This window comes from Microtus oregoni, unplaced genomic scaffold, assembly GCF_018167655.1.
Source record: "Microtus oregoni isolate MIOR12 unplaced genomic scaffold, Mior012 000058F_ref0000040, whole genome shotgun sequence".
NCBI lineage: Eukaryota > Metazoa > Chordata > Mammalia > Rodentia > Cricetidae > Microtus > Microtus oregoni.
This window is the reverse complement of record NW_024543834.1, coordinates 9084954-9147268: the sequence shown is the minus strand read 5'-3', so window position 1 is coordinate 9147268 and position 62315 is coordinate 9084954. Positions and strand designations below refer to the sequence as shown.

General features: G+C 48.6%; 1 protein-coding gene across 1 annotated transcript; it reads right to left on the bottom strand.

Moving 5' to 3' along the window:
• Positions 1-41871: 41871 nt before the first annotated feature.
• On the bottom strand, positions 41872-42824 carry LOC121438920 (60S ribosomal protein L5-like). The gene has a single exon (XM_041639423.1). It carries the CDS (start codon positions 42797-42799, stop codon positions 41906-41908), a length of 894 nt encoding a protein of 297 aa, XP_041495357.1. The 5' UTR covers positions 42800-42824; the 3' UTR covers positions 41872-41905.
• Positions 42825-62315: the final 19491 nt, after the last annotated feature.

Sequence of the window (62315 nt, the reverse complement as noted above, 5' to 3'; positions counted from 1 at the left end):
AGGGGACTCTCTCTTGGGCTTCTAATTAGGAAGGAAGCCCTGAAGTAAAGAGGAAGGTGACCCACCATTGTGGGAGCCTCAGGCAGATTCCCCCTGTCTCTCCTCACATAGGGTACCCCCATACTCAAAAGCGAGGGCCCCTCTGTCCTCCCCGGGGCCTGGACTTTACGGCGGGAAGGGAGGAGCTGTGGGAGGGAAGCAGTTTCTGAGGAGTTTCTCCACGAACCATGGTCCCCTTCCACCTGCTATATGGGAATGACCAATGGGGAATGACCAATGACATGCAGGGAGGGGAGGCGGCAGAAGCCAAGAAGACTTTCATCCTCTAGGGAGCCTTTGTCCCCCTCCCTTTCCACTTCCTTAGCTGCAGAGCTCAAAACACTGGTCCCCAACTAGGAAAGAGTATGTGGTGCTCAGAAAGGCAAGTGTGGCAGGCTGGTGGCCTCCTCGTGGACTGTTTCTATGGGTATGGACACACAGATACACGATGGAGGCCGGAGGGCAGCCTGGAGTGTCTGCCGTTCCTCACAATGCCATCCACCTTGTTTTCTGAGACAGGAGTGGCCCCTCTTGGTCTGGAACTCACTGATTCTGCCAGGCTGCCCGGTCAGGAGTCACCCAGGGTTCATGTCTCTTCTTCTCCAGGGAGAGCATCACAAGCACAGGCTACCATATCCAGCCCTTTTAGGAACCTAGGGATTGAACTCGGGTCCTTGTACTTGTATGCCAAGCCCTTTGCCAAATGAACCGTCCAAGCACCAGCCGGTGTTTCGGTTGTGTTTTCTTTCTCCCACATGGTCCACGTCCTTGTTCCTGGTAATGCTGAGGAACAGACGGGGCATCAGCTCTAGAAGAAATGTTTGAACACTGGTTGGTTAAGAGGTGTTGGGCTTAGCCATGGGAGTGGATCTGTCTTTTCTGTGGGGTCCAAAGGCAGGAGCCTCATTCTTTGGTACCTTGACAGCAAGGACAATTGAGAACAGCCATGATGCCAGAGTGAAGAGTCGCTCAGGGGCTAGTGGCCATCAAAAGAGACGGCGGAGTGGAAGACCTGGTTCCCCTGCAACCGGTATGGACAGGTTGCTCCTTGTGGAGAGCCCTTGGAGATGGGTAGGAAGCAGAGAGGGAGCCATGGGCAACCTCCTTCCACTGCTAGCCATCACCCTGAAATGAAGGACCACCCTCACCTGCTCCAAAGTGTGGCATGCTCCTGAAGGACCCCCAGTAGGGTGGCAGTGAGCCTGACAGCCACACTGGACCGAGCTGCTCAAGCCTTCCACCTGTGCCTTGATGTGTCTACACCGCACTACCGAGGAGGATCAGCTGTCTGCCCTTGAGGGGTTCCAGTAAGGAGGACACACAGGCGCCCGATTCTTAGGGCACACGTGCATGAGTAAGCACTAGACCGTGTCTGTGTCACCCTGCTCTGATGTGAGTAACGGGCTGAGCCAGGCTATGGAACAGACAGGAGACACCACGGATCTTGTTCTCCTTGACTTGGTGTGAATCATAGCCACCATTTTCCAGGCACGAACACTGGTGGCTGCTAAGGCCTGTTTTTTTTCCCCTCTGGAGACTGATTGTCTCCTGATGTGATAGGTCGCATTTTGTTTAAAAGCCACTCTCCCCAGTGATAGTGCAGGCAGGACCAACCCCAGGATGCCAGGGAAGGCAAGGCCCAGAGAGATGGGTTATTGCTTGATTGCTTCTTGGTTTGAAGAGCTTGTCCCCTCTCTCACATGAGCCAGCACATGGAAGGAGTCAGTCACACTTTCCAGCGACCGATACTCTGTGTGTGTGTGTGTCTGTATGATGTATGTAGTTTGTGTGTATGATGTATGCGGTTTGTGTGTATGTTTTGTGAGTGTGACATGAATGTAGGGATATGCGTGTGATGTGAGACTGTAAAGGCCCCTGAGTAGGACCAAGAATATGTCAACTGTAACCCAGCTAGCCACCTATGCATAATTCAGGCCTCTCTGTGGACAGAGCCATTCTTGGGTCTGGCTTATGATAGTCAGGAGAGGGAAGAGGAGAGGGAGTGACAGATATAGCCCTAAATTTAGAAACGTCTTGCACGTTTTCTGGCCCAGGTCCTTGGTAAGTAAGCCTTCCCTGTTAGAGAGCTAATTCCCATGTTTTACTTGTCTGTCTGTCTATCTGTGATACTCCCCCCCACACACACCTGTTGGCTGCTATGGTCCCTCCCTTTCACAGCCAGGAGGGAGGCAGGGAAGTAGGAAACTGGAGAGGCCTGGTGGCTGTGCCCAGGCTGTGTGAAAAGTGGGACTGAACCCGGTGCCAGGGTTGGGGCTGCTCCCAGGCAAAAGTCCACAGCCTTTTGGGAGCCCCTGCCTGTCTTATGTCTGTCCAGCTCCCAGGCAGAGGGCCAGCAGCCCCGTGACACATCAGGGTCTCCACGCTCTGTCCTAGTCTCTCGCGTAGCAGAGAAAACACACAAGTAGGAAAGTCTGCAGAAAGTACAGGCCATCTGATCCAAAGCGAGTTTCAGGTAAGCACAGAATAGTTTTTTAAACAGTTATGTCCCAGTTAACATGGCATGGGAAATACGCATGCTAAAAAAAAATCTATTTCTTATCTGACCTTTGTACGGAGCTGAGAGTGTCGCCATCACCTGAGTACCTTCACTTGAAGGGAAAGTCAGCGATTGCCATGAGTCAGAGAGCTAGCTCTCCCTGGGTTCTGGGTACTGGGCTGCATCTTCTTGTGTGTTCCTCTCTCTCAAACCTCACACTCCACCACGTTGCATCCCAAACACAGACCGTTTGGTCACTGCCTTTAGTTCTGCCCCTTTTTTATGTGTCTTCAATGTAGCTTTCCCTTACCTCTTTTCTTCAAGCCAGTTTCTTAAAAACAAAAACAACCTAACTCTTAAATTTGCTTAAAAGTTTTTTTTTTCTAACGTGTGTGTGTGTGTGTGTGTGTGTGTGTGTGGTGTGGGGAGAGAGCAAAATTGTAGGAGTTGACTCTTTCAATCTGCTATGTGTGGCCTGAGGATTGAACCCAGGTCCTCAAACCTGGCAACAAGCACTTTTATCTACTTAGCCCTCCTGCTGGCCCAATAAATATTTTTTTTTAATTTTTAAAATTTGTTCTTCTCTCAAATACTGCATCCTGACTGTGGTTTCCCCTCCCTCTTCTCTTCCCATTCTGCCCCCCACCATCCACTTCTCCCCGCTTTTTCCCTTCAGAAAAGAGCAGACCTCCCTCCCAGGGATATCAAACAAACATGGCATTTCAAGTTGCAGTAAATCTAGGCACCCTCCCTTGTATTAAGGCTGGACAAGGCACTCCAGGGGGAGTAAAGGGTCCAAAAGCAGGCAAAAGAGTCAGAGACAGTCCCTGTTCCTACTGTTAGCAGTCCCACAAGAGTCAGAGACAGTCCCTGTTCCTACTGTTAGCAGTCCCCCATAAGAGTCAGAGACAGTCCCTCTTCCTACTGTTAGCAGTCCCACAAGAGTCAGAGACAGTCCCTGTTCCTACTGTTAGCAGTCCCACAAGAGTCAGAGACAGTCCCTGTTCCTACTGTTAGCAGTCCCCCATAAGAGTCAGAGACAGTCCCTGTTCCTACTGTTAGCAGTCCCACAAGAAGACCTAGCCACAACCATAAAGTATGGGCAAAGGGCCTAGGTCAGACCCATAATGGCTTCATGATGGTCAGTTCAGTCTCTGTGAACCCCTAAGGGCCCAGGTTAGTTGTAAATATTTTCTTAAGGCAAGTTCTCATCCTGCACCTCAGGTTGAACTGGAGCTTACTATGTAGTCCAGGTTGGCTTCAAAGTCCCAACATCTTTGCCTCAAAACTTCCTGGGTATGGATATTACAGGTGTGCACTACCAGACCTGGCTCTAATTATTACTATTTTATTATTATTCATAATTGGTGCTGGGGATAAAGCTCTGGACCTTGTGTGTGCCAAGTATCTGGTCTTTTTCAGTACACTGTTTCCTGTGTGTACATATCTATACATTCGCTCCTCACCTTGTATTCTGAGACAGGGTCTCCCCCTGAATATGGAGCTCACTGATTGGCTAGACGGGTCAGGCAGTGAGCTGTAGGGATCCACTTCTGTCTGTCTCTCTAGTACTGAGATTACAGGCCTGTGTGCCATCACTCCCGGCTGCTTCACATAGGCTCTGGGGATAACCTCAGGTCTTTATGCCACATGAACACTTACTGGGCTGAGTCATCTCTTTAGACTCTACCCCAGTGTGTCTTAGAGGAAACTACTCTTTGAGACAGGGTCTGTTGGGAGTGACTGTCCTCTGGGCCAAGCAGTTGTCATTTCGGGGCGTTCATCTGTGACTTTGTACAAAAGAATAATGCCAGCTGGGTTTGTCGAATATTTACATACCCTCACAGTGGGGGAGGGTGCCCCAAGATCCTCACCTGAGTATCCAGCCACTCCCTATCACTTGTATACAACTCTGCCTTGTATGGGACCTCTGGGAAGGACTCCAGTATATAGGCCTGGGGAGATGGAGGAGGGAGGACTCCATCTACTAGGTATGAGAAAACCCTTCTCTTTGCTAGGCAAAAGCTTTCCAGGTCCACCCTATTCGGTGAAGGAGCACCCCCACCCCATAAGTAACCCCTGACCTATGTTCTATAATGAAGTGTAATAAACTCCTTGGTTCTCCAGAGTCAATTTTGGTGGAATCATGGTTTGTCGTTGGGAAGTTAGGTTAGACGTTCATGCCTCCTTCTGGGAAGATATTTTAACAATAGGCCTCGATTGTGCCCAAGCTAGGCATGACCTCCTAGAAGAATCATTATACTTGATATCATATCACACAAGCAGCTGCAACACTAAATGCAACGCTGTGCTGGCCGATTTACACCTGTAATCTCAACTCTCAGGAAGCTGAGGCCAGATGTGAGTCTTGGCAGGGCTCTTTTGAGATCCTCACTCACTCAAAACAAAACAAAACAAAACAAAACAAAACGTGTTTATTCAAATGGATGCTGTTTGGAGGTTGGGCTACTCTGAAGCATTTTAGCCACAAGTTCAAGAAACAGTGGTCCACGCAAGACCCACCTTACACCTATTGCCAACAGAAGAACCCCTTTTATTTCCAGAGGCTAAAATGCAGCAGTAAAATGCAGCAGCTCCTTTCCCAGCCTGCCTTTGGCCAGCACGTGGGTGTTTGAGTCAACTCTGCCTATGAAGGTCTAAGTGAAGTCCCCAGAAAGCTTTTGAGAAGGTTTCACTTCCATGTTTAAAAGCTAAATAAACCCTCGAAACAGCTAACAAGTTCACCAAAGAACTAGCAGGTTAAAAACAAACAAAAAATGTGGTAGACACATACAAAAGAATATCATTCGACTCTGCAAAATAGAATCCTGTCCTATTACACAGCGTGGAGGAAGCTTGAGGACAGTCGGCTAAGTGAAGTCACGACGCGCCAGGGAGCAGGCGACTTCATTCTCTAGGAGGTGTTTTCCAGAAGCCAGGTTCATAGAAAGAGCACACAGACTGTGGCTGTCTGGTGAAATGGGGGAAGGAGCTGCTCGGTGGGAGTTTCAGTTTTGCAAGAATGGTCCTGTGCATGGTTACACAATAGCGCGCCTGATTTCTGCTTCTCACCACAGCGGCAGCACAGCATAGCTAAAGTGATGCGCCCTTTATCACCGCTCAGGAGCGTTGCAGACGGATGATGGCGAGGGTTGTGCAACACTGGAGTCTCTGAATCACTCCCTTTATGAGGGTTCGCCGCTCCAGACCAAGCGTTTTTAAACAAACCTCTATGTAAGTTACGCTTTACATAAGGTCATCGGTGTGTTAGAATCCCACTGCTCGGGGATCCCTTTTGTAGTCATGAGGGAATGTGTCTAAAATCTGAGTTCGAGCAGATCTGGAGATAACTCAGGAATCTTTAAAACTTCCCTGGAATTGAATTGCTTATATGAACTCAGACATTTTATTCATTAAAAACACGTCCATTTGAATTTATTGTGTGTTCATGTGTGGGGGTAAGAGGACAGCTGGCAGGATCACTTCTCTCTTTCTACCATGTGGGTCCTGGGGTTCGAACTCAGCCCCTCAACCTTGTCAGCAGTTGCTCTCATCCACTGAGCCATCTCATGGTTTCTTATTCAGTTTTAATTAGGCGGGCTTGTGACCTGCACCGGGGGCACAAGAGCCAGGGACTTCCTTATGTAATCAGAGCTGGAGACAAAATTAGAGAAACACAACTTTCAGCAGGATGCCGACCACTGCGACACCCTAGATCTGCAGAAATAAGCATCCTGCAACCCGAGAAACTCTAACTGTCCCTGTCTACGGACTGTCACAAAGCTAAGATGCTGGACAGACCCTGGTCCCAACCTCTGAAATCACACAGAACTGAGTGCTGCGAGCGGGAGGAGGGGTGGACTTCTCACGGTTCCCACCTTGGGACCCTCGCTCCCTTGTTGCCAGTGACAGTTCTCAAGGATGCTGGTGCCAGGATATGAACCATGCATCTTATGGCCTCCTGACACAGCAGGATAGAGTGAAATACCCTGAAGGTACCATGATGACTCCTGGATGGGATAACCGAGGAAACTAGCTGGGAAGTCAGGGATCAGGCACATGGTGGCACTCACCCAGCTCATTTCAAGTCCCTGCCTTCTCCCTCATACCCACCACTAGCCAGACCACCCATCTCCTGCCTCCTGGCCTGCCTACACGGGTACCTTAGGGCTGGCCTCCTTTCTTCCTGAACCTGTTTGCTGCCTACCTGGCTCCAGCCCTACCCTCCAGATCCTCACCTTCACCTCTCACCTTGCCCTTCATGTCCTGGTCTCTTTAGCAACCCTGTTGCAAATGGTCCTTTAGCCTTTGAATGACCTCATTTCAGCATTTACCAGGCTGGACCCAGGTTTGGTCCCATGCCGAGCAGGCTGTGATCTCAGAGGCAGGTCAGGGACCCTGGGGACACTGCAGACCAGCCCGTGAGACACAGCTGATACCGTGGGAACAGAGACTACTGTACAGCTCTTCTGGAACCTTCCAGCCAGATCCTCGCTCAGGAGTTCACAGGAAGGCTCCTGCAGCTTTGCCATCTGCCATCCATACACATTCCTGAAGTTTGCTTGGCTTGGAGGGGATGCTTGATGTGATGGGCATTTGGATCCAGAGGACCTGTGTTTGGACCCAGGTTTCCTTCTCTTTTAGCTCCAGTGTCACTTACTACAGAGTGGTCCCAGGAGGTAGGGACATTGTATGAAAGGTTTTGCTCCTATGCATCAGTGACCAATTTAGGAATATATGTAAAAAAAAAAAGTCTTTTCAATGATTAAAATTCACAAAATACTTAGGGTTGATCTTTAAAGATGTCTGAGAGACATTGAGAAAATCATAAAAGGTAAACCCTCAGGGGGTGACTTAGGCAATCTTGAGAAACTGCAATATTATGCAGATCTCCTTCCGGACACTACAACACAACACTCACACTCCCTAGCTCACCAGAGTCTTAATGCCCATTGACAGATGATTAACTGAGAGCCACACTAAGAAAGCAAGCAAAAGACTGTTCTGAAGAGGAACTTATCCCACCAGACCTCAAAGCTGTCAGAAGGGTAAACCAAGGCATGCCAAAACTTTCAAGAGTCTGATTTGTAAATTAGACAGCTCCAAGCCAGAAGTTTGTAGTTCCACTGCAGGAGCAAGAGAGACTCTCAAAGCATGAGCAAGGACAAAAAGCAAAGAGGAGGGCAGACTCTACAGCTGCCTGGCTTGTCCCATTGGTAAGTCTCCGCTCTGTAAATTTCCAAGAGGCTGGGCTTCAACTTCTGTTTTTCTTTAACGTAGAAGCAAAGAAATATATTGCTTGTGTTAGTTCTCTTAAGTCTGCAGTTCAAGCAGGACTGAGATCATTATAGAACTAACTGGTTTTGTCTGCTCAGGACTGGTCTCCATTTTAACATACTTTAGCAAAACTTACTATGAAGTGTAAGTGGGACATCTCTGTGTTCTCCAACTGCTCCCAAATAACCACAAAGAGGCTTAATATTAATTATAAATGCTCGGCTGACAGCTCAGGCTTATTACTAACTAGCTCTTACAACTTATTAATCTATTTCTATTAATCTACATTCTGCCACATGGCATTACCTCTCTTTCATCTTGTACCTCCTGTTTCGTCTCTGTGTCTTGTTGGCTTCTCTGACTCCGCTCTTCTTCTTCCCAATGTCCTTAGTCTGATTCTCCCTCCCAACCTTATCCTGTCCAGCTATTGGCCAGTCTACTTCTCTATTAAACCAATCAAAGTGTAATTTACACAGTGTAAAGGAATATTCCACAACGAAGTTATAAGATTGCCAAACAACATAGAGGCAAGCCAGGATACAGAGCTAGACTCTGTCTCAACAAACATGAGAAAGAAAAAGATAGGAGTGTGTGTGTGTGTGTGTGTGTGTGTGTGTGTGTGTGTGAGAGAGAGAGAGAGAGAGAGAGAGAGAGAGAGAGAGAGAGAACATGGGTGATAGATGGAAATTTAGTATATGATGAATTTGGTGTTTCCAATGAGTCACCAAACACTCTCTTAACAATGTTGGAAGAATGGTGGGCGTGGTGGTGCACCCCTTTAATCCCAGCACTTGGGAGGCAGAGGCAGGTGGAGCTCTGTGAGTTTGAGGCCAGGTTGGTCTGTAGAGAAAATTCCAGGATAGCTGGAACTACACAGTAAAACTCTGTCTCAGAAAACAAACAAACAAGAAATAAGCAAGAAATAACTGCAAATCATGAGGTCAGATTGGTCCTACCTCACTCTCATCATGAACTCCAATCACACACACAGCTAAATGCATCTTTTAAGTCTTCAAAGGAATCAGAAGAAACGCAGAAGAGTGTTTACATGTTTCTGGAACACAGAAAGATTATGAAATAAATGAGGTTTTTACAAGCTATAGAATAGTTATTCTAAAACTGAATAAAAACGTGAAAGCACAAGAAGGGATCATTCGTTTCTGAAAAGGATGATTACTTTGTCTTTTTGAAAAAGGGTCTTTTTATCGTATTTCTGTGTATGTGTGTACACGCACACACACACATATGTGGCACACATTGTGGAGGTCATAGGACACCTTGTGGGCGTCATTTCTCTCCTTAAACACATAGGTCTCCAGGAACAAACACAGGTCCTCAGTCTTCGTGGCAGATGTCTTTAGCCCCCCCCTCCGCCATTTTCTGGAATTTTGATAATTTTCATAGGCTGCTCTCAAACTTCTGGGGTGAAGTGATCCTCCTATATCAGCCTCCCTGTAGCTGGGATTAATTACAAGTGCACAGCTCCAGATTTGACAATCAACGGGAATTAACCAATGTAATTTCAAGATAATGAGGTCTGTGAGTCTTTGGAAGAGGGATGGAAGCTTGAGCCAATGGGACAGAACAGAGAACTTAGAAGTAAACCTACACAGAGAAGTCTAGAAAAGAGCTGGAGTCCCTGGGCATTTATGGGGAAGAAGGAGGAAGGGATCGGGTTTGGTGGGAGGAGAGAAACAGAGGAGAGATCTTGGGTTGAGTTAATTTTTTGAATTTTATTTATTTTGTGTACATGTGTATGCATGTGGATGTTAGAGAACAACTCATAAGAATCAGTTCTTTCCTTCCACCAGGGCCTCAACTCAGGCTAACAGGCTTAGTGCTAAGTGTCTTCACTGCTAGCCATTTTGCCAGCCCTGACTTGAGTTAGTTTGGAGAGAGGTTCTACCGTGTAGCCTTGCCTGGCTTACAGCTCACTGTGTAGACCAGGCTGGCCTCTAATTCATCAAGCTCTGCCCGCCTCTGCCTCATGAGTGCTGGGAAATGAACAACTCTTGAGTTAATTTCTAAAAAAATAAAACTGTAGTTTTTTTTAGTGGAAAAAAAAAGGAAAGTTCTTAACTTCGCCCTTTGCCCTGGAAGTGGCATCCAGAAGCATTGGCAAATTGACTTCATCAAATTTTAAAACTTCTTTATTTGAGAAAGGGAAAGAAAAAGATAAGTCACAGACATGGAGAAGATGTTCTTAAAATACATTTCTTATAAAGAACTACTACGCAGAGCACGGGAAAACCTCCAGACTGAGCAGGAACAACAACAACAAAACCAGTCAAGTTAAAAAATATGCAGAAGTCTCTCCGGGCAGTGGTGGTGCACACCTTTAATCCCAGCACTCGGAAGGCAGAGGCAGGTGGAACTCTGTGAGTTCAAGGCCAGCCTGATCTACAGAGCTAGTTCCAGGACAGCCATGGCTGTTACACAGAGAAACTCTGTCTTGAAAAACCAAAAAAAAAAAAAAAAAAAAAAAAAAAAAAAAAAAAAAAAAAAAAAAAGAGCAGAAGACACAAACAGACATTTCATCAGAATGTACTTAGGATTGTTAGCGCACAAAGATGCTCAGCATCTTCAGTCGTTAGGAAAAGGACAATTAAAATCCCATGAGCTGTAACTCTATACACCTATCAAGATGGCCAACAAACAAACGAAAAGCCTGGTGGCAGCATCAGACACTGGGCAGGATGTAAAGCAGCAGGGTCATTTGTACTTTGCAGGTCGCACCAGAAGAAGCTCTGGTCATTTGGAAGCAACCTGTCAATGTTTTAAAGAGCTAAGCAAGACATCACCACAGGACCCAATGTTGTACTTCTGAATGTTTATCTTGGAGAAGTGAAATTTAGGCTCATTTGAAAACCCTTGTATACCAGTGCTCACAGTAAATTCATTAGTAATATCCCTAAGTTGGGATATTACAACTCAGGCATCCTTCAGTGAGCAAACAGTTAAACAAAGTATGGTGCCTCCACATCCTAGCAACTGAGAGAAGCAAACCACTGATCTAAGGAACAACTTGACCCTGGAGGTCACATGCTATTGGCTCTGTGCATAGAATATTCTTGAGATGACAAAATGATGGGAATGGAAAACAGAGCCATGCTGCTGGAGTTAGGATCGAGTGGTGCCCTCGGTTCATTTCTGTTGCTTAATAAAACATCCTGATCAAAAGCAGTGTGGGGAGGAAGGGGTTGATTTGGCTTGCAAATCACACTTGGTCACTGAGGGGCTGTCCAGGCAGGAACTCACAGCACAGCCACAGTCAAGAGCAAAGGGAAAATGAACACCCTTGCTCACTGTCTGCTTGTTTTTGTGTAGTTTTCTCCTTTTTTTTCATTTTTTATTGATATTTATTGAGCTCTACATTTTTCTCTGCTCCCCTCCCTGCCTCTCCCTTCCCCCTTCTACCCTCCCCGCAAGGTTCCCATGCTCCCAATTTACTCAGGAGATCTTGTCTTTTTCTGCTTTCTACTTCCCATAGGTAGATTATACCTATGTAAGTCTCTCTTAGTGTCTGCCTTGTTGTCTAAGTTCTCGGGGATTGTGGTTTGTAGGATGGCTTTCTTTGCTTTATGTTTAAAAACCACCTATGGGTGAGTACATGTGATAATTGTCTTTCTGGGTCTGGGTTGCCTCACTCAAAATAATGTTTTCTAGCTCCATTCATTTTCCTGCAAAATTCAAGCTGTCATTATTTTTTTCTGCTGTGTAGTACTCCATTGTGTAAATGTACCACATTTTCCTTATCCATTCTTTGGTTGAGGGGCATTAAGGTTATTTCCACATTCTGGCTATGACAAACAAAGCTGCTATGAACATAGTTGAACACATGTCCTTGTGGCACAATTGAGCATCCTTTGGATATATACCCCAAAGTCGTATTATTGGGTCTTGAGGAAGCTTGTTTCCTAATTTTCTGAGAAATAGCTATACTAACATCCAAAGGGTTGTACCAGCTTGCATTCCCACCAGAAATGTTTTCTCCTGTCTTACATAGTTCATGACCCCCACCTAGGGAATGGTCCTGCCCACAGTGGGCTATAATTGGCAAACAAGACAACCCTCCTCGTCCCTGCAGACCTGCCTACAGACCACTGATTCCTCAGCTGGTGCTCTCTTCCTGGGTGAGTGTGGTCTGTGGCAAGTTGATATTTAAAATTGACCATCACATAAGGCATTGAGGTAGGAAAGAAAGGAGGAAAGGTGGGTGAGACTGGAGAGGGGCAACATGGAGCTGGTTGTTTGTGGAAGTGAGCGTTCCAAATTCAATGTTCTGGGTGTACTGTTACATTTAAAATTTAAACTAAAAACTCCAAGGCATTAGAAGAAATACTTCTTATAGTTACTAACTGTGAAATCTTGTGAAATATGACACCTACTACAACATCTTCTAATGGAGAGATCAACAAATTCACCAAAAGGCATAAAAGTGGGTGCAGCGGAGAGGCAGGGGCAGGAGGATTTGAGTTTGAGGCTACCTTGGGCTTTCATAGCAAGACATACTGACTTTGAAAAGCATAAAACAACAAAACCCAAAACCTAAACAACACACAAGAAACTAGGCAAAGGTTATTAAAAAAAAAAACTCAGTTCGACACCTAAGTACTCACAAACCTTTGAAAGGATATAATGTCCCCCAAATTAAAGGGACTGTGAGTCAAAGCTATGAGAAGCCATACTTAAATCTATCAGAAATGCAAACTAGGAAATTTTTCCCAGGTCAGGGCTGCTGAAGATGCAGGCAGTACCCTCATATTCTGTTGGGAAGTACGAGTCGGTAAAGCCACTTTGAAGATAGAGCTCCAGGCAGTAGGCTGACTGGGTCAAAGTTAAGAGTGTTTTTATTTTAATTAATTCTATCTTTAAAGAGACCTTACCAAATCTCACCGCCTCTGTGTGGTAGGGTCTGCATGCACACCCAGAAAAAAAGCAAAGCAAATTTACACACACACACACACACACACACACACACACACACCCCATGCTTGCACACATGTGCACACACTTTTTCTGGTGGTAATTTTCATGTTAAGTTTGTGATCACAAACCTCAAACGATCACGTGATACAACCTGGTAATCCTAAAATCCTCCCTAGTATGATTTCCTTTTTTCCCACGGTGATTATTTTATACTGCCTCTCTATACCCCTCACATCTCCCATGCCCCTCCTCCCCCAGCTAACCCATCATAGCCAGTTCTTAACCTTGTTAACACTTAAACGAAACAAAAATAGTTCACAGACAACTAGCTATCTGTGAATAGTTCACGATACCAACTCTCCATCCCTTACAGTATCTGAGCCAGCCTTAATTTCTCCCCATCTTGCCTCTCTGGTCCTTACAAAGAGCATTTGCTCTATCTATCTCCTGTATCCTTGCTGAGGACCACGACCCAATCCTGCAATTGTCTCCTCTCTTCTCCATCATTTGATTTGCCCCCCTTCCTTCTCAATCATTTTTACTGGCGCTCAAGTGTGCTCCATTATTACCATCGTGAGAATGTAATCTCTTTTGCCACATTCTTTCCTGGGTCTACTGCCATGTCTGCCCACAATGACAGAAGTGTAGGTGTCATTAAAACAAACAAACAAACAAACAAACAACTTTGACCCTTGACCCTCTTGCGTAGCCCTGTACTCCTGCTGGTAGTGAATGCAATTCCGGATAGGTTAAAGACCTTGTCTATATTGCAGCCACTGTGCCCCCAAGACTCAGGATAATACGGTTCCAACAATACTATTTGGTGAGAGTTTTGCAAATAGGTGTGAGAAAAGAGCTGAATGGACACGGAACTGCTGCTGCTCTGCCTCTTGAGAGCAGGTAGGGGTTTTGGGATGACATCTAAAGTTTAACTACATTTCCTGGAAAACAAAAACATGTTAAAACCAGAAACCTGGAGCTGGAGAGAGAACTCAGTGGCTAAAAGCATTTGCTGCTTGCAGAGGATCTGGGTTCAATTTCTAGCTTCATTATAGGTCACTACTGTCTGTGACTCTAGTTCCAGGGGATCTGATGCCTCTTCTGACCTCTGAGAGCAATAAACACCTACATGGCACATGTAACCCCACATGGCAAAACACTCATACAGATAAAATAAAAGAAGAAATCTTAACAAAGCAAAAAGCAGGAGTCTGCCTTTCACATGCTGCTCGAGAAACTAACTCCAAAGCAAACACTTGCGTGTGTGAGCTGGGGAGGCGTATATACAGGGCAGGAAGACTGTATGAAGGCCACTGTCCAAGAGTGGGAGGATGACCCCCAGGGTGAATGAAGATGCTTGCAAATCTCATGAGATAGGGATTAATATATGGAATACATACAGGTCTCATACAGCTTATTTACAAAAACAAATACCACTGTTCAAAAGAGGTCAAAGGCCTTGAGTAGACATTTTTCCAAAGAAGATGCAGAGGGGACCACAGGAAAGTGAAAGGATGCTCAACCTTAGAAGTCATCAGGGAAAAACAAGTCAGACTCACAGTGGGCTTGCACCTCACTTCATTGGAGTGGCTGCTGTTTTTTTTTTTTTTTTTGTAGCATACAATTTTTTTTGTAACTTTCTTAAAATCTTACCAATGGATTGTTTATTAAAAGATCATTACACTCTAGTTGTATATTTACAACTAAAAATTATCTTTTAAAATTGTTTTTATTGAGCTATATATTTTTCTCTACTCTCCTCCTTCCCTCCCCGCTCCCCTTCTATTCTTTCCGATGATCTCCACGCTCCCAATTTACTCAGAGATCTTGTCTTTTTCTACTGCCTGTGTAGATTAGATCCATGTACGACTCTCTTAGGGTCCTCTTTGTTGTTTAGGTTCTCTAGAATTTTGAGTTGTAGGCTTGTTTTCCTTTGCTTTGTGTCTAAAAGCCACTTATGAGTGAGTACATACTATATTTGTTTTTCTGGGTCTGGGTGACCTCACTCAATATGATGTTTTCTAGCTTCATCCATTTGCCTGCAAATTTCAAGATGCCATTATTTTTTTCCCCACTGTGTTTTACTCCATTGTGCAAATGTACCACATCTTCTTTAACCATTCTTCGGTCGAGGGGCATTTGTAGGGGTGGGTGTTGCTCCTTTTTAATAAAAAGAATTGGTGAGTTTGTGGCCAGTGGAATACTGGGAGTTGGTGGGAAATGTGAAATGGTATAGTTGCTATAGAAACGAGTTTGGCTGTTCCTCAACAAGCTAACCATAGGCGTACCACCATCTAGAGAGATGATTCAATGGTTAAGAGCACCGATTGCTTTTCCAGAGGACCAGGTTCAATTATAGCTAACAACTCAAGTACCAAGGGTATCAAACATCTTCTTCAAACTGGGTAGTGGTGGCACACGCCTTTAATCCCAGCACTTGGGAGGCAGAGGCAGGTGTATCTTTGTGAGTTTGAAGCCAACCTGGTCTACAGAGTGAGTTCCAGGACAGCCAGGGCTACACAAAGAAACCCTGTTTAAAAAATATTCTTTTGGTGTCTTTAGATACCGCTGCATGTGGTACACAGACATAACTGTAGATAAAACACCCATACACATAAAATAAAATTAAATAAGAAATCAAATGAAAATGTTCTTTTTAAAGGAGAAATGCCATGTGACCCAGCATGGCAATTTCAAGAAGCAACTGGAGCTTCAAGAGGGCCGAGTACAGGGTAATTACGCTAACCCGGTGCTGTCTTTGGAAGAGATTAATGTAGTTCTCACAGGACATTCAGTTGTCAGGAGAGAGGGTTGTGGGCTGGGGATATACCTCAGTGGGCATATTGCTTGGATAGAATGTATGAAGCCCTGAGTTTACTCCCAGCCCTGCATGAACTGTGGGGTTCATGCCTGTAACTCTAACACTCATAAGGTAGAGACAGGAAGGTCAAATGTTCAAGGCTGTCTCATTCATCTACTATATAGCAGGTTCAAGGCTACCTTGGGTTATGTGAACCCTGTTTCAAAAACAACAATATACACAAAAGTGAGATAGATGATAAATAGATAGATAGATGCATAGATAGATAGATAGATAGATAGATACATACATACATACATGGATAAATAGATGGATAGATAGATAGATACATACATGGATAGATAGATAGATAGATAGATGGATGGATAGATAATAGATGGATAGATGAGAGATGGATAGATGATAGATAATAGATGATAGATGGATAGATGATAGATAAATGCATAGATAGATAGATGATAGATAGATAGATAGATAGATACCACAGATACCAAACTTTGTCCTTTCCACTATCTGTCTTCTTGTCTCCTCTATGGTCATTTCATCATGTACACAGTCCTCCATGACGCGTTCATAACATGGGGCTCCAGACAAGAGGAACTTGCCCATCAGGATCTGAAACAGAACTGTCCAGTCGGGAACTTTTGGTCTACATAATCAAAAACTTACTAAAATTATCTTCTTATCAATAAGGCTTCCAACCTCAAATATTTTCTTATGGTAACTAAACACTGGCCAAATACACCACTCCACACAGAGTGCGAGGACTGGTTATCAGTCTTTCTCCCAGTTGTTCAGCACACGCCACTCAGACTATGGAAGCAAGTGCTTTTATCTTTATAAATCAACCTTATTTTCAGATAAGTTACCTAAAACAGGAAGAAAAGAAACGTTGGGATCTAAAACATAGCCAGCAGTCCCTGCAGTCTGGATTTTGTGTGCTCGGTGCTCCAGCAAGCTTTGCACGTTTCTTGAAACTCTGTGGGGTTTGGAACTCCTGGCAACTCAGGGCAGCCTATGCCCAGTGGTGTGTCCATGATCAAGACAAGCCCGTTCGCCCAGATGGCAGAACTTGCCAGCAAGAAGGAAGTGACAGGGTGGTCTGTGGGGTATTCATTTGCCAATTAGCGACTTCTCTCAGCCCAGTCTCTGGCCTCCACATGTCCAGAGTTTAACTCTGCCCCCGTGCAGCTGAGGTTTACATCCGGATCTGCCAGGCAACCCTCGAAAAGTCAGCTATGAGTACCAAATGAACCTCGGCTCCCGAGTTTTCCACATCACACACCCCTCTAGACACTCACAGCCTGAGTCTTCTCCATATGCTTCAGGAAACACACCAGGAATAAATCAAATTAACTCCACCAGTGTCCCCTCACTTAAGGGACCATATGTCTCCCATCAAAAATGGCTACAAGGCAATGAGAGGCCTTTCAAGTAAGCCTCGTACCCTATTGATTTTCAGTCTCAAATAGGGAATTTTTTTTTTTCTAGAGGCAAAGAAAAACAACAACCACACGAATAGGCCATCTAGACACACTTTTGAAAATCTTACTTGAGGTCTAGAAGACCTATGCATATCATGTGTGGAAAATGTAAACATCGGAAGAAACACTGAGAAATACATGTTAATAACGCCACCCCGTGAGCGAAGACACGTCCTTGGATGCCGTAGTCAAGCCAGTCTCACGGACTTGAGGAAGGGAAGGTGCAAAGCCACAGCTCCTCTTTATGCCAGGTTGAGCCCCAGCAGCCCTGAAGCATCAGGCCTGTGGCCAGCGTACTGAATAGCTGTGAGCTTGTCCCCGGTCCCCAGTGTGCGGGGTCTGACAAAAGGTAACTACGTCTGGGGACTCCAGCCTCGGGGGCTCCGCCAGTGCTGTCTTCTGGGAGGAGGAGAGGTGTCAGGACTGGATTAGTTCCTGGGAGAGTGAGTCGCTGTAAATCAAGCTGGGGTGCCTCTGCTTGCTTTCTGGTACCTGTACCCCGCGAAGCTCCCCATCTGCTTCTGCCTGGTGCTGTGACGAGGCCAGGGAGACGACTCACAGGAGGCCAATGCCATGAGGTTTCGGACCCTCCCTCCTTTCCTTCCTTTCTTCCTAGAAAGGTTAGCCTGTGAGTCCCTGGTATCCACTTGTCTCCTTGCCAGTATTGGGATCACAGCCTCATGGTGTACTATGCTCATTTGTTTATTACATTTATTCATTTGTTTATTTATTGGGGGAGCACCTGCCACAGGTCAGAAGACAACTCATGGGAGTCAGTTCTTGCCTTCCACCATGTTGGCCCTGGGGATTGAACTCAGGTTGTTGGACTCTTTTCTGGCAAGCCCCTCGCCAGCCCCTCTCCCAGCTTTTCCGTGGAGGCTGGGCTTTCGAATTCAGGTCCTCATGCTTGCACAATGAGCATTTCACCCACAGAGCCGTAGCTCTAGCCCCTCTGCAGCAGGTGTGCTCATTGCTTTCCCAGAGCTTTGTCTGGCAAGACTTTTGTAAACAGATAGACAATATCACCCTGTCTCTCCCACGTTATGCATGTATGCATACCTTAGAGATATTGCAAGGTTTGTTCCAGACAACCAATGGGAAGCAAATATGGAGGTAAAATGAGTCACATCCGGTTATGTTTATGTGAGACTGTAGTCTGTGAAGTGAGCGATAGCATTGGGTCCTAAAGAAACAACCTCTAGAACTTAATTGAAAGTTCTTTGGTGCTGAGCTGGGAGAGGGCTCAGTTGGTAAAATGCTTGCATTACCAGGATGAGGACTTAAGTTTGGATTCCTGGAGCTCGTGTAAAGGCTAGGGGAGGTGTCATGTGTCTGCAACTCCTGTGGGGAGTAAGAGACAGGTTGATCCCTGAAACTCAGTGGCTGGCCAGCCTAGCCTAGGCCAATAAATGAGTTGTAAGTTCCCCGAGAGACCCTGTGTAAAAAATACAAGGTAGAGAGTAATTGAGAAAGACACTTGATATTTACCCTCAGCCTCCATGCCCATGTCCATACATACACCCATAAACACACACACATACACAAATACATACACACAATTCATACACACATACATACATATATACATACATATGTACACACATTCATAAACATACACACATACAACATACATACACACACATACACACATACATACACACACATACACAAACACATACAAACACACACACACATACACACACACACACACACACACACACACGAGAAACCACTTTTTATGCTCACGCATACAAAGCAACTCCCTATTAGAGTTTTATTACAAACCACGGTAACCCAGCCACAGCCTTAGATGCCACTCCTAACTCTAGCTGTCACCCTTTCGTCCTCCACAGCTGTGCCACTTCCTCCACTGAAGCCACCCCATCAAAGCCATCTGGAAGGGGCGGAGTCAGCGTCTTCCCAGCCCTTCCTAGTGCTGCCTGATTCACGAGCGGGACCCCTGTTTATGGTGGCTGCAGCCTTTTTAAATGTGTTTTCTTACATCACAAGATTTGGGAGTCGCCTTTACTCTTTATCCCGGGGATGCAGATGTGCAAGCACGCACAAGGACATCCGTATGGTAGTAGAGCTCGGCCAGCGCTCTGGGGTGACCAGGTCAATTATAAGACTTTAAGAATACCCCCACCAAGCCATAGGTTTCGACAGTGGCATGAAAATATTCCGTAGGCCATGTTGTCGGCAGATGTGCTGTCTTCTGAGCTTTGTTGCTCCACGTTGAGAGCATAGGGAGACTACACTTCATGTCATTCTTCTTTTAACATTTGTTTATTTGTGTATTGAATTTTTTATTGAGGATGTGGGCACGTTCATATACACACGTGTGCATGTCACATCTCATGTGGGGAGGTCAGATGACAACGTCTCTCTTTTCTCCTTCCACCATGTATGTTTCAGGGATTGAACTCGGGTCATCAGGCCTGGTGGCAGGCCTTTATCTACTGAACCATCTTGGTTGTGTGTGATTGCACGTGCAAATTACAGGATGCAGATGGGAGCATGGGATCCTGAAGAGCTAGAGTTACAGTTATCGCCTACTCTGAGACCCTCCCATCAGGTGAGTACTGGCAACTAAAATCGGGTCCTCTGTAAGAGCACCAAGCACTTTTAAACTACCAAACCATCTCTCCAGCGCCCCCTCCATGGGAATTCTCCCCCCCCCCCACCAGACAGGGTTTCTTTGTAGCTGTGGAGCCAGTCCTGGAACTCACTCTGTAGACCAGGCTGGCCTCCAAATCAGAGATCTGCCTGCCTCTGCCTCCCAAGGGCTAGGATTAAAGGCGTGCATGACCACCGCCCAGCTCATTTTTACGAACTGTGAAAATGGCACATTGGAGGGGGTGTTTGCTCTGCCCATGACCTTGGTCTATCCACGTGACCCCTTTAAAGGAAAGGGGACAGTTATATCCTCTCTCTCTTTCTCTTTCTCTCACCCTCTCTCTCTGGAGGTCAGAGGTCAGACTACTGGTTCCCTGATGGGGAATTGAACCCAAGCAGTGGCGGTGAGCACCGAATCCTAACCACATTGGGTGCCACATGTAAGCAAGTCAAGGATTTATTAGGAAAACACTCATGGATATACAGCAAGGTAAAAAAGCTGCTGTGGTCTTCCGGTCTGCCGTGTGTGTGTGTGTGTGTGTGTGTGTGTGTAGGATGGTGGTGGGTTGGGAATGAAACCAACAGTCCGATCTCTGACCACCACATAAGAGAGAGCACGCAACTTCCCCCCTCTTTCCTTTAAAGGGGTCACATTGACAGACTAGAAGCACTGTCTCTATCGGATCAGACAGGCCAAGGTCATGAGAGAATACTCACTGCAGTAGTGAGCACTTTTTTTCAGTGTTGGACTGATAGTTGTATTGGATCCTAACAAGAGAGTCAGACTCTGGCTTCTCACTCACTAGCGATGCCAGTCCTACCTGGCACCCTCTCCCACAGATAATGCTGCTTTATCTACACAAAACTCTGGTTAGCTAGGTATCTGCTGGACAACTTGCTTCTGTATCTCTGCTCCCCTCTGCACTTAGATGCTTGGGAGGTGGTTTCTTTCCTAACACCTCCTGAGATAGTCATGCCCCATTCAGAGAAACCTTACAGAACTGCAATCCAGTCTTGCTAGGGATTAGGCAAGATTAGAGAAACATGTGGTTCCTCTGACTTTCTATGCAGACCATTTAAACTCTTTTCCAACACGGCGGTGGTGGTGCCCATCTTAATCTCAGCACTTGGGAGGCAGAGGTACATCAGATCAAGGCCAGCCTGGTCTACATAGTGAGTTCCAGGATAGCCATGGGCACACGGAGAAACCCTGTCTGGAAAGACCAACCAACCAACCAAACAAAACAAAACACTCTTCTCCATATCAGTAAACATGTCTTTCTGGTCACGTGTGTGCTTGCAGGCAGAGCACTTTTAACGTCTTTGGGAACTTTCTGTTGGCACTCGTGATGTGGCTGTTGAGGGGAGAAACCGGCCTTCAGCCTGTCTCAGCTTTCGACACACCTTCCTCATGAAGCTGAATTACATCTAGCTTTTGGTTTAAAGGAAAGGATGTTGTGAGTCTTTCATCTGAAGAAATACTTAGAGGCCATTGTGGGGTTATCAAGTGACCTAATCTCAATACTATTATGTCTCTAGAAATGGGAGGCCTGAGCAGAAAGGGAGAAAGTGGGGCACAGTCTGTTGGCGGAATGATCAGGACACAGAAGACGTTTGTCATCTTTGTTTGCCGTGGAGCTGTGGTTCCTGGTGCTTTGAAAACAGTCAAGGAACACTGAGCACAAATCACCACGATTGACATCACTGCGATGAGACAGTTTGAAGTTTTGTCAGCATTACCTCAGGGTGACAGAGATGTGAGGCTGAGCACAGGTTTCTGGGAAAACGGTACTGATAGACTTGCTTACTGAGCGTCACCACAGACCTTCAGAATGTGGATCTTACACTGTTGAGGTGGCAGGCAGAGGAACAAGGCTGGCAGTGTCTGTCTGTCCCCTGGACATCATAAAGAGGTAAGTGAGAGGGTGAGAGGAATATCTAATGAGGAGACATGGCTTCCAGAAGGATGAAGAGAAGCAAACCATGATGTTCATTCATTCATTCATCCCCTTGGCAGATGCCGACAGTGTTTCTGTGGTCCAGGTTCTGAACTGGGCTATCGGGATGCTTCAGTGAGCCAGCCATGTCTCTTTTCCTGTGGGGCTTTCTTCTCATAGTTAATGACTGAGGCTGGAAGGGGGGTTCTGGAAAGGACGGGCAGAGGGGGGATCGGAAGTGAGGAACTGAAGCAGGGAGGAGCCAGGTTCCCAGATAGTGACAGAGAGACACTATCTGGCTAGAGCCCAGGGAGGCAGGAAAAAGTGAATCTTGTCTGGTAGCCGGGAGTCTTGATCACAATCTCTGACTCCGGCTGCCACGCTTGCCATCACTATGCTGTGCCATTGTTGGCATTCCCGTTCCCAGATTAACACTTGGGTTTTAACACTCGTGTCGGGGGCTTGCTGGACTTGGCATCATCTCCTGGACGGAGCTGCCCATGCACATGTATCACAGATGGCAGTGGCCTTCGCCAACAAGCCACGACATCACAGACTTGTAGTGGACCTAGAGCCCAGAACTTCTATTTCTCTCTCATGTCCCTTTCCTAAACATTGCAAAATTTATTTATTTTATTTGAAAATGCTTAAATTGCATTTACTTATTTATTGTGTGCTTTCATGCACAACCACTGCACACATGCGGAGATCAGAGGGAAAACATCAAGAGCTGGTTCTCGCCTACCACCATGTGGGTCCTGGGGAATCAAACTTGGGTCTTTAGAGTTGTCAGCAAGCTCCTTTACCTGCTGAGCCATCTCGCAGGCCCCAACACATTATATTTACTTTTTACAGATGGGAATGCCGAGACTCACAGAGATACGTAACTTAGTGCCTGGTCTTGCTATGTGCCCTCTTTAACCTGCCAAGTGATCCGTTCATCCCCTGACCCCTGCACACCTATATCCTCTTCCTCCTACATTGGAAGGGTTGACACAGTGACGGGAATGTGAGTGCCAATGGAACCAATCCCTATTCTGGGACAATGGTTCTTAGCCCTCCACTCGTGCCGGTTACTGCTCTAAGGCACACTAATGATGTTATTTAACCCTCCCAGCTAGACTGCGAATCTGTGCATTCTGGTGGCCGGCAGGCTGTTTGGGGACAGAGAATTAGGTGGGGGATGAGGTGCTTCCCAGCTCACTGCTGAGCCTCAGGAGAGTTAAGATCTATTAGGTGTCTTTGGAGTTGGATGCTGCGCCTTGACAGAGTTGCTTTCTCACCTTGTGACCACTGGGAACCTCGGACTCCCTGCTGTAGCGTAGGCCCCATGACGCCTCCATGTGGGGGTTCTTGTGTTGTCTTCTCCTCCACGAACTTGCCCAGAGTGGTACTCAGAACTCAGTAGACAGGCTTCGCCAATGGTATTTCCTTTCATTTACCTCTTATTCAATTTAGACTTTTGCTCAGTGAATTTCTGTTAAGCAAGGGATATCTGTTCTCAGATTTCACTAACTGCTACTTTGGGGGCAAGGGGCTATTAGTGAGACTTCCTCTTGTATTGGGGTGAGGAAGGGCCAGGGAAATGGAGGAGAGGGTCACTCCAGCTGAAAGAGTCAGACACCACCCTGGAAACAAAGAAACAACAATGAGGAAACCCAGGTCTTTGTCTTGTCTCTTTGTCGGGGACCAAAGTCATGCGTGTGTATGTATGGGAGAGCCCCTCACGTGACCATGCCAGTACTTTAAAGCTGGTGCCTCTGAGCTCTGGTCTCAAAACAAAATAATTGCATGCAGACATCGCTTTTGATCAGATTCTAACGCCGATTTACAGCTTGGCTTCCTGGTAACGCCAAAGAAAGCCCTAATCAGGGAGTGTGCGGCAAAGGTTAGAATTCTGAGTCCGTGGGAGTGGGTGTCTGCAAGCCTACATTTGCACAAGGGGGCAGTGAGCTTGATTTACCCATTTTAGTTCCCCTTCCCCAAATGTTCTCTTGCGGCTGCCGAGGTATGTTGCTCTGAATGGCTCTGTTGAGCACTGGAGGAGACAATTTCTCTGTGGTTTGCTGCAGGCGAGGCAGTTTTTCCATTCTGTCCTTTTACTGTGATCATGCTCACTTCATTACCTACCCCTGACGGGCTTTCTGTAGGTTCCCGTCTGTTTTTAATAAGAAGCAGACGAAAAACAAAGTTTCGGTTGTGTTTGAAAGTTTCGGCATTTCCCCCCCTGAAATAATAGGTTAAAGAATTTTATTTGTCTTTTGAGGTTCTGAGGTTTGCTCAGAAAATTCTCTCACCCGAGCCTTGGGGCTACAGGGAAGCCTTACTTAGAAGAGAGTAACGAAAGGCAGATTCCTGGGCTACGCCCGCCACTGGTTCTGAAGCAGCTAAAGGGAGGTTCAGGAACCCACACTTCCAGCAAGTATCCCAGGTGGTTCTTTGGTATAAGGGGAAAAAAAAAAGTTCAAAGATTGAGAAGAGAGTGCAGAAGGCGGGGGCAGGGGGAATTCGTCAACCAATATTTCTTTTTAATTATGACATAATTCAAATACCACCAAACTCACCATTTGAAAGCATACAATTACATGATTTTAGTATAGTTACAGGTTGTATAACCACCACTATCCAGGTCCGAATTTTTCATCCTCCCCTCAAAGAGCCCCATACCAAACGGTAGAGCCTCCACCTCCCCCTCTCCACGGCTGTAGGTAAACACTAATCTGCTTTCCCTCCCTATGGATTTGCTGGCTCTGCACATCTCACATAAATACGGAACTTATGACCTTTTGTGTCTAGCTTCTTTCCCTTGGTGTAACGTTTTCAAGGTCTATCCACAATTGTAGCACTTTGTTTACACATAGCTGGGCTTCTTGGGGCTAGAGGTGGGGGGGTGGGTCAATCAAGGACACTTCTCCAGTAGTTCAGGGATCTGGAGAGAAGGGAGAACACAGCATCTGGGCCAGCGTTGAGTGAGTGAAGGCACAGAGGCCGCCAGCGTGGGCGTGGCGACAGCATGTCCTAATGCCCAGTGTGAGGTGAGGGGCACTGTCCAAGCCAGGGTCAGCAGGGACAGTCACTCACCCAGTACACTTCAGGTCTGGGTCTCAGGGGAGAGAGGACACCGTCAAGGCCAGGAGAGGTAGCAATGCTATATGGTGGGGAGGGAGATCCCTACCATATGGCAAGAGGGGTACTGTTGGAGCTGGATATAGCAACTGATAGGTGATGGGAACAAGTTACCTAAACCCAGATACAGAAATGTAAGACATGGGCCCTGGGATAAAGGAAGGTCCAGGAAACCTGTTGTACTTGGACCAGTTCTTATCTGCATTGACTGTATGTCAAAGTCACCAAAGTCCGACTGGAGAGATGGCTCAGTAGTTAGAGCAATTCTATCTTCCAAGGTCCAAGGGACTTAAGTTTGGTTCCCAGAACCCATGTTGGGGGGCTCACAACAGCCTGTAACTCTGGTTCAAACACCCACTTCAGGCTTCTGCAGGAACCATCCCCCCTCAAAAAATATAAATCTAAAAAAAAAAAAAAAAGGCTGCCCCCTGTCTTGAGAGGCCTTGGCTTTGTTTTAATTCATTTCTTTAGTGGTGAGCCAAGGCAGCAAGGTTCAGTCCATTCATAACTCCCTAGTTATTCCCACAGTGAGCCAGTATTCAAACCCACTGACTCCAAGGATCAATGAAAGAAACACAGACATTAGCCTGCAGCATCAGGCTGGAAAGGGACTAGACATGATTGGCCACATCAGTTATTGACGAACCGGTCCTTTACTCCTAACTAGCAAAATGTGTGAGCACAGAGGCTCTAACCCATCTTCTCTCCAATTGCTATTTGCAATCAGAATTTCTGCTAGGACCCAGTATACTCTGATTTCCTTGGGAGGGACATCTAAATTACAATTCTCATCCCTGTGATAAAATACTTGAAAGAGGCAAGCCGAGGAAAAAGTTGTCTTGGCTTACGGTTTGAAAGGCTGCAGTCCCTGATGGTATGGGAGGCAAGGTCGTGGGACCAGCTCCTGTCTATGGTGATGGCAGGAGCTTGAGGCTGCTTGCTCACATCTTGGTGGATCAGGAAACAAAGATACCAGCTGGAAGCTGCTGGTCCAGGCTAGAACTCCAAGTCTCCCCACCCATCACCCCCACAGTGATCCACTTCTTCCAGTTAGATCCCAGCTTCTAAAACCTCTACAACCTCCCCAAACAATAATACCAGGGGTGCATACCTGAGCCCAAGAGAGACATTTCATGATTAAACCACAGTAGGAAGGTAAGGACTAAGGAGTACAGATGAACAAGACTGCCTGCTAATATGGGCATTTGGGAGTCTAAGCAGTCATTAAATCAAGAAAATTGAATACCCTGAAGTGTACATCTGTGTGTATTGGGACTTGAGGAGGAGGAGGAAAAAGAGGAAAAGGAGAAGGAAGAAAAACCCTGAAAGGTTATACAATAGAAAGTCATTAGTCATTGCCCCGGCTAGTAGGAGCTCAGGTGACTCTGCTCTTTCCTTTCATTGATCTGTTTTCTATTTTTTCCCTACAATGATTGTGTAATTACTTGGGTTATTAAAAACACTTTACTGTGGTTCCAAAAAAAAAAATAATTGGTATCTAGAGGCCACAAGAAAAGGCCGTGTCTGTTCCTACTTATCCTAGGAGGGGAAGGGGAATATATCATGTTTGAGAAGGATTTTGCCTAATCCCAAATGGTTAGAATAGAAAAGCTAGGTACCTTTTGGGGGTATGTTTGGTTGTCTGGAAAAAATCAATTGCACACCTGAATTTGAGCCACTTGCTGGAGAGACAGAGGCACCCACGGAGTAGGTAAGGGAACCAGAACGATGGGAACAGAAGGAGATGTAGACATGATCTTGGAGTCTCTGAAGTGCTGCCCCAGGGCAGTGGAACCCAAGGCTGCTCATGGGCATGGGTTACAAGGGACTGAGCCTCAGGTGGGCCATATAAGGGACGTCTGTCCAGCAGCCTGGCAGATGTGTCCCTGAACGGATGTCTTAGGAAATGCTGTAATAAAATGACCTCAAACTTCCATCAACCAAGCTATTTGTTCACTGGTATGATGTCATCTTAAATGTCACAGGAGAGTCCATGGGGAGGGATATGGAGAGAAAAATGGAGTATTCGATCCAGCAAAGAGGCTGAGAAGTGTATGCCCAGGCTGTGTGAGTAGATGGGAGAGACTGGGGAGGCCCAGCCAGTGTAGACTGGGGCAAGCAGGAGAAGGTCCAGATTAAAGACAAAGGAACTGAAGGAAGAGGGCCATGATATTCAAGCTTGAGCCCATATAATGCATATATGCAAATTAGGAAATGGTGCCCACTGAGTGAATGCCCCTTGGCACTCTGGGATGTGGGTGAGTGGAATGTGATCTAGACTTTATTCTTCTCCAGTTGTCCTCACTCAGTAGACAGCTTGCACACATGACAATGGAGACCCCAGGCAGTACAACCATGGCTTTCATCACCCCCTCAGCCAGAAGCTAGGGCATGGGAGTGAGATCTGGGAAGAGTCCGGGATAAGGAATAGCATGGGCTCAGGTGAGTGTGTAGAGGCCCAAGGCAGAGACCGAAGACTAATGATAAGCTAGAGTGTAAGGCAGGGAAACTGAGGCAGAATCCCATTTGTATAGACAAAGGAAGCATGGTAGGCACACAGATGATGTTGGGATCACGTCTGCTTCCACAGCTCCTCTCCAACCATGTCATTCATTCCAGGTGCTTCTGGAATATTCTGCCTATACAGTCCAACTCTGCTATAGCCAGGAGGGGACCGCAGTGTGCATAAGCAGGTCTACAGAAGAACTGGGGGACCCCTAAGGGCCAGGATTGGCAAGGGGCTGACTGACTAGGTCTAAGAGCTCCTAAATGCTCAGCCATCCATTATGAAGGTGGCTGTTCTGGAAAGTCTTATGTCAGCTTGACACAAGCTAAAGTCTGAGAGGAGGGAGTCTCAATTTAGATAAAGCCTCCATAACATCAGACGGCAGGTAAGCCTGCAAGGCATTCTTTTAATCAGTGGTTGGTGGGGGAGGGCCCAGCCCATTGTAGGTGGTACCATCTCTGGGCTGGTTGATCCTGGGTTCTTTAATAAAGCAGGCTGAGCAAGCCATGGGGAGCAAGTTAGTCAGCAGCACCCTCCATGGCCTTTGCATCAGCTCCTGCCTCCAGCTTCCTGCCCTGTTTGAGTTCCTATCCTGACTTCCTACAGTGATGGACTATGTGTGAAGTGTAAGTCAGTTAAAACCTTTCCTCCCCAAGTTGTGTCGGTCATGATGTTTCATCATGGCAATAGAAACACTGACCATGACAGTGACATTCAAATTTGAGCATGTGTTAGAAACGCTAAGTGGTTCACAAGGCTCCCCAGTATCCTACTTCGGCTGGTTTGGGGTTGGGGGACAGGATTTGTATGCAAATAAACAGGATTTTATTCTGAAGAGGATGTCCGTTATTTGAACTTGTGGTCCTCCTGCTTCTACATTCTGAGTGCTGGGATTACTGGTGGATGCCACCATATCCAGTTCATGTAGTTGCTGTGATAGAATCCGTGTGCTAGGCAAGCAAGCACTCTCCCAGCTGAACTGTATCTCTGGGGGCCAGAGGAGAATGTGGAATGCCATTTTATTACCTTGAGATAAGAGTCTCCCACGGAACCTGGAGCTAGTCTGTGGGCCAAAGCAAGCCCCAGTGATGCTCCTATCTCTGCCCCACACAAGACTGGGATCACAGGCACGTGTGTGGCTACACTCAGGTTTTATGTTTTCTCTGCAATGGGATCTTCTGGCTTGTGCATCATATGGTATTACACACTGGGCCATTTCTACAGTCCTTTGTGTTTTGTGTGTGTGTTTGAGTGTGTGTTGTCCACACTATCCACCTTGGTTTTTGAGGCAGGGTTTCTCCTTGACCCGGGGCTCATTGAGTAGGCTAGCCTTGCTGGCCAGAAAGCTCCAGATACCCACCTGTGTCTGTCTCCCCAGCCTTGGGATTGCAAGTGAACCCTACCAAGATCAGCATAAAATAAAGAAGTGGGTTCTGTGGATCTAATAATCCAGTCTTTGTGCTTATGCGCCAAGCCCTTTACTGACTGAGCCCTCTCTTCAGTCCTGAATATTGCAGTTCTCACAATACAATTCTTGGGTGGTGTGGATACTGTCGGAGCACTGCTGGACTTAGAAACCCACTGTTCTGGAAACATTTTCTCTGACTGCCGTACTTAGAAACCCACTGTTCCGGAAACATTTTCTCTAAGTCCAAGGCCTTGAGGGCTTGGTCCTCCATGTGTCTTTGCTGGATCAAGGGTCCAGCAATCGAGGATGCCCCATCCCCATCCCCAGGGATCACTTTTCCAGATCTCTGTGAGTCTGCATCTCAATCCTTTTCCCGGCTCACCACTATGTGCTCTCCTTCTATCCTCTTCCCCATTTTGCCCGAGGCTCCATATCTCCCCCAGGAAGAGCCAAAAGGTGGCAAGGAAGGCGTGTTGGTTACATTTCTCATTGCTATAACCAAATACCCCCACCAGAAGCAACTTAAGGAAGGAAGGGGTTATTTTGGCTTACAGTTTAGAACTGGATACAGCTAACCTGGTGAGGATGGAGTGACGCGGCTGGTCACGTGGTCTCCGAGTCAGGAAGCGGTCAGTGACCTGGAAGTGGGAAAAGCTTTCGAACCTTAAGACTTAGCCACTTCCTTCCTTTAGCAAGGCTCCACTTGCTAAAGGTTCCAAAACCTTCCACGACAGCACCACAAGATGAAAGTTTTAAAACATAAGTTTATGGGAGACATTTCATAGCCAAAGCACCACAGAATGGCTGGGGCGATCCCCGGACCTCCTGCTGCCCTGGCGCCTTGGTGTCCTAGAGGCAACTCCTGGGATTTCTGGAACCCAGCGTCTGGAGTTAAAAGGGACCAGCAGAGCAGATCAGTCCCCCTGAACTCTCAGCTGAATTCTAAATGAATTCAGCCTCTGACCTAGAGGAGTTGCTGCCCTACTTGGAGTCTGTTTCCTCACTGTAGATGGCCCCGGATGCTTCGCCCCCCCAAGAGATCCTTCCCGGCTCTGCTGTGGATGATGGATCGGAAGAAACGAGGGGATTTGCTGAAGAGTAAGTGAGAGTAAAGATGACATCATTATGGTTAGGAAGTTTGGTGTGAGTCACACATGACAAGAGGGCAGGGAAGGGCTTGACTAGGGAGTCATGTGGTCATACTAAACCGGAAGGCTGCCACTGGCAGGCTTGAGGGTTCAGGAGTGAGAAACTCTCCCATAGTGCCATTTAACCTCAGGTCTGGGGTGTGGGGAGCGGAGCTTATGGCTCTGGAGGACTGTAGGCCCTTCTTGGGATTGGTCCCACTGAAATAATGACTGCTGGGCCCTGGCCCAGTCCCTTGTGGGTATGTGTCTGATGGTCCTGTGCCTTGTGGGTATGTGACTGATGATGGCCCCTGTGCCTTGTGGGTATGTGACTGATGATGGCCCTGAGCCTTGTGGGTATGTGACTGATCGGAGATCTTCGTGCAAGTAAGCCTTGCTGTAAATTCCCTACCTCAGGAGCCTTCCCAGCCTCCTCCTCCTTTTTTTGGCTTCAGTTTCAGTGGTGGGGCTGTCTTACTTATGGCTCTGGATTCTGCTGGTCTCTTAGCCTATCACCGGTGGAGACCAAGACTTGATGGCATTGGTAGCCCATGAGCAGCCCAGGTTAGTCCAGTGATGGACACCCAGCGGGGACCTCCAAGAAGGACACCATCCAGTGTCATCAAAGGGGAGAGCTGAGGGTCTGGTGTCCCTTCCGGTCCCCTTCCTGATGGCCACTTCTTTGTCTTCTGTGCCTTTCGATGGGAACCTTTGGTCATATTGCTGAGATATGCGGCTCAAACTGAGGCTCGCCACCCAGATGGAGACTCATCACATACGAGCACAGCTCCAAAAATCCCTCACTTGGGCGCTGGCTGGGGGTTGGGGGCTTTGCTTGTGTCTGTTCCACAGCTGGCTGCACACCGCTGTCTCTTCTTCTCTAGGGAGGCTCCTCATCTGTCAGTTGGCAGCTGGTGTGTGTGTGTGTGTGTGTGTGTGTGTGTGTTCTCCCTCATCTGTCAACTGGCAGCTGTTATCCGTGTGTGGGCGTGTATGAGACCTTAGGGTATTTTGCTGTGTGTTTCTGTGGTATTGTGTGTGCATGTGTGTTTGTGTGTTTGTGACAGGTTCTCTTACTGGCCATGAACTCATCAGGTGTAGAGCAGAGTGACTGGCCAGCCAGCCCCTGGGGATCCACCTGTCTGTACCTCTACAACACTAAAATTACATGTCTGTTCTTGACTTTTTTTTCTTCTTTTTAGGTTTGAGGGATCCAGTTCAGGTCCTACCAACTAGGCTGTCTCCCCAGTTCTGGCATCTGTTATTCTTGAGTCGCCAGACTCCCTGACACGGAGTCACACTTACCAACTTGTCTATTGCTATCTTACTGTAAACCTTCAAGGTGTGGAGGATTGGCATCCAAGTAGCTGCTGTCACAGTCCTTGGGGGTGTGCCAAAAAAGTCGGGACCCAGGGAGATATTTGGCAGTTATCCAGGCATCCATGGCCCCTGGGAATAGTGGGGGGCTGGTAGCCTAGCTCAGCTGCAATTGGAGGCAGGCAAGGACTCCTCAGCAGGGCCTATGGTCAGGTGGGGACTGACTTGGAAGGTTATATGAGGGTACAGGAAATATCTGGAATCTATGGGAATGAGAATACAGGTCAGAGGTCACCTCAAATTAAAATGGAAAAAGACCCCTGTGTGAAGGCAATCAAAGGAGGTGAGGACATGTGCTCTTCCGGGGGCCAGATGTTAGTGGTTAAAATTCCTGTGGGGCCAGCAGCAGGCCCAGGAGCAGCCCCTTGGGGCCCCTCGGGGCAGGAGCACAGAGAACAAAAAGTAGCTCCTTAAGCCCTCCGTGGCTCTGACCCCAGGATTTACTGAGCATAGAAGGCCTCGGCCCACCAAGTAGGGTCCTGGTGGGGGGATGGGCAGTCTGGGTCTCAAGGTCCCCAGGACCCCTCACTCAGACCGCCTCAGAGTGAAACAGGATCTCAGGTCCCCGCTCCAGCCAGCCCGGACAGCTCATTAGCGGGAGGGCCAGATTCTCTGGATTTATAGGCTAGAGCCTCACATCTGAGAGCCAAGGCCTTTTGATGTGAGTTCAGGTTAGGGCAGGGGATTCGGCAAGGTTGATGCTGACCAGGACTTCGCCTCAGCCCTCAGCCCCCAGCCCCCAGCCTCGCAGGCTGGTGGCCATGGAAGTGGGGGAAGACAAGGCTCGGTTGGAGTTCATCTAGGTACTGGGGTCTCCTGGGCAAGAGCTGGAGGAGAGTTAATCGTCCCTCTCCAGCCTTGACCCACCCCTAACCCTATCCTCAGACCTGGCCAGTACTGGACCCTGTGAGGACAGGGTTAATCGAAAGGCAATGTACACATAACTGGAAATACCTTACAAAATAATAGGTTGTGCTTAGAAGGCCCCAGCTTGCTCAGCCCGGGGACGTCTATTGGCTGAGGGTTTTATTGTTTAGTTCTTGTTTCCTGGCTTCTGGAGAGAGAGAGAGAGAGAGAGAGAGAGAGAGAGAGAGAGAGAGAGAGAGGAGAGAGGAGAGAGAGAAAGAGAATGTGCTCGTGTGTGTGTATTCATGTGTGTTTATGTGTATGTGTTCATGTGCGTATTCATGCATATGTGTTCATGTGTATGTATTCATGTGTGTTTGTGTGTATGTGTTCATGTGTGTATTCATGTATGTGTTCATGTGTGTGCACCCATGGGTGGCAAATGCAGAGAACAAAGACAGGAGAGAGGGAGCAAGCAGAGACTGAGCAGCAGAGAGATCAGGGGATGAGAAGCAGAGAGTGAACCAGCAAGAGAGAGGAGGTGAATGATCTAGAGACTCTGGTTCTTCATCCCGAGTCCAGGGCTGTCAAGTCTAGCCGGCCTGTTCCATGCCTTTCAGGTGGGCGGCTCAGCACAGTAGCCAGGCTTGAACTGTCTGAGCTGGCTTCCCCTTTGCAGCAGAAGTAACCAGTATCCATGAGTAAATATTCATTTGAAAACACGGACCAAATATCCCACCCCTGTTCCCAGGCCCCTGGAGTGCTGGAGAGAGGAAAGAGGGAATGGAAGAAAGAAGTTACCAGAGCAGGTGAAGTCATCTGCCCTCAGTGTAGTACACCCCACACTGCAGAGTGACAGCCACTGGATGGTGTTGTCATAGAAGCAGGGAAGGCAGAAGGGACAGGATAGGATGGGGTTGGCAGCAGCAAACGGCAGGAGGATGAGGCTGAAAAAAAAAAAAAGGTTAGCCTTGCCTTTATAACCTGCAGAAATTTCCAGAAGCAAAAGGAGGAGAGAGTCTACTGTTTCCCAAGTAAATGACCCAAGCATGGCTGAGGTTGTCCCCATCATGCCAGGAGAAGGGGAAGACACCACCACCACCACCACCACCACCACCACCACCACCAATAACAGCAATAAAACCAACCAACCAAAAACAGTGATGTGATTATTTATGGAGTGAACTCCCTCTATAGACCAGGCTGGCCTCGAACTCACAGAGATCCGACTGTCTTTGCCTCCTGAGTGCTGGCATTGAAGGCTTGCACCACCACTGGAGGACTTTTTGATAGTTATAAAAGACAGAACTTTCCCCAGGTAGAACCTGGAGTGAGGCTGTCAGATGGGGATATGGGCAGGGGGAGTCAGGAAGAAAAGGAGGCTGAGGTAAGTGCACTGAGCATGAGTTGGTTCACCTGCAGCCTGTTTAAGACCAGCACCTCTGAGATGTTCCCAAACTGACTTCTTCAAATTCCCCGTTTCCCAGCTACTTAATCACTTGCTTAAGGACCGCACACTTCTTCCAGGTTCCTGAGAGAGAGTTTTGCCCCTGAATGTGGCCAGGCCCACGGGTCGCATTGGAAATCACATCTTACCAACCAGAAGGTCTTTCCCGCTATTTTATTAAGGTCTCATAGTAGCGGAACTCTATGATCACATGTACACATTGATTGGCTCTACCAAGCGGAAATAGCCATGGGCCTGCCAGCAAACAAGAGGCTGAGTATCTCTATTCCCCTATAAGCTCCCCCACTCCCCATTGCTCAGGTAACCCCTGCACTGAGTTCTGTGGGTACAGTTTCTACAGGCTGGAGTTGCGCCCACACCTTAGCCAGTTCCCAGGCTGCCATGGGATGTGTTACTATTTTGTTCTGATTTCCTGATCTTTGTTCTGTTCTGTTTTGTGTGTGTATGTGCGCATGTGTGGTAATGTGCCTGTGTGCATGCATGTCTTCACGTAAGTGAGGATGCCTGTGGAGGCCAGAAGTTGAGTTTGGTTTCCTCCATTGCTCTCTACTTTCTTCAGTGAGACACCGCCTCTTGCTGAACTCCGAGTCTGCTGATGCTAGCTGCTCTAGCTAGCCAGGTTGCCTGGAACTGCAGGTGGCTGCCATGCCTGCCTGGTGTGTTGCCCATCTTAACTCGGGTCCCCACACCCGCACAGCAGCGTTAGAGGCCGAGCAATCTCCCAGCCCCTGTACTGTTCCTTTTTATGGTGGACGATCACATTCTATCGATACCCAGGAATCAAATCATGACTTCACCAGGGAGTGCCCCTCCCAGGTTCCAGGGACCAGGATTAGAGCACTGGGGGGAGGGATGGTGTGTGTCCTACTTGGGGACTCCCTTTTCCTCTCACCCACCATGACCAGAAGAGGGAGGGAAGTCAGTCTGATCCCATGGCCTGAGAGGGTGACAGACAGAAAGACGGATTCGGGACCTAACGGTTGTGCTGTTAGGACTTCCTAGACACCTTCAATGTCATCAGTCGCCACCATTTGAGGGCCTGCTGGGTTCTCCATCACTATTCCTCAGTGGACCATCTCATCCGGGCTCCCTGGCAATGCCACAACAGCCAGAAACAAACCCTCATAGAGGCAGGCAGCTCATCCAGGACTGCAGAGCTATTAAGAGCCAGTTAGGACTCAACCCTCAGTTGTTAAATTGCTTTCCCTTCCTGACCCTGTCTTCCTGGAGGAAGCAGCTGTGTGCTAAGAGTTCCAGAGATTACCAGCAATAAGACCAATATGGAGGCAACTTAGCCCCCCCCCCCCCCCAGAGTATAAGGGTCCTTCCCACAATACTGACTTGACATAGAGGGGACATTGGAAGGCTCTCCAACCTCTGATTAGGAAAGTGTTCTCTCCAACAGCTCTAGAATGTCTATGATAAATTTGGGGGCAGCAGCTGTAGGAACCAAGGCACTATAGCTGCTATACCCAGGGCCAGACAGTCCCCAGATAGACAGATCTGGTACCCTCTACTGTTCTGGTACCAGTTTGGTGTTGAACACCCAAATAACCAGGCAGGTCCCTTCCACCCCATTGCCAGGACACTTCCTCAGCCTTTATATGGGAGGCAGGGTGATGAGAATGCTAAAAGCAAGGCTTTACCTTTCTGTTCCCTCAAACCAGCCCACAGTCCCCCACAATTCCTCACAGCTCCTACAGCTTCCACAGCCTCCAAAACTCCCTATAGCCTCCCAAAGCCCCCCACAGCCTCCACAACTTCCCACAGCTCCCCAAGTCTCCCACAGCTCCCACAGCCCCCAAAACTTCCTACAGCCTCCCAAAGCCCCCACAGCCCCTCAAAGCCCCCCACAGTTCCCCACAGCCTCCCACAGCACCCTACCTCTGTTTTTTCCATGCTGTTCCAGAAGACACCGAGGGACAGGGATAAGGCTGGGAGTTCAGAAACCAGAATGAGGCCTCTGACTGTATATCTGTTCCCTTCCTCTTGTGGGTTTCCTCACATGATGAACTGGTGAAAATTCTAGTTCTTTGAGGTGCTAATATCTCAAGGGGGTTAATTGCTTAAAGGGGCCCCTCAAGGATGGAAAAGGCTGGCCCTTTTCTTTGGTATAAAGGTAAGTCTCGGGGCTACCCCTATAGTCTCCATTAGCTGCTTAGTCATGGCTGTTCCCAGCTTTAGTTCCCCAGCTGTACCATTGGGGAGACTTTCTGGACCCCCAGGGCTTGGTAGTGAGGTAGAAAGGACACAGTAAGGCTGGGATAGGTCTAAGACTTAGATCCTGGGGGACCATGTTTTTTTTTTGTTGTTGTTTCTTTTGTTTGTTTCTCTCCCTAGAGAAGAGACTTGTCCTAGGACACCCCTAAGCAACCATTTTGCTTTTCTGGGCTTTGATAAAGAACTAGCCTCTCCAGAGAAGAGAAGGGAAGGGAGGGGAGGAGAGAGGCTGAGAGGCAGGCCCACGAGAGTAGGGCCGCTCTACCGAAACCAGGTCAGCCTCTTGCCTTCCTGACTAGTAACCCAGCGAAACTGGCGAGCATACATACACCTGAGGCCATTTGCTCAGCGTCTGGAGTTTTATGATCAGAACAGTCTGCGAGAAGGAAAGGATGAGTTCATCCCCTCGCCCCCGCCCTGCCTTCCTCCTGTACTTCATGCCAGGCCCTGGGGCTTCCACAGTCTGGCCCTGGGGCACCGGATCCTCGGAAAGCAGGGAAAAGGTGCCTCCTCAGCTCAGAGCCCACCTCTGCCCCGTGGCTGAGGTTAACAGGGAGAGGTTGTCCACGAATTGTCCTAACCAGGGTGAGCAGGGGAACCTGGGGAAGCTGAGGGCGACGGAAGGCAAGTGGGTCACGGCTTTCCCCATTCCTGCCTGTCTCACCCCAGGGCCTGTCTCTGCACTGAGAATCCAAGTCATTGTATTTCATAGGCTTAATTGAGAGTCAGAAGCAGATCTTAAGGTGACTTCTAGCTCATCGTGGTCTCTGGAAAGTTCCAGAAAGTCATTGGCCAGTTCTGCTTCCTAGATGGTAGCCTCCCTTTAACTCCTCTTCTCCGTATTCTCTCTTCGTCTTCATAGGAGACTGGTGATGCCAAAGGACAGGTAGGCTTGAAGAAGCAGCCTCCATCTCCACAGCTGCTCATGTGGGTGATTCTGGGTGCAAGACCCCAGCTTTTTCCTCAGGAACCAGTTCTGCCAGCCAGAGGTCTCACAGTCGCGTACCAGACCTGACTCAGTGGCATGGAATAAATCCTTCTGGGGGATTTATTATCTGTTCCACAGCTTTTGCCAGCTGCCCCAACATCGTCATCTTCAACTTCCGTACTTCAGTCAAATGTTGAGAGAGGCTTTCTGAGCTCTGAAGGCTTGGGAAGTAGGGAAGGGGCAGCCGGCTCAGGGCCAGGCTTCTGGGTTCAGCAGTGGACAGGATTATAGGCAAAGAACCTGCAGAATACACTGGGAGGCATGACCTCGGGACAAGCTGTAGCTCTAGTTGGATAAGGAGTCTGTGGGCAATCTGGTTCCTGTGGGCCTGCTTTCCCAGGTTGGTCTTTATGCTGCAAAAATGAAATGTACCCCATCCCTGCATCTCTCTCTCTTGTCTGATGCACCCTATCCCTGAATCTCTCTCTTATTTGATGCACCCCATCCCTGCATCTCTCTCTTATTTGATGCACCCCATCCCTGAATCTCTCTCTTATTTGATGCACCCCATCCCTGTATCTCTTTCTCTTGTTTGATGCAACCCATCCCTGCATCTTTCTCCCTTGTCTGATGCACCCCATCCCTGAATCTCTCCCTTGTTTGGAGCAACATTCTTATGCTGGAGAATTTCCCATATCTTCAGTCCCTCCCCTCCATGGTGGAAGCCAGAGCGTGTCCCCGGATTCCTTAGGGAAGATAACACAGACAAGATTCTACTGTCGTAGTGTAGATGATGAGGCATGCACGGGGGAGGGGGGGGTCTTCATTAGAGAGTGTGGGGCAAAGACCTCTGACCCTTTAGGACAGCAGTGACAGAAGTCTGCTGTAGTAACATAATAGTTACTACATAATAGAACAGTCAGTGATAGGGCAGCTCCTAGTCTGTGGCTTCAGTGTTCTTGACGTCACAACCTCCAAGTAAGCCTCAGGTCTCTGGAGGACGCCCATCTTCCTAATGTCCTTGACTGCTTAGCTAGGATGGATTGTGTTTGGGTTGTTGAAGGTCTGCCACACAAAAACTCACTGGGCAGAAAGAGATGGCGAAAGGGAGCCTAGACACAGCAGTAGGTTTTAGGACGGCTGGGGACTTAGAGGTGACACTCAGGACAAAGTGCTTGTCTGATTGCTGTGCTACCCCGTGTTCCTTCTCCAGTGCTGGGGGCTGGCATAAAGCAAGACTTCCTGTCTGATGGCCCTTCCAACTGCTCCTGCATCTAGGAAGGACATCCACACAAGCGTCTCACTTGCTCCGTGGGTGACCCGGGTCTGAGTTGTTAGAGTGCCTTCCGTGTCTCTGGTGGCAATGGGTCACATGGTAATTAAGTGGCCTAGAAAAAATGAATCCCTGACACACATGGGGTGAAGATGCTAAAGGGAACTCCGGGGGCTTTGGGCATGGTTAGCTATGTTTGTGTATCTTCTGTTTCCAATATGCTGTGGCTGCTTGAAGTTTCTCCTCTCCTTCCCTCCCCACCTTATATTACATCACACATCAGGTGCTCTGAGTCCTTTGCTCCCTAAAGGATATCATAACAAGGTGGAGACCATCACATAAAGCCAAAACTTTGGAGCAATAAAAGGAGAGAATTGATGACAACAAACAATCTTTTCCTTTAAGCTTTTTTTAAAAAAGATTTATTTATTTTGTTTTATGTATATGAGTATCTTGCCCACATGTATGTCTGTGCGCCATGGGTGTGCCCAGTGCTCTTGGAGGCCAGAAGAAGGCACTGGATCCATTGTAAGCAGCGTTCCAGGTGGTTAGGAGCTGCTATGTCGGCGCTTGGAAACAAGCCCAGGTCCTCTGCAAAGAGCCCTCAGAACTTATAGCACTCCTCTATGCTCTGGAATATCATTTTAAGGTGTGTTACATTTGTTTATGCTGCGGAATATTTGCTTTCATGATGATACAAAGATGTGTCGTGTTCTTTTATGTTGCGTTTCTTTAACTCTGAAGCTGTGTTACTTTGCCTAAAGTACCTGATTGTTCTAATAAAGAGCTGAACAGCCAATAGCGAGACAGGAGAAAAGATAGGCGGGGCTGGCAGGCAGAGAGAATAAATAGGAGGAGAAATCTGGAAAGAGAAGATCAAAGAACAAGAAGAGAGAGGATACCAAGGGCCAGCCACACAGCCAGACATGGAGCAAGAGTGAAAGTCAGATATACAGAAGTAAGAAAAAGGAAAAAGCCCAGGGACAAAAGGTAGACAGGATAATTTAAGAAAAGCTGCCTAGGAACAAGCCAACCTAAGGCTGGGCATTCGTAAGTAAGAATAAGTTTCTGATTTATTTGGGAGCTGGGTGGCGGGTCCCCAAAGAACAAGAGAGTGAAGGGTAAAAGCCAATAATGACACAGCTGGACGTACCACCAGAGAGCCAAGAACAGCCAGGTTCTGGTGAACTGTCCATTATTTTCTTTAAGCCCGTGGGCTAAATCCACTTCTTAGGGACAGGGCCAATCCCAGACTTCTGTGGAGTGACCACAGGCAAGAAGAGAGGGCACATGGTCAGTATCAGGAAGAATAGAATTTACCCTAGGCCACACCAACCCTGGTTCTCCATCCTGAGTTGGAAAGTCTGCCCAGAAACTGTTGGCATCCAGCCGAGCCAACCACTTGGAGCCTGTTCTTGAGTTGTGCATTGTTGAAATAGGAGCGGCGGGGCTGCATCCCCGGCACCCGGCCGCCCACATGGCTAGCTCTAGCTTATGCCCCGAAATAATTACACGGAAAACTGTATTCTTTTAAACACCGCTTGGCCCATTATATCTAGCCTTTTCTCAGCTAACTCTCGCACCTGGACTAGCCCATTTTTAGTAATCTGAGTAGCCCACGAGCTGGCTTACCAGGAATGATCTTAACCTGTGTCTGCCTGGAATGGGAGAATCATGGCAACTCCTTGACTCAGCTTCTTTCTCCCAGCCTTCCGTTCTGTTTACTCCTCCCACTTATGTTTTAACCTATGAGGGCCAAGCAGTTTCTTTATTGCTTAACCAATGAAATCAACAGATTGATATATGACACTCCCACATCAGTGCATCCCAGTTGTGGTTGCTGCCCTACCAACTGTAGCCACCTTGACCTGTTAGACACCCTCCCCACTGCTCTTTGCCCAGGTCTGGCCACCCTCAGTTTGGAGGAGTCCATCCCCCAGCCATTTCCCCAGAAAGGTTCCGTGGGAGGGAGTTTTCTTGTGTTGCCATGTGTCTAGCATGTCCTTGTTCCCGTATGAAACTGAGACGCTCTAGGCAGATGTACGTTGCCCTCTGTGACGTTGAGGCTCCCTTCCCTGTTTTGTGTTCCAGCACTGTTGACTAGATCATCAAATCCACAAGTCCTCATGCTTTCTTGTACCCTTTAAATCTTGTAGAAGCGGTTTTGAAGCTCATTTCTTTTATGTGCATGAGTGTCTTGCCTGCATGCATGCTTGCGTACCTTGTGCCTGAGGAGGCCAGAAGAGGGTGCTGGATGCCCTGGAACTGTTGCAGTGAGCCACCATGAGGCTGCTGGGAATCGAACTCAGGTCCTCTGGAAGAGCAGCCAGTACTTAACTGCTGAGCCACCACTTCAGTATTGTTTGCGCATGTTTTGTCTTGCTTATCTGAAGTTTACCTTCTGTGTGCTTGGCATGGGGCTGTTTTCAACCCCTTCCAGTGCTCCTCTTCTTCTTCTTTTTCTGCAATTTCTGTTATTTTCATATTAGATAGCTTGGATATTTTAAATATTTCTTTTTCCCTTTCCCCCTTCCCTTTCCTTTCCCCCGCTCTTGTCCCTCCCACTCCTCTTCCCCTTCCCTCTCTCCTCCCTTCCTTTCCTATCCTATCACCCCTCTCCTATCCTCTCTTCCACTTGGAGTCTCAAATATATCAGCTGCCAACTTGCTACCTACCTGAGGATGACCTTGAACTTTGGAACCTCTTCCTGCCTCTCCCTCCCCCTGTTCTGGGGTTGCAGGTATGCAGATCCAAGGGCCTCCTGCATGATAGGCAAATCGTGAGCAACACCCCTAGCCCTATTGTAATCTTTCTCTTATTTTCTATCTTTTGATTAGCTTTTCTTAATTTCCACATTACCTGAACCTTATCTACCACTCCTTCTATTGCTGCTGCCGTGCTTTTGGTTGGCAAGGGCATTTTGCTTTTGTTCTTAGCATGTTGGCTTTTATATAACTCTAGGGTGGGGCTTGCTAAACACAGACTGGGCTGTGGGGGGGGGGATCTGGGGATGACCTGGGTTTGCCTTTCTCAGAGACTCCGCAGCATCCAGATGAGGGTTTCTTCCTGAGCTGGCGGGCTTCCTCAGAGCTTCCTCTCCTCCCCGTCCCCAAAGTAGAGCGCTGTGTAGCTGTCAGTTGTAGTGAGAGGGAAGTCCTCAGGCGAGGTTTCTTCTCATCTGAGCAGAACAGCTCAGTGAGGGGGAAGCAGAAGGGATCCAGGAACAAAAGAGCTTCCTCCTTTTCCTCTTTCTCTTCCTCCTCCTCTTTCTCCCCACCTTCTTCCTCTTCCTTTTTCTCTCCTCTTCCTCTTACTTCTCCTCTTCTTTCTCCCCCACCCCACTCCTCTGACTCCTTCACTGTGCTAGTGACAGAACCCAGACCCTGCAGGGAGGACATGGCCAGGAGGTGCTCTGTCACTGAGAGACATCTCCGTCCCTGTCACTGTGCACCTTTCACTGCCCCCCCCATTTGAACCTCCTCCTTTACCCCCACTGCAGAGATTATGACCATTCTGAATTTTCTCCTCAGTCCAGGAACTATCTTTCTTTCTTTCTTTCTTTCTTTTTTTTTCTTTTCTTTTTTTTTTTTTTTTTTTTTTTGATTTTCGAGACAGGGTTTCTCCGTAGCTTTTGGTTCCTGTCCTGGAACTAGCTCTTGTAGACCAGGCTGGCCTCGAACTCACAGAGATCCGCCTGCCTCTGCCTCCCGAGTTCTAGGATTAAAGACATGCACCACCACCACCCTGCTGGAACTGGCTTTCTTAACTACCACCATCATCATCACCACCATCACCACCACCACCATCACCACCATTATCATCACCACAACCATCACCACCACCACCACCACCATCACCACCATCACCACCACCATTACCACTACCACCACCACCTCCTCTTCCTCTTCTTCGACCCTCTCCCCCACATGCTTGCTTTCTTCATTCTTGTGGCTTATATATTTTTTTGTTTGCTGCTTGGTCAATAAGTTTATTATCTTTATGAAAAACTCTTCATAGAAAATTGCTTTAGCTGTCAGCAGCCTGCTCCTGAGCTCTGAGGAAACTTGCCTTCTTTTGAGCAACCCGATCTTTCTTCTGGGCAAGAGACATTTTGGGACGGTTCCACCTCTTCTTCTTCACTTCTCTCTTGGGCTTCTTTTCATAGACTGGATTCTCTCGTATAGCAGCATGGGATTTCTTATACATCTCCTCCATCATGTCTGGAGTAACGTTGTTCTTTATGTACTGAGAGAACTGTTTCTTGTAAGCATCTTCATCTTCCTCCATTAGGTAGCACATGTAGTCTGCAACATTCTGACCCATGATGTGCTTACGATGTACCTCTGCGTTGAACTCCTTGCTTTCAGAATCATAACCAGGGAATCGTTTGGTACTATGAGGAATAGACAAGCCTCCATCCACAGCTCCCTTCAGGGCCCCGAAAACTTTATTGCCAGTTGTAGTTCGAGCAAGACCAGCATCCAAATAGCAAGTGAAGGCCCCAGGCTGACCATAGATGCTTTCCACATTGTATTCATCTCCAGTCACCTCCACTTGGCCTTCATAGATCTTGTCCATACCAAACCTATTGAGAAGCCTGCGGGCCAGCAGCAGGCCGGTACAATAGGCGGCAGCGTAGTTTGTCAGGAAAAGTTTCACTCCGTATTTTGGCAGCTCGTGTGCGTAGGCGGCGCAGACTATCATGTCCCCCTCTAAACGGGCATAGGCAATCTGGCAGATGATGTCTCTGTTAGTTACACGAACTATCATCCTGTATTTGGGTGTGTTGTACTTATTTTTGTCTTGGATCACTAATCGTTTCTGAACATAGTAGTCGGTTTTACCCTCTCGTCGCCTTCTAAATCTCACTTGGTATCTCTTGAAGTAGGCCTTGTTCTTGACAACTTTCACAAACCCCATGGTGCGGAGCAGAAACCCGCAATCGCGGCTCCATGCAGACCTGAGGGCCCGGCGGCGCTAGGGGTCGGCTTATATTTTGTTAAAGGTCACTACTGTCACTACAGTGAGATGCTGGGAAAGAGGGATTAGAAGTTACTAAACTGCCCCTTTAACTGGAAGCCTCAAGTATCCCTCCTCTTCAGCCCCAACACCCTGAGGCAGAGGATTTCCTTCCCGCCCTGTCTGTCACTCTGGTACCTCCAGCTCAACACTCAGATTGGCGTCATGCCTGTCTTCTTCCCAGGGGCTCCACACCCATTGGAAGCCACCGCATGGTATGGACAGCCAGCACTAACTGGAAAGAGGTCCCTTAGGGCCTGGGCTGCTCCTAGATGGGGAAGAGTTAGCAAATTTGTGGGTATTCCCAATGTCCTGTAATCAGCATCAGGACACAGGAAACAGAATGGGGTGAAAACCCGAGAAGGGATGATGAGTCAGATGGTCAGCTGTGGGATCAGAGAAGAGCAGGACAAGCCAACAAAGCTAAGTCACGAAGAATGAGGAACTAGTGGGCCAGTGGAGGAAGATGGGGACAGAAAGCTGATTCAGGCAGGTCCTCTGAGAGCCCATACTAGATATGCTAGGCCATGCTAGTCTTGTGCTAGAAAGTCCGGTGCTAGCCAACCTGCGCCTGTGGTAGAGCGGCAGAGCCCGCTTGGTTCTGTGCTTCCAGTCGCTGAGTCAGCATGCTCCCAGCTAGAGAGAGGGGCAGCTAGACCAGGGTGCAGCATGATCCGCAGGGGGGCATAATGGCCTCCCATCCACGTCCTCCTCCTACTGTGAGTGAGGACCCTGAGATAGAGAGATCATTCTGAATTGTCTGGTGGCCATGAGAAATCACAGAAGTCCTCAGAAGAGGTGAGCAAGAGGGTCAGAAAGAGGCAAGAGTGGGGGCTACGGTGATAAAAACGAGAGGCCAGAAAACAAGAGGTATAGATAAGCTACTCTCGGGCTCTGAAGAGGAAGGGGGGCACTAGAAGCGAGTCACCTGGCAGCTGTGTGAGGCTGGGAAAGAGCAGGAGTGGACAGGATTGTAACTCTCCTGGCACCCTGTTTTTCTCCTTAAGGACCAATTCTGGAACTTCGGACATCCAGAAATGTGAGTCACTCCTTCTGGGCTGTGGCATAAGGTTATGGTGGTTGAATCCTAAGAGCAATATAAGAGCTATGGGGCTTCCTAGAAGGGACTGAGGTACCTGGCTCCCAGCTAGGGAGTGGAATGGGTGGAAGAAGGCAGACAGGTAGGCAGGGATTACAGGCCCTCCTTACTCATAAACACTTGCCTCAGGCTGAGGCTCCTGGTTCGGAAGGGTCCCTGCTGGGGAAGACAGGGAAAGATGGGGGAGCTTAATGACCAGGGAGGGGTACTTCAGGGGCAGGGACAGAGCCTGGGAAAGCTGAGCCTGGAGACCTGGGACACACAAAAGGGCAAATTCCTCTCCTTTCCTGCCTCACCCAGTGGTGGGGTCAAAGGCCCCAAAGGGCCAGCCGAGATAAGGGAATGACTTAGTATGCACTGTAAATTCGGGGAAGGTTCCCAAGGGCTCAGCTGGAAAAGAATAATTTGCTTCTGGTGTGCCCAGCAGCATGCCCGCCCCCATGCCCCTCTACCTGAAAACGTTCTAGCATGCTTAAGGCCTGTGTCCTTACCAGTTTCCTTTCTCACAGTCTAGGGAAGGATGCTAACCCCTAGAAGTCACAGGACCCAAAGCACAACCCTAGTGATTCATTTGATGCCAGGCTTTCAAAAATAACTGCCATGCCAAGGATCCAGACATGGGTCAGAGGTCAGTATCCTGATTGGGGATGGGCAGCCAAGGGATCCCCCCCCCCACCTCTCCTCTTTTCTATCTTATTTGTTTTTTGAGTCAGGGTTTCTCTATGTAGCCTTGGCCCTGACTGTCCTGGATCTTATTCTGTAGACCAGGCTGGTCCCGAACTCAGAGATCCGCCTGCCTCTGCTTCCTTAAGTGCTGGGATTAAAGGCATGTACTACCACGACCTGGCTCAGCCAAGAGATTCTTAAATTAACTTTAGTTACTTGTGTTAAAAGATGCAAACCTTAGCATCAGGGGCATGCAGCACCCTGCATTCCCCTCCACCTTGCCACCTAGGATCTCCTGAAGTTTGGTTTTGCTCTCTCAGAATCTCCTGTGCTCACCCCTTTGCAGACGCCTGTCTCTCAGCCACACACCTCTTCATTCTACTCTGCATGGTATTGCAATCAGAACCCCTGGGCACATCAAAAGAAAAACACCAATTTCTTTCTTTTTCTTTTTCTTTCTTTCTTTTTTTTTTTTTGAGACAGTCTTTCTGTGTAGCACTGGCTGTTCTGGAGCTTGCTATGTTGACCACGCTGGCCTCAAACTCACAGAGATCCTCCTGCCTCTTGACAAGAGGATGCAGGAGCCAGAGTTTAAGGAGTCCGGCTCTGCCCCTCACCAGCTATGCCATCATCTGCAATACTTTGAAAGGACAAGGACAAGAGAGGCCAGCATGGTCTACATCTCGCTTCAGCTGACCCAAGCAAACATGACTTATGTGCGATCCTGTCCCTGGACCACTTGGTGGTGGAGTTCAGGCTTACCCAGGACTCGGCTAATAGAGCCCAGGCCAGGCTTCCGCTTTCTGCCTTCAGGCTCACTTCCCTCTGCGGGTGTTCTTAGACAGACTCTGTCCTGTCCTCTGTTGTCTGCCTGTAATCCCCAGACAGTACGCCACTCTGTCAGATTATATATTCACACTGAAATGTGCATAGCACACAAACCCAAATAAATTTAAATCAATTATGTTTTGTATAATATTGCTGGATATGGGAGGGTCCAGCCTATTGTGGGTGGAGCCATCCCTGGACCGTTCATGCCACGGAGTGTGTGTCTGTATACACATTTGCTTGATGCATAAGATATGCTATGTCTGGAAGGTACAAAATATAAGACCGAATGATTCCGCCTGGAAAGCTCATGGAGTGGACTTTCCGAAAGTGATGCTTTTTTAAAGCGTGAAAACAGAGTCTGGCCTGTGACGACCTGAGGTGACTCTTATGCCATTACTCCCATCCCTCACACCCCTACCCAGGACTGACTCAGTGCCTCCCTGGGCCCTCACTGTGTTGAGCGCCCACCCCCATCCTACTGTGTCATAATTCTGTTTCCATGCCTGTCTGCCCTACTGGAGCGTGTGTGACTCCCGGGAAGCTTTCTGCCTCTAACAGGCCCTTGGCATCTAATGGGCATGACCCCATAATGACTGATGGATTCGGGAGCAGAAGGAAGCCGGGTTCTTCTCTCTAGAAAGCTATGGACTGATGGTGGGAGAGGCATCATGGATGTGAATGAAAAGCAGAAATAAAAAGGAGAAAAACCATGACTGGTCCCGGGTGGAGTGGAGGAGGTTTATTATAGCTGTGTGTGAGAGCATAGCCAGAGGCAGGGACATCTGGGAGAGTCCAGAGTGGACATGACCCTGAGCCATGTGGGGAGATGGAGAGGAGAGAGAGGGGAGCCAGGTACAGCAACTAGGAGGCCCAAAGGAGAGGCAAAAAGACCAGGTAACCAAAATGGTTGGGTTATCTAGGGAAGAGCAGTTGAGGGAAGGGCAGCCCAGCTCCTGGCCTGGGTAAGTTTAGGGTAGGGGTGGGATGTGCCATCCAGGAGGGCCCTGTGACAGGCACTGAGGGATACAGGGAGAACCTGGCAGCCAGCATCTGCTTTGATATGTTAAGTAGGCATCTCAGCCATTCCTCGGGTTTGAAGGTATGAACATTCCAGCGACAACAGGCTGCATTTGGCAAGGGCACTGAGGCTCTGGAGAGCTGTGGAAAAGCTGCCTGATACTGTTTGAATCTGAGATCCCCATAGGCTCATGTATATGAACAGTTGGTTCCAGGCTGATGATGCTGTAGAACCTATAGGTAGCAGTACCCAACTGGAGGAAGCTGGTTGCTGAGGGCTGGATTTTTTTTTTTTTTTTTGAGGCAGTGTTTCTCTGTGTAGCTTTGATTCCTGTCCTGGAACTCTAGCTCTTGTAGACCAGGTTGGCCTCCAACTCACTGAGATCCACCTGCCTCTGCCTCCCAAGTGCTGGGATTAAAGGCGTGCTTCATTGCCACCCAGCGAGGGTTGGACGTTTTATGGGTTATCGCCTAGCCTCAGTTCTGGTCCAAAGCTATGTGCTTCTTGATTGACCACGATGTGAGAAAGCTGCTTCATGCTCCTGCCGCCACAGAGAAGAGCGGTGGGGCGGGGGATGGGGGGGAGGGAGTGGGGGGGTGTTTCAGCATCATCCCTGTAATGATGGACGGTTTCATCTTAAACTGTGAGCTGGAATAGTCTGCCCCACATCCATTTTCCCTTCCAGCGATAAGGGAAGTCACTAATACAGTATCTTAGAGCCAAAGCTGGGCTACAACTGGAAGGTGCTGTTCAGGCCTCCGCAGAAGCTTGACGGTTGCAACAGAAAGGACCCCACATGGTAAGGCAGGGAAAACAGGGGTAATGCAGACTTGACCAGGCAGGTACTTACTTGATTCACTCTTCCCTGAGGCAGATGAGAGAGGGCACGACCTTTCTCCTGAACCACAGACCTCAGCTTCAGAACCCTGCTGGGAAGTCTCAGTGGCACAGAAGCCTAAGCCTCAGTCAGTCCCCTGCATCTTCCTCCAGTGCAAACACACCTTTAGCTAGTGCGGGGGGGGGGGGGGGGAGGCAGGGGAATGATCTTGTCCTACTCTGTCTTCTAAGGAAGACAGGAGCTCCAAATTCATTGTTCTAGGACAGTGGTTCTCAACCTCTTTGGAGCTCGCATCTCAGATATTGACATTACAATTCATAATTCATAACAGTAGTGAAATTATAGTTATGGAGTAGCAATGAAGAAATTTTAAGGTTGAGGGTCCCGACAGCATGAGGAACTGTATTAAAAGGTCATGACATTAGGAAGGTTGAGAACCACTCTGCTCCAGAATAAATGGCTCAAGGGACCCCACAGGATTCTTGGTCCCTGTTACAAGGGAACAGATCATGTTTAATATCTGGATGTGTTACAGCGAAACTGATAAGTACGTCTGGCTTAGCGTTATCTCCTAATAAACACGCTGGATAAATTTTATGGAAGCTTAAGAAATGTGGAGTATCAAAGAGATGACTGTTACTCAAAGCAGAGGTCCTTGTACTGCTGGTTTGGGGTTTTGTTTGCTGTTTTATTCCATTGTGCTGGTAACTGAGCCTGTTTCCCAAGGCCCATCCCCTGCTGCAGTTCCCATGGAGCTAGTCTGCTAGACAGGTAGGTAGAGGCTGGCCAATCAGAGAACTCCATATCTCTAGTCATAATGATTGGTTCAGAATTAGGTATGTGTCTTCATGCTAGGCCAATCAGAGTCCTTTCCTGGTGGAGTGCTTGAGGAAGCGCCATGCTGAGATCAGTTTGGTCTGTGGTCTGGTAAGCGCCTACTTGTGGCATAGGAGTAGATACAGAGTCCGGTTGGCATTATTCTGACCTACCTGAAGCCAGGTTAACTGTCAACTATCTTCATTTGCATCCTAAAAGGCTATTTTTAAAATTTGTTTGTTTGTTTATATATGCATTGGTGTTTTGCCTGGATAAAAGTGTTGGGTCCCTTGGAACTGTAGTTACAGACAGTTGTGAGCCGCCATGTGGGTGCTGGGAATTGAACCCAGGTCCTCTAGAAGAGCAGTCAGTGTTCTTAACCACTGAGTCATGATTCCAGCCCCCAAGGTTGAATTTATTATGTCCTTCAAAAACCAAGAGGAAATCTTTCATCATTCTCACTATCCCATGATTCTTTAAGGCTGAGCTGACAGTCTTTTCTCTCAAGAAGTCTGCCCAAACCACACTATTATGTAGACTATGTAGTTTGGATTGCATTCCCTCATCCTGGTTTGTCTGTAAGATTATAATTAGGGGAGGAGGTAGAAGTGTCTGGACACTGTGGGTCCTCCCAAGTAACAGAGGAGCTCCCGAAGTTAAGAAAGTTGTGAAGGTCTGTCTGCTGGGGTCACTCCCGGGGCAGAAGCAGGGTGGGAGACTATGTGAATGTGTGTGTCTGTGTGCACGCATGTGCAGGCATTTCCCCAGAGCAAAGACGACATGTGTGCCCCTGTATGTGGTGAGCGAGGGCAGGAGGACTGAGTAGAAAGACAGGCTCTTCCGGCAGCAGGACCAGTTCAGATACAAGTTCCTGCCTGGCTAGCAAGAGCCCTGGAGCCCAGGCATGTGTGTGTGTGTGTGTGTGTGTGTGTGTGTGTGTGTGTGTGTGGTGTGTGGACCCAACAATGTTCTCTGCATGGAGTGTGTTAGAGTTAGAACCTCCTTTACATTTCTTTTCACTACTCAGCTTTATATCTTCACCCAATGAGACCTGGGTTTATTTGCTCCCGGCTCCCCCAGCTTCTATATAGGCTCGTGTGACTCCAGACAGCGGAATTAGTGCCCAAAGAATAAACGAAGGAATGAATAATAGGGTCTTGATGATGGACTGGCTTAGAGTATGCTCTCCTCCTCTGGACATCCCAGCGGGGCACCCTTCTACAGTCTGGTGTGCCAGTGTGCTCATTCTCTCTCTCTCTCTCTCTCTCTCTCTCTCTCTCTCTCTCTCCCTTCTCTGCCTCTTCTGCCCCCACCTTCTCTTCCTCTAGGTCACAATTTGGACATGACATCCCCAGGACTCCTTCTCAGGCACATGTCTGAAGAAATGTCCCTCAAGGTGCCCACAAGTTCCTCTTGCAGTTTGTGAAGCTGTTCGCCCAGTTGTTTCATAAATACCAGCATGCCTGCCAGCCTTGGTCTTCCTTATGGAGTCCCAGAACAGGGACCTCTAAGGTTCTGTTTGGCCTTTCCCTCCACTTTATGGTCTCCACAGCTCAATGTTGAACACTTATGTAGAGGATGCACACTCTGTCGTGGGTGGCTTCTCCCTGCCATCACGGGCTCATTCACTGCCACTGCCCAGCATCACACAGGGGGACCGGGCAGTCCATGACAAGCTAGCCTGGAAAAGACCAGGATTCCAAATTCAAAGTCACATCTGTGCTGGATCCTTACCACTTTCACACCAAGGTAAGGTTGAATATTCCTGTTAAATCATGTGACGCTGGGGACCACGATGAGTGTGTTTACTTTCATAGCCCAGCCTTCTCTCTGTCCCCTATGGAGACCCGGGCTGAAGTTCCCTCCTGGCCCAGCTGCTGTACAGTCCGCATCACCAGACACAGGAGTTAGCGCTAAAGGGATATATGAGGGAATCTGTATTCAGGTCCATTCATGTGCTTTGGATTGCACTCTCGTCTTGGTTTTTCCGTAAGATTATAATTGGGGGAGGGGATAGAAGTTTCTGGATGCTGTGGGTCCTTCCAAATGGCAGAGAATTTCTTGAAGTTAAATAGGAGTGCCATTCCAGTTGTGAAGGTCTGTATACTGCAGTCACTCCTGGGGCATAGGCAGGGTGGGAGACTATGTGAAGTTGTGTGCGTGTGCGTGTGCATGTGTGAATGCTGAGAGGCTTCCTGGCCTTCCAGTCTTGAGAGGAACTACCCATAGTCCACAGTGTGCGTAGCCTGTATGTCTGCAGTGTGACTGTTGCTAAGCTCTGGTGTTCAGCCGGCTCCGTGTGTTAAATACACTTCGGATCATGATATTTTCAACTTTCAGTGGACTTATGGGGATGTAGCCCTTGTGTAACCCCAGAAGAATCTACACTGTAGTTCCTTCCTCATTCTCTCATGAGTGCACCCAGGCTAGGCAGGGAGCCACCCATCCTGAGGTGTGCTTATGGGCCACTGGGAGGCTTTCTAGTCTGAACTCCAGTGTGTGTTGCTGCTAGTTATCGAGACAGGAAAGACCAGGTTGGGGTGGGGACAGAAATGGAAAGTTCTGTCTTATCGGTGCTAACCCCGAAAGCCTGCTACAATAGCCAAAGGGAGGAGGCACGTCGATGTGAGCCTGTGGCTCAGTGGAGAAGTCAGAACAGAAGGAAGCCTCAACCAGGGTGGTTCTGAGATCATTCAGGTGGAGGAGTCTGGAAGAGAGTGCTCATGACCAAATGCTGACAGAGAGACTGAGCCCAGAGAGGAGCCTGGGTTGAGGGAGGGAGGGAGGGAGGAGAGAGAGAGAGAGACAGAGAAAGAGAGAGAGGAGGAGGAGGAGTGAAGGAAGACACCCCCATCCCACAAGCCCGAAGGACATTTCTGAAGTCCAGAGAACGTTCATGTGAAAAGACTAACTGCCAGCCAAATGCTGCCAGCAAGTCGAAGAGGAAGTAATCACAGCTTCAGCAACACAAGCTTCTTTGGACACCTTGACGAGAACATTTTAGTGGAGTGCTGGGAATGGGAGGTTAGCTGTGGTGAGTATGGAGAGACCAGGAGTGAGGGCTTGATAGCCACGTGCTGCACAGTGATGCTATGTTTGGTGAGAGTGATTGCAAATAATAATACGCTGAAAATGTTCCATTGCCTAGTATTGTACTTCTCTGTGCTTAGAGGTATTCAGATACACAGATATGCCCCCACTATGTTATAGTTGTCTACAGTATTTCCTCTGGTAACCTGCTCTCCAGGTGTGTAGCTTCAGAGCAATGGGTTACACCATCCCCTCCAATATACTCTAGGTGTGTAATAGGATAGACCACCCAGGTTGTGTAAGCGTGCCCTGGGATGTTCACACCACAACAGATCACCCAACAGTACACTTCTCCGTGTGCATCCCCATCGCTAGCGATGGACAGTGACTTGAAGACCTCGTGGAAGAAACTGCCATGGGACAGAGCTTAAACCGGAGCAGAGGCTTCTAGAGAGCAAAGGACCTTTGGTGGGGGCATTGCTCCTTGTATGCAAAGGGATGGGTGCTCCTTAGGCATGCATGCCCACTCCTGGAGACAAGGGTAAATAAGGCACAGGACGGCACCGTGAGAGAGACGCTGTTCAGGCAAGAGGAAAGTGTCCCACTCACAATAGGCTGGCTTCAGATGGGAACCCTGCTCGGCAGGACAGCTGTACGTCAGTTCATGGGTCTCAGACGAGGCAAGTGAAAGCCTTCTCTGCAATGCGCTATACTATTTAAAAAAAAATGTAACTTCATATTCACAAAGGGGTAGTGACATTTGAGGACAGAGAAGAAGGAAGCGTGAAAACAGCAGACATGCAGGGAGGATGCAGAGCCAGACATCCTGGAGAAGACTCAGTTAAGATGCAGTCGGTCAGCATGCTGTGTATTTCTTCCCCACCTACCCTTGGCCCCTCGAGTTGAGCATAGAGGAGGCGGATGGTGAAGAGATAAGGCATTTGGGCAAGCAGCTTGTGGGCCTTACTAATGTGATTCTTCTCTGTGGACATACAGCGGCCCAGTGCTTTCTGCTCCCACCTCACCGACACTTACATGGTCCTTGCTAGTCCTGGACTCACCGACTGAGAAGTCTGTCTAGACACTGGAAGACCCGTAGCATGTCCTCCCTCAAGCCACAGCAGCCTGAGAAACTAGAGGGGTGAGATCACATGCTCAGAGTCTTGGGGAACAGCCTTCATCCACTCTCTGCCCCGCACCCCAGAACTAAGAACACATTCCTGCTCTGCTGTTCTCCTCAATCCCCCTGCAGAGTGACATCAAGCAAACACTCCCACATAGTGGATCAAGGAACACAGAGATGTCTGTGGGACTGGGGCTCTAGCCCTAACCCCAAACATACTTGACGGGCAAGCAGACTCTCCCAGGAACGGCCTAGCCATACAGAACTTCCGGGGAGGTGGTTTATTGGGCTGCACGGGTAGGCCTATTTACCTCACCAGGTACCCACTAGCTTACAGAGAAAGGACTCATCTTCTTACTCATCCGTCTCATCCCTGCATAACAGCCAGCCCTTTCCACAACCAACTCATCCTTCCCGGAGCAAAGCCTCCCGTGGTGCCTCATGCAGGCAGGTGCTTCGTTAATGCAGATTGAATAAACAAACACACGGGCACATCAAAGCAGCCATTCACTCAAGAAAGAGAGCCCCCACCTCCTCTGTAACCAGGTTGTCCCAGCTCAGGGACACAAGCCGTCCCCAGATCCAGAGCTAGTCATCACCAGCACAATAAGGTACCTGTGTAGCAAGACTCCTCGGGGCCTGCTGAGTCAGGAGGTCTGCTGTCCAGTCATGTGAGGAAGGGCTTGCCGCTTCCATGAGGCTCCCAGCTTTGGGATACATGGAAGAGAGCTGGTAAAGGCTTTCCTACAAGTCTCTGATCATATGTATTATAAGTACACATGTGTATAAATGTGCATGATTACAGTGCATGGGAACTAGTACATACGCATGTATGTGTGTGTTTGTGTGGAGAACACATGTGTACATGGCCTGCTTTTTACCTGCTAGGTGGTCTTGCCTAAGGAGAGATTGGCCGCCCTACCCTATTTCGCTCCTCTTTCTGGTTCTGGTAACTCTGTCCTTAGAAGATGTCCGTCATCCCGCGCTAACTGCAGCCAGGCCTGGAGCCTGGAGTACGAGGCTAAGGCAGGCAAAGGTACAGGAAGCAGACCAGGGCAGAAAAAAACAAAAACAACAACAACAACAACAACAAAAAACAACCTCCCCCCCAACAAAACAAGATCTCAGGAAGTTGAACAGAGGGAGGCCCATAGTGACCCATAGCTTGAGAGGCCCATGGCCTGCCTGGAACTGATCAGGAAGGAGCTTCCTAGAGGAGAGTGGGGGTGATACTACCCCAAAAATGAGGTCTGAGAGCAATGTATGCCTTTGCCCAACAGAGCTGGGTCCAAAGAAATAGCTCCTGAGGGAAAACAGGGAGCCTATGTCTGAACCTGGTGACTTCTGATGACTGTGTAAGTCTCCCAGGTCTGCCGTAACGTCCAGGGCCCTGTATCTGCCTGTATACAGAACATTAGAACTGTATCTGCTCACAATCCTAGAAGCTGGAGGCTCAGGATGAAGGCACCCATGGGCAGTTTTTTTCTGGGGCCACTCTTCCTGATGGTCGTAGTCACCCTGTATCCTCACGTGGCCTCTCCCCGGCTTGCACGGAGAACAAATGGAATTAAGGCCCCACCCAAATGGTTTCATTTTAGCTTAACCGCCTCTTTAAAGACTCTGTCTTGGAAGATAGCCACAGTTCAAGGCCCTGCAGGATTAGGGCTTCACCATACAGCGTTCTAGGGGAGTCGTTGTTTAGTGAATAGTAGCGGCTGTGGGATCATTGTCTTAACAGTGACTCTTGAGTTAGAGATTAGAGCGCTTGGCCACACAATATTGAGCTGTCAACATTGTGTGAGCTTCAAGTGTGCTTCTGCATGCACATGTATGTCTGTGTTCATATGTATGCAGGTCAATATATGTGCATGCATACTCATGTGTGATCATACATGTATGGGAATTTGTATGCACATATACATTTTGCCTGTTTGTGAGCACAGTACATATATTTCTGCTATTTGTCTGCTGGGTTTATTTGCCCCATTTTCCCTGGAGCTGGAGAGAAGGATGGGCCAGGCTGAGAGCACTTTGTGCTTTGAACTGAAGTAGCTGTTTAGGTTCATAGCAAGTAGAGGCAGCACTAGAATACTTACCCTGTGACATCGTGTCCTGGACTCCTCTGTCTATTATTCTGAGCTTCCCAGCCAAGTCAGATGGCAGAAGTCTCATGGCCCAGATGTGACAGTCCCCAACAGCCATCGCTTTTCACTTCCTGTACGCAGGAGCGAAAGAGGCGGCTCCCTGAGGTGACGTGATTCACTGCCGAGGTTTGTAGTTCACCACAGTGTCTAACTGCAGTGACTCACTCACTTATCAGGCTCTAACAAGTGGGCTGATTTGCCCAAGGTCTCACACAGTCCTAGCACTGCAGAGGGCAGGACGCAGTCACTGGAGGGCCCAACCCCCTGGGTACCTTATAGGTCCCCAAAAACCTCCCCCAAGCGCCCTGCCAGCAGGCCTCTCCAGCTAGGGAACACTAGGCTATGACTTCATGTTGGTCCCTCCAGCTGGAGGGACCTCACTAGGGTTTTATCTCCCTTGAATTGGCCCTGCCTGGTTTCAGAAAGAGGAGGAGTCTTGACTGAGGCCTTATTTGGGCTTCCGGTTGGAACACCCGATCTGGATGTTTCAAAGGTGGCATGACGCCCTCTGGTTCCTGTCCATAGAGCCGCAGCTGCTTGGAAACCCTGAGGGCAAGCCCTTTGTTCCTGGCCACGGAGGGTGAGGGAATGCTAGAGCAATGTGGTCCTTTGGCTACAACTGGGGCCTGGAGAGCTCGTCCTGATTGCTGGGTCATTCAAGCCTAACCCCTAGTAGAGGGATCTATAGTGTCTCTATCTGCCAACTTGGCTCTCCTCATGAGCTGTGGTCTCCATCCTGGCCACAGTAGCCTGCGGTGGATAGATGGCTGTGTCGTCCCGGCCTCGGGGACAGCCTGGGCTACTAAGGATCTCTTCTCACATAACCTCGGCATCCAGTCCTGTTCTTGTCCAACCTCCGGCAGAGGCTAAGAAATGGTCATGAGAGGCTCCTCATGCCAGAGCTGGACAGTCCAGAGCCCTCCTGTTCATAATGGGGTTGGCAATTCGCTTGCTCTGGTCACTCTGTCAGGTGTGTATTTTTGCCCCAGCGAGCGGGAGAAGGCAGATAACGCAAATGCACCTGCATTTGATGAACGAATAAATGGGTCTCCAGACACTTCACGTCCTGTTCCCTGGAGCTCCTGAGAGGTTATCTTCAAAAGTCTTTGTGAATCAGTTCCTGGGTGGGGTGGGGGTGGGGGTCCCATCTCTGTTTACTGGAAGTCCGCAGGGACCTTACAGGGACAGGAGGTGACTTCAGGTCTGCGGGCCCACCGCCCACTGTGGGTCCTTACAGTGAACTGACCTGGAGCCCTTCCTGCAGGAAACTGAAATTGACTGTTTCCCCTCAGACCAAACCTGAGATAATTCAGGTGTGGGACCGGCAGTGAGAGGCTCTGACTGAGCCTGGCTGGTCTCCAGCAGAAGTGGTATGGGAATGTGGCCTTTGGCCCCTGAGGGCTACCTAGCAGAGTAGGTGGGGTAACTACCCAGAGCCAAACCTCTGGGTGGCTTCAGACTGGCACTTCCGGACAAACCAGCCTTGGTGGTCCCAGAGGATCTTTCTTCTTCATCTTCTCTCTACCTGGAATTTCAGTTCACACCTCTCATTGGCTGAAGAAGCCCTCGGAATCTCCTCGATCCTGTGAAGACATAGACTAGAAGGGTTGAGGGTTCCCCATTTGTGTCTGCTGCCCTATTCCCAAGTACAGTGACACTTGGTCGGGGTTGGAGAAGGTCATCTTTGGGTGGCCTCCAGTCCGTGCACCCCACAATCCCCGTGTTTCATGTTGCTGCATCCTAGGGAGAAGGTAGTTTCCTAGGGTGGAACCTGTGGGACTGGGAATATGGGGATGAGGGTCATGGCCAAGGCCGTGAGAAGAGCTGCTGCCCTTTAAGTGGCAGCCCTGTTCTACCGGAAATTCCTCATCTGGCCCGGTCCTGCAGAGCCCAAGGGGACAGGAAACCTGCCTTTCCTGCCCCACACTCCCACCCTGTTGCCAGGGGAAAGGCGGGCACTGGCCAGCTCTCACACAGTGCCCTGGGGTTGAATTCTAGAAAAACAAGCCGTTGACCCATCCAGCCCACGGTCATTCTCGGAACCCAGTAAGAAACCATAGTAAGTCTTCAGCTTGAATCTTGCCTTTGGCCTTCCTGAGACGTGTGGCAAAACCATTTTCTATGTAAGCCCAGTTTCCTGCTGTGTAGCCCAGGGGTCCCAGCCCCTGCCCTGATCAGGTGTGCCTCCTTCAATGGGAGGACTTCCTAAGCTTGGGTACCCTAGCCTACCCCAGCCCTAGGAAACCTGGGCCCAGAGTGGACCCTGACCAAATCCTGAGTTGGGCCTGGCCTCAAGGGTCTTGCCCTCATCTCCTGCCCCCGTGTTGGTTTCAGCCCTGTGGGAAGGGGCCTCTCCTACTTCCTCCCCTCCCTGGGGGCCATTTGTCTTTTCCCTATGGGCCTCTGTCTGAGGCAACAAAAATTTGCTCGCTGCATCTCCTCAGAGTATGGTGACCACTGTAAAAGAGATGTGCAATGTTGGTTCCCTCTGCCGGCTGGTCCTCATGGGCCATTCTCCACATTCTGACCTGGGCCTGGTTAACACAGCCACAGGGCCCAGCCCTCTAAGGGAGCTAGGTGGTGGCGTCGACATTGTTATGCCTTCCATTTCCTGCACGCTGAGTGCCCTACACCCAGTGTCTCAGTCTTCGCAGTCACAACCATGTGGGCAGGTAGCATTATCCACCCTCACAGAAAAGGAAACTGAAAATCAGAGAGTGACCTTCCTGAGGTCACATGGCTGTAAATGGCAGGTGGGGAACCTGGCCATAAGGTTTATGAACTTTCCACTTTATTTTTTTTTTTTTTAAAAGGCACTTCCGGAAGGATGAAGGAGGAGAGGAGTGACCTCAGGAAGCTCCCCCAGAAGCTATCAGATGTCACTGTCACAGTAGTTGGCATTGGCAGCTGGGTCTGTGGACACATTTTTTCTTTTCGTACTTTGAACGTTTACTACCTGGTTCCCATCTACCACCGTTGGTCCCAGGGAAGCATCCAGCCTCAACTGCTCCCCGTCTCTCGTGGGACCCCTTCCTGTTTGCCAGCCCTCTCTCCTTCCTCCGCGCCAGGGCAAAGTCAGGAGACTCAGAACCAACAAGCCATGGCTCAGGATAGAGCAAAACTATGACATGGCGTCTAACCCAGAGTCTGCAAACAGACAGCCTGGATTTGAAGTGTTGCCAACATTTCCTAGGGTGATAACACTTATTTACCTTCCCTCAACTTTGTTTTCTCACCTGACTGTATGGGTTATTTTAATGATTTATATATAAATACTTGAAAGTCAAACATGCAATGCTCAGTGCATCTCCATAGTATGACATGGGTGGCGATGGTTAATACTTCTCTAAGTCTGGCTCTTGTGAGTGGAATCACTTATCTAGGTATTTCTGGGTCTCGTCTTTGTCCTGCAGTGAGGGCCTGAGGGTGGGAATGGGAAAGCAGGCAACATTTAGGTAGAGGAATCTTGGAGGGACAGACGGCACCCTCTACCGTTCCTGGGGCAAGAGAGGCAGCTCACAGGAAATGGCCAACACCCAGGAGAGATGCAAGAGCCCCCACTAAAGAGCCCCTCTCCTGGATCCTGTTCTTACTGTGTCCCCAGAACAGAAAGGGCTCCTAAGAGTAGGGACTCCAAAGCCAAGTGGAGCTACTCTGTGGCTGTTGCAGAAGGCACCTGTAGGGTAAGGGCCCAGTGGGACATGGGAGCCTCAGATGCTGGGAGAGGAGGTTGGTTTTCCCAGGAAGGAGCAGGGAGCAGGAGGTGAGAAAGGCTAGCCGAAAGCCAGTGGCTGGCTGGCTCAGAGGCTGTGGGGAAGTGAAGAGAGCCCCCGCAACCCACCACACTTAAACAGGTCCTCTATGCTTCAATCTTAAGAACTCTTGCAGGGCTTGTGATGGGAACTGAGTCCCACGGGACATCAGCTTGTCTTGAGGTCGAACAGAGAAGCCCCTGGTAAAGGGTGGGAAGGAGTCAGACCCACTGTGCTTCTGCTCTCTAGGAGGGAAATTCTTGATTGGTTTAACTAGATTCCTGGAGCTGCAAGATTTGGGACTGTGACCCCAGAAGAGAGACCAGAGTGGTGTTCAACCTTCCTAATGCTTCCCCATGCTTTAATATAGTCCTTCATGTTGTAGTGACCCCCCCCCCACCACAAAATGATTTCATTACATCATAGTTGTATTTTTTCCACTGTTACAAATAGTAATGTAAATATCTGATATGCGGGATATCTGATATATGACCCCTCATGGGGTCACAACCCACAGGTTGAGAACCGCTGGACTAGAGGCAGAAGGCCCTTCCTGAGGCTGGGGCTATCTCAAGGATTCCAAAGGCAAACTCACCTCCCATCTTGTCTACAGAAAAGAAGCCATTGCAGGAAGATTTAAGAACTGCCTGCTTGCGGACAGGGTGGAGATTTCCAGCCAGCAGCCTGTTGCGCAGGTGACTGGGCACCCCAAACACATGCCCTTGCGGCTTTGCTGGCCACAGCAGGGGATCAAATTACATGTTATTAGAACAATCCGGATGATGAAGTCAGTGTGGCCTTGATCCTCTTTATTTTAGTGACAATTTGGCAAAACAGCCAGTTGTGCTGGCAGCCACGTCTCTTGTGGCTGGTCTCCCCCCCCCCCCCCCCCCCCCCGCAAGGAACTCTGTCAGACGTGACGACAGGGAGGGGTCATTGTCATGATCTCAATTTGCCATATGTCACTGTCTTCATTAGAGTTTCTATGGCTATGATGAAACACCATGACTATGAGCGAGTTGAGGAGGAAAGGGTTTATTGGGCTTATACTTCCATCACTGAAGGAAGTCAGGACAGGAACTCAGACAGAACCTGGAAGCAGGAGCTGATGCAGAGGCCATGGACGGGAGCTGCTTACTGGCTTGCTCCTCATGGCTTGCTCAGCCTGCTTTCTTATAGAACTCAGAACCACCAGCCCAGAGATGGCTCCACCTACAATGGGCTGGACCCTCCCCCATCAATCACTAATTAAGAAAATGCCTTACAGGCTTGCCTACAGCCCCATTTCACAGAGGCATTTCCTAGATTGCCTCTCCCTCCTCTCTGATAACTCTAGCTTGAGTCAAGTTGACATAAAACTAGCGAGTACAGTCCCCTTTTCCTTCTCGGTGGAAAGTTCTCCCAAGGAAAGCCTGTTTGTATAGCAGGACTGGGATCTTCAAAGATGGCCTCCATGGTGTAATCCATCGCATGTGTTCGTTCCCGTGATTCCTACTGGGTGGTGGGCAGGACCACCTCTCTTTGTATGTTGGTGTGTCTTGTGACTGATTTGATGATGGGTCACCGGAGAAATGACACTATGACGCCTGAAGCTTGATCAGAAGAATGCCACCGGCCCCCAGCCTCCGTTCCTCTCCTCCCTCTTGTTTGTGGAATCAGATGTCCTGCTGCGGTGATGAGGAGGCCACATATGGGGGTTCTGGCTGACAGCATCTCTCTAGGCCCCAACTGACCACTAGCCCCGGCCTCAGGATGCGCATGAGGACACTGTCGAGATGTCTCCAGCCTCAGGCAGCACCTGGCTGCCGCTTCATGGGGGGCCCAGGGTGAGAACTCCCCAGGTGTACTGTGCAACCCTTAGAACTGCAGGAGGGGTCAGGATATTGCTAATTTCTTCACACTCCTTGCCTCTGTTATGAAAAACTGGAAGCCCACTCCTTCCAAGAGTTTCCTCCCAAGTTCTGAAGGTTCCTAATATCTGGGTGATTCTCGTTCTCTCCCCCACTCCCTCCCTAGCTGGCCTCAAAACTCACTCCCTATATAGCCAAGGGTGATCTTGAACTTCTGATCTTCCAGCCTCCCAGGTGCCAGGATTACAGGCATGTGCCATCAATGCCAGGTTCACTCAATGCTGGGGATCAAAGCCAGGGCTTGATGCATGGTCAATGGATAATCTCCGCTTCTTAGCCCTTAGGAACTCAACCTCTAAAAGCAGATTGGAAATTAGGAATTTCAGGTGTCAAAAGCCATGAACTACTCCAACATTTCCAAGATGAGCAGTTATGATATCGTGGGAGGCTCCTGACTCCTCAGAGTCAGGCAGACACTGTCCCAACTCTGCCACCTTCTGGTACTGTGTCCTTGGATCAGTTTATGCCTCTGTGCTTCAGGAGCCCAAGCTGAGGAACTGGACAATGCATGTCTCCTTTGCTGAACTGGTGTGACACTGGGCATTCTTCATAACTGGTATCCTTGTAAAGTAAGGGTCTGAGACAGCTAACAAGGGTGACACATAGAAAGTACCTTGTGTCAGCAATAATAACTCATTTGTCAAGCATCCGTCTAGGCACTTCCAAAGGAGTCATTTGTACATGCCGATCTATTTGATGTTCATGGCCATGAGTTAAACTTCACTATGGGGGATGGCTTGGCTCAGTAGGTAAAGTACATGCTACCAGGCCTTAAGACCTGAGTTTGATACTCAGGACCCATGTGAGGGCAGCAAATTGTCCTGTCTTCTACACAGGTATTGTGAATGGGGTGTGCATCCCTTACACACACACACACACACACACACACACACACACACACACAGATAACATTTAAAAAAATCACTTGTTTCCTGCATTTTGCAGAAGGGGAACTCCAAGATATTAAATCTCTTTCCCTGGGTTATGTGATTAGCAAAGGCAGAGATGGAATTTGAACCCGGGGAAATTTCATTTTGCCGCACTGCCTCTGGGTAAACGTTGAACTCTGAGTTCTGGGCGCTGATGGCGTGAGCGCTCAGCCCGGCCCTTTCTTGGAGAGATCAAGTGCGTGAACCGACATGAAAGGAATCAGTGGCTACTAGCGCCGAGGTGTCTTGATTGGAGACTAGGACTCAGTGGTCCAGGGATCGTGGGCAGTGGAACAGACAGAGGAGAGACCTCTGAGGGACTCCTTCAGTACTGGGGCAGAAGGTGGGAGACTTATGGGGCTGAGTCATGGTGGAAAGAGGCAGCCACGGGTGTTAGTAGTGCCAGACACTTGACCTTGACCCCTGCTCTTCTCTGCACCCCCAGTGCGTCATCTGCCTTCACCCCTGACTTGTGAAGGGCATGTCCAATCTCCCAGACAAGAACACATACACAGAGTGTTTGGGGAAATGAGAGCGAGATGCTTTAGTTTTTTTAGTTGGCAGAGGATTTCTCTTTTAAGCTTCCTTAAATAACTTTTAGCAGTTTTGGAGACACGTCTACTTATAGAGACTAACTTACTTCCTTCTCTTTAAAAAAAAGTGCTTATTGAGCTGGGCAGTGGTGGCGCACGCCTTTAATCCCAGCCCTCGGGAGGCAGAGGCAGGCGGATCTCTGGGAGTTCGAGGCCAGCCTGGTCTACAAGAGCTAGTTCCGGGATGGGCACCAAAGCTACAAAGAAACCCTGTCTCGAAAAAAAAAAAAAGCAAAAAAAAAAGTGCTTATTTATTTATTTGGTTCTATGTGTACATGGGTGCATGCGTGCCACTGTGTATGTGTGGAGGGCAGGGGACAACTTTTAGGACCACACAGGACTCAGGGATTGAGGTAAGGTTGTCAGACTTCGTGGCCTCTTACCTTCATCCTCTGAGCCATCTCTCGGGTTCTTCGTTCTCCTCCTAATATCTTTTATTCCTGGACTGCGTTTAGGTTTTCTTCTTGAGGTTAGCCTCTACCTCTATTTCACACTGAGATGCAAAATGATGAGGGGTTATAGAGCTCTGCCCTGTCAAGGTGTGGCTCCCGTCCCTCTGTGAACAGAGACTGAGATGTTCAAGTCTCCTGTATGGGGCTGCAGAGATGAGTACCACTGTCCCTCTCGAAGACTGGCAGCTGTCACCTCTCAGGCTTAGAGGAGTTGAC

What these genes read in the sequence shown, in the direction of transcription:
- LOC121438920 (XM_041639423.1), bottom strand. Translation starts at nt 42,799, where the DNA reads ATGGGGTTTGTGAAAGTTGTCAAGAACAAGGCCTACTTCAAGAGATAC.